This window comes from Papaver somniferum, chromosome 3 (assembly GCF_003573695.1).
Source record: "Papaver somniferum cultivar HN1 chromosome 3, ASM357369v1, whole genome shotgun sequence".
NCBI lineage: Eukaryota > Viridiplantae > Streptophyta > Magnoliopsida > Ranunculales > Papaveraceae > Papaver > Papaver somniferum.
This window is the reverse complement of record NC_039360.1, coordinates 43,951,036-44,023,124: the sequence shown is the minus strand read 5'-3', so window position 1 is coordinate 44,023,124 and position 72,089 is coordinate 43,951,036. Positions and strand designations below refer to the sequence as shown.

The window sequence follows — 72,089 nt, the reverse complement described above, 5'->3', positions numbered from 1 at the left end:
CAGAATTCTAGCCTATCAAATATTGTTCATATCCTAAAACAAGGATATGAGGTATCTAAATTGAGCTAAAATGCCAAACTAGCCCCTACTAATCCTAAACCTAATTTCATCTTTTTTTCCAACTTCTAGGTGATTCTCCATCAATTTGATCTATCAATATCATTGGTTTACACATCTAAAATTGAATTTTTATAAATCATAATTTCTGAAAACTACCCCGAATCGGTGGATGTTGATCCCTCGCATCGACCAAATCTGGTTATGTTCTTCATGTCCACGAAGAACATGCAGTAGAAACTTTTTTCATGTTTAAATAAGATAATCGGAATCGGTTCCACATCGACCGGTTCTGTTGTACAATTTTGTGTTGTGATAATCACATGTGTCTAATCCACCGATTGTTTCAGTAGTTTTTTGAGTTTCCTCCACCAGAACTGTATATATACATGTGTTTTAAGCATCGATTTTGTGGGTTTCATTTTTCTGGAGAATGTTCTAGGCAGAATCGATACATATGCATGTCTTATCTACCGATTCCGTGGGTTTCATTTTTCCAGAGAATTTTCTAGACATAATTGGTGCATATGTGTCTTATCCACCGATTCAGTGGATAACAGTTTGAATCTTTTCTTCGTTAGTCGTACTTATATCTTTGTTTTTTTATTTACCTTTTTTGTAAATATGAATTTGAGCCACTTAAGCTTCTACAACCGAGATATCCAAGAAAGGGATGTTAAAAGAAAGGCAGATGTTATTAACAAGTTGGCGTTTGACCAAGAGACCAGACTAGAAAAGGCGTTGGAATTGGTTGATGAACTTGCCTATGAAGAACTTGAGGAGCTCATAAGTTGTGCAAGAAGGAGAAGAAAACAAATTGTAGCTCTGAGGGCACGTGATAGGGAGATAGAGGAGTTATTTAGAATTCGAGCAGCTGCAGATGATGTCAATATTGGTGCTGATGGTGATGGTGGTGCTGCTTCTGCTGATGCCGTTGCTCCCAATGTAGTTGCTCCCAGATAATTTAATATGCTAATCAAGACAAATTTACGGTCTAAAATTTTTAGTATTTTGTAATTATCGTAAATGGTTTTTTATTACAATGGGTTTATTGACGCGTGGTTTTTAGTTATGTTTTGTATAGGTATATGGTACAATGGGTTTACGCATCTATTTATTTATTTTTAATGATTTGTAATTACAAGCTTGCAATCGGTTGATTTGGCCTTACACATTAACTTTTTTTTTTTTTTTTTTTGCTTAATCACACATTTTTATTAATTGACTTTGCAAAGAAAAACCAGTTTTTACAAATAAAAAAACAAAAGATTACAGGACTACATCCATAATACAGCCAGCTGCAAAATTTGTAGTAAACAATTTCTGGCATTTCAAGACGTTTCAAAATACCACCAGGCCTTCCACTGTGCATGAACCTTTCTTTGCCAAGAAGTCTACAGAGAAGTTTGTTTCCCTGAAACAATGTTCAAACCTGACACATTCCAATGTCTGTTTTTCATTCAACCATCTTGTTCTTATGAACCATGGAATTATACCTCTATAGAAGTCACTAATGACTGATTTAGAGTTTGACCTTATTATAATATTTTTAGCTCCAAATATAACAGCCCATTCCATTGCACAAATAACTGCAACTTCTGCAATAAAATTTGTTGCATTATCAACTCCACCTGACATTGTACTTGGCATATATGGTCTCTGGCAATTATTCCAAAACCAGTTGCACCTGGATTTCCAATTGAAGAACCATCACATCAAAATACCATGAATCCATATTCAGGAGCAGACCAAGAACATTCCTTTACACATCTATACTTAATATGTCTAATACCCATTTTGAAGAAATCAATTATATTATGATCATAGTTTTGTCCTCATTTTGTTCCCTTCATTGTTGCACATGTAGTTGTTATCCAGATTTCTTTTATCAATGGGCTTTTATCCTTAGTTGTTTAGATATCTCGTCAAAAGAAACTGGAATCTTAAAATTAGAGATGCCACGGAGCCAAGACCATATTTCTAAGCTAAACTTACACTGCCATAGAGTATGGTCCATACAATCTTGTTCTGCAACACAGATAAAACACCTAGATACAATTTAAAATCCATTTTCTCTCATTACTACATCATCAACATACAATTTATGCTGAATTTTTCATATATTACTTGCAATGCTAGGATGTAGAAATGGTTTCCAGATAACAGACGGCCAATTTAATTTTGGTTCCTTTAATCTAATTTTTTCAACTGCATCAGAAGTTGAGAACTTACCTTTTAAGTCTCCACTCTACTCCACACCATTATATTTGTTTCCCCGCCAACTTCAGGGAGAGTTGTAGAGGCAAAATAATTTTGAAGCTCATTAGGAATGCACCATACTTTTCTTTGCAGTAACTCCTTAACTTTCATGCTTATATTATCCTTAATAAAATCAGTTAAGCCAATATCATTTATTATTGGAGAGTCTCATATCCAATTGTCAAACCAAACTGATATTTTTGAACCATCACCAACACACCATCTGATATCATCATTTAATGAGTTAAAAACCCATTTAACACCAGACCACGCAAAAGATTGTTTCTAATTTATGTTCCATTGACCATTTTTGTCTGTAAATTTGGCAAAGAAAACATAACTCATTCTTCTTGAGAGTTCATTATCCTCCATATCTTTTTCATGAGAAGAGCCTTATTCACGGTCTCTAGTCTTATGATACCCAAACCACCTTCACAAAATGGGGTACAAACTTTCTTCCATGCTAATGTTTTGTATTTCCTCACATCACTCTCACCAGTCCAAATAATATTCCTTATCATTTTCTCAAAAATCTTGATCATAGAAGTAGGCCACTTATATATTGCCATGTTGTACAATGGAACACTGCTTAGTACAGATTTGATTAATACCAGTCTATCCTGAAAGGAACTTGCCCTTCCAAGCTGCTAGATTGCTTTGCATCATTTCTACTATAGGCCACACCATAGAAATAGTTACTCTCCCAAGAGCAAGAATGACTCCAAGATATTTATCTGAAAAACTAGTTACTTTCGTATTTATTTGTTGTTTTTGACTAGTAGAAACTTCATCCACAAAACATTTACTTTTAATCATGTTAATGATTCGCCCAGAACTAACTTGATAGTCATCCAGTAACAATATTAAGCTCTCCAAACTCCTTTTTGTACCATTATAGATTATAAAAACATCATCTGCAAAGAATAAGTGAGTAGGATGAATACCTTTCTTGGCCACCATCGGAATCAGCTTGCCATCCATGACCAACTGGGATATATTCCTGCTAAGAACATCTTCCATTAGAACAAATAAAAGAGGTGATAAAGGGTCACCTTGCCTTAAACCCCTTCCAATTGAGAAGAAACCACATGGTCCACCATTCATCATTACATAAATTTTTGCTGGTTGAAGAATAGTTATTAATCATCTGCACCATGAAGTGGAGAATCTTTACTTAAGACTCTGGTTAAAAAATCCCAACTTACAAAGTTATAAGCTTGAGAAATATCTAACTTAAGTCCTACATTTTCTCCTTTTTTTTCTTAATTTCATTAACCATTTCTGAAGCTAATAGCACTTGTTCATGAATACTTCTCCCCTTGATATAAGCAGTTTGCTGAGGAGATATAAGCTTTCCAATTAGAGTACTCATTCTTGTGGTAATTAGCTTGTGATGATTTTAAAACCGACATCACTTAGACCAATAGGTCCAAACTAAGAAGTTGTTTTAGCACCTTGACATTTTGATAAAAAGATTAAGAAACTAGAATTTAAACCTTTAGGTATGCACATTCTTCTCCAACAGAAATGAATTGCAGAAGTCTTCATGAATAATTAATATCCCAGCATGTCCTGTAGAATATACTTGAAAAGCCATCTGGACCGGGAGAGCTATCTGGATCCATTGCAAACACCACTTCTTTTATCTCTTTTTCATCAGGAAGAGCATCAATCATTTACTCTTCTGATCTTCAACAGTAACTAATTAAGGAATGACATCTAGTAGAGTATCAACACTATTTACTTCTTTAAATTCAAATCTTTTTTTCAAAGAAATTTACAAGTTCAGAAGAAATATTTTCTTGGTCATAAATGATATTACCATTAGAATCTTCAAGCTCACTGATATGATTAGATGCTTGTCTTATCTTCAAGTTTGTGTGAATGAAGCTAGTATTAGCTGCTCCCTCTTTAACCTATTTAATTCTTGATTTTTACCTCATAAGAGTATTTTTTTGAACTTCTCTACTAGCAAATAATTTTGAGCATTCAATAATAAATTAAGAGTTTCTTCATCAAAAGGATTATTGTCAGAATTCTGCATTGCTTCTTTGACTTTAGCTTCAACTTATTTTATTTTTATGTGAACATTGCCAAAGATATTCCAATTCCAGTCATTAAGGCAGTGTTTTAGCTTCTTCAGTTTTTGCATAAAGACAAGCAGGGTCTCCTTCCACTCCATTTGACCAACTCTCTTCAACAACTTGAAGAAAATTAAGATGTTGAATCCACGTTTTTTGAAATCTCTTAGGAGCATTTTTTGGTTTACGAATACCTGCACATCCTCCCAATAAAGGTGCATGATCCGAAGTAACTCTCAAACCCACTTTGTAACCCTAATCACCATAAAAATGCATCCATTGTTGATTGAAGACAAGCCTTATCAAGATTTCACAATATTCTATTTTTACCATGGTGATAATTTGACCCAGAATGTTTCAGGCCAGTTTTAGGAGCTTGAATTAATTCATAATTGTTAAAACAATTTGTGAAATCCAATATTGTTTTTTATTTGGAGATCTCCCTCCCACTTTTTCATATAGATATACAACTGCATTAACATCACCTAACAATATCCATGGCTTCTTAATATCACTTATTAATTCTATTTCTGACCACAAGAATCTTCTCTGAACAATTCCTACATGAGCATGAACACCAGAGATTAACACATCACCAATACTCATTGTTATCATCTGACTTGACATGAAAACCACTTGTGGAGTTGCAATACATTTATTCCAAAACACCATATATTACCTTTTTTATTTGAAGAAGAATTATGAATTACCATATTCTGCATTCCTGGTAAATTTAGCTTATGTAACACCCCCTAAGCTGGCAGCTGACTAATCCATGAGATTAACTATAAAATGTGGCACTAAGGATCTAAAACATCTAATTAAACACTAAGAAAGAAGTTCTGAACAAAGATTAACCCGAATCTTGACCCACTCTGAAATAAATATAAGAACTCCTCTCTAATGATACATATTCAATAGTGAGTTGATTTACAAATAGAATATAATCACGAAATAAACATAACGGAAGCTAGCATTATATCTCTAATTCGATAAAAAGCTTTAAGCTACGAAAACACATATCTTCACACACACATTTTCTTCTGATTAATGAAACTGAAGTGGGAACGATTGAGCACATCATCCCAAAATGGTTCCCAATGGAAACATATAACTTTAAAGTAATCACTAACATGCTTCACAGTTCTAAAAGATAATGAAATTGAAACAGAACAATATAAGACAACAGATAACTTCTTTTACATACAACACGAAGCAGCAGATTGCTTCAACTCTTTTCCCCAGATATTGTGTCCATCGTGGCAATATCCATGACAGATCAACCACCGGATGGATCTACGAGAATTGAGTTAAACAACCTAAACATATGTTATCCTAACCTCGTCTCACTCAATGGAGAATAAGATGCCAGGAATAACTCCAGTCTCAAATGATAGCATGAAATCCAGGTACCGTAAGATATTATTGTGGAATGCGTACACCTCATAAATCTCAATTCCATCATCTAAGTCTAGAATATAATAAGATTTTGATTACTATGATATGATCCCGCACAACAGATTCACAAAAGGCACAATCATTATTCGTAGACCGAAGTCTCCAAATAATGACCTTCTCCAGTCATGAACTAAGAATTTCTTTCTAAGTCAAGGTCATAGTAACCCAGTCATACTACTAAGACTGAACAATCAAGTATTATATGCATATGAGTGAATTCCCCAAATAAAATAGTATATATACTATCGAAACGGATGAGTTACCGCCCTTCTAAGGTAATTTGCACACAGATGAGTTACCGTCCTTCTATCTTAATAAGCAAGAAAGTAAGTAATATTGCAAACGGATGAGTTACCACCCTTCTAAGTAATATTGTAAAGGGATGAGTTACCGCCCTTCTAGAACTTAGCAAGAATCTATGGGGAATCACAGACACTTGTTAGAGCATAGCTCGGTCGACCTCGCATGTGTTGTTATCTCAAGCATGTTTGTCAATGTTAGTGATCAAAACTACGAGTCTTGATTTCTAGTCTACATAACTAAGTCTCAGACTATGATAGAAAAGTGTAGTTGAGCTCAAGGACTTCATGGCGATTCATCATACAACGACGAAGATATACTCAAGGAACCGTGGAACTTCATCAACAAAAAGGTATGTGGAGACTTGAACTTATATATCACTCAAAAGTCTATCTCTTTTATCTCGTACTTCTTATGAGACAAAAGTCGTATGCTATATAGATTGGATCATACACATTTGATATTTCGAGCCGAGTATATCTCGCCTATCTATATCTCGAAATCATGTGTTGGTAAAGTTTTTCACTTTGATCGGGTTTATCTTCACCTAATGACGAAATTCATAATGTTTCAATCACTTTGAAAATTGCTTTGACGAGAAATAGTGTAACAACTATATAACGTCCTCTAAGAATGTTTCAATGGTTGGAATGAGAGTTTAGGTCTATATAACCAATGATGGATATAAGCATTGTGTGGAAACACATATGTGCATAAGTCTTATTCCTTAATCTGAAGTTTGTGAACTTTGTTGATTATGAGAAACCGGAGGAATTGGCTTTGCCAAATATGTGAACTCAGTTTTCGAACTCAGTCCGCGAACTGAGGGAAGTTCTCTTGCCGAGAATTTCTGTTGGGATTTTCCAAAAACTCGTTTGCGTGTTTAGTCCGCGAACTGGCGGAAGTCTCCTTGCTGATATTTTCTGTTAAGTTTGGAAAACTCTGCCGGTTGTCTTAAGTCCGCGAACTTGTTTGCGTACTTGAGTGGGTTATGATCTAAAGATGTGCTCTGAACATGAAACTTAAATTACTAAGGAATGCAGTATGCAAACCGTGGCTATAAAGTTCATGAGCCGATTCAATCGAATCGAATCATCTTTGTTTTAATTGTATCTTGTGTAGTTACATAAGATATCATCGCAATTGAACAACTCTCTAACTAGTTCATTTGAGTCAATTGAACTAGTTATGGTGAAGAAGAACAAGGTTAATATGAAATGCTCATATGGTTGACCTTTTGGGTTACTATGTTGAACCAACATACACGTACACGTTTGGGAACGGTTTTCACAAACCCAGTAAACGTATATCTCAAGTGTGTGTGACAAGCTAAGTTTTCGATCTAACGGTTGAGAAATATTAGCTTGAATCTAAATCAGGTTTTCGTCTAACGGTGAATATTGATTGCTTTGTAACTAAGGCAAAACCCTGATTTGAAGACTATATATAGGAGACATCTAGCATTGGACAAAACTAATCCCCACACGTCTGTGTGATACTAGTGTGCTCGCTAGAGTCGATTCTCCTCTAACCTTTGGTTTTCTTCTCTAAAACCAGGTTAACGACTTAAAGACTTCATTGGGATTGTGAAGCCAGACCGATACTACTTTTATCGTAGTTGTGTGATCTGATCTTGCATCTTCTATCGTACGAGTACAATCTTTGATTGGCTTGAGATCGTGAGAGTTCTCCGATAGGCAAGATAAAGAAGTCACAAACATCTTCGTCTCAATGTTTGTGATTCCTCGACGTCCTCTTGTGTATTCAAGTAAGACTGTTGAGAGGTGATTGATTAATCTAGGCTGTTCTTCGGGAATATAAGACCGGATTATCAATTGGTTCATGTTCACCTTGATTTCATATCTTAAGACGGAATAAAAACCTAGGGTTTTTCTGTGGGAGACAGATTTATCCTTTGATAGACTTTTCTGTGTGAGACAGATTTGCTTATTATCAAGTCTGCGATTTTGGGTTGCAGCAACTCTTGGTTGTGGGTGAGATCAGCTAAGGGAATCAAGGGAATCAAGTGCGCAGTATCCTGCTGGGATCAGAGGAGTAGGATTATAACTGTACCTTGAATTAGTGGAGACTGATTGGGGTTCAAATATAGTCCAGTCCGAAGTTAGCTTGGAGTAGGCTAGTGTCTGTAGCGGCTTAATACAGTGTGTATTCAATCTGGACTAGGTTCCGGGGTTTTTCTGCATTTGCGGTTTCCTCGTTAACAAAATTTCTGGTGTCTGTGTTATTTCATTTTCCGCATTATATTGTTTATCTTTATAATTGAAATAATACAGGTTGTGCGTTAAAGGTTAATCGAAAGAAATACGACCTTGTGGTTGTCAATTTCATTGATTAACACTTGGACATTGGTCTTTGGTACCGTCCAAGTTATTCCTTGTATTTGATAAAGACTCGCTATTGTTTTTAGCTTGAGTAAAAATCAAATCAAGAGAGAGATATTAACTCCTTGAGATACTTTTATCTAGATTGAGTTTGACTGTCTAGTTGATTCTCTAGCAATGTATTTCGGAATTAGCCCATATAGATTGCTAAGCGAAATATTAGGTGGTGTTGTTAGACCCCCGCTTTTTCAACACTCCTTGCAGGGAACCACATAATGCATATCACATAACATACTCATTTAATTACAAACATCATGTTAATCGAAAATAAGAACTCATCATGCTCGCAGATAAGGTAAACTCAATGATTACAAGGAGGTTACAGAGTTCCCACCTGGTTTGTAGGCAAACCATGCCTGCCTCGAAATCCACAATCCACTGCTTCGTCCTTTTGAATCGTTTGTTGTTAATAACAACAGACTGTTAATCACACAAGCACAAGATTAGCCAAAAGGCTCACACAAGGCTCATAACATAATCTCATACATGTCTCTAGTTATAGGCTAAGTGAACTATCTATTTGTTCTAAGCCCATTTATGGTTCTACATCTTTCATTCTCTATATTTAGCACATCTAAAGGTTTACTAATTCAATTAGATTGGTTTTATAGTCTACTAAATGTCTCAAGAACGTCTACAACTTTGTAAAGGGAAACTTAGGCGCATGCCCCAAAAAAATAATATTCTCATTGTCAGGCCCACAATTAATTTTAGGTACGTGACATCCATAATTATTTATGTGACACCCATAATTATATGAAATTATTAAAAATGTCTGCATGACGGATTATGCATCCGCATGACGGGTTATGCATCAGGGGTATAATTGGGAACGCAACTTGGATATAACATATCTAAAAATCCGCGCCTTGGAATTTTACAAATTTTGTATTGTTGGAAATCTTTTTAAGAGAGCTACGCAACGAGTACAAACAAGAATATCAAATTTTTGTTTTTCACGAAAATATCGGAGGTGATCATCATTTTAGGCAAAATTTTCGAAAATTTGATATATAACCATTATGCATCCACCAAAAAAGATGCATAACACATTATGCAGACGCATAACGAATTATGCAACCATTTTCTCCACTGCGTAACAAATTATGCATTTGGATAACAAAGTTATGCATCTATAACAAGTTATGTAACCATTGTTTTGGTTGATTTTAGTGCGTGCATAAAAAATTTGATGCATAATGCAGTATGCATCCATATTTACGAATGCATATCAGGTTATGCATCTATTTTCTCGATGCATAAAAGATTGTGCAACAATTTTCTCGATGCATAATGCATTATGCAATCATATTTTCGGATGCATAACAGGTTATGCGTCCATTTTCACGACTGCATAACATGTTATGTAGATATTATTGTAGGTGCATGACAAGTTATGCAGCCTTATTTTTTGTTGGTTTTAATACTAAGTAGCTGCATAACGTGTTATGCAACCGTTTTCTGGACTGCATAACAAGTTATGCAAAAACAAAAAGCTGCAGAACGTGTTATGCAACCAATTTCGAGAATGCATAACAAGTTATGCAACAAATTTTGTAGATGCATAACCTTATCTGAAAGACCAATAAGTTTTTAGTTGGAACAGAACCACATGCTCAGTTTGTCATGAGTAAGATGTAAAATAGTTAATCAGCTCAATAAGCAAGCCCCAAGGATGTGGCAGTTAGGCATTCCAATAAAGCCCTCGTTATTTGCTCCTAAAGGCTTCCTGGTTGGCTTCAGCAAAAAGGTACAGGATTACAAAGAAGAAATAGCATGTGTTGTTGTTGGGGTAACGTAACTGATTCGCAACCACCAGTAGAGGTAGCGACCGTCTGAGTCACAGTCCACACTATAAGAGTTCAGAAAATATCCATCGTAGAGCCCACCCAGAGAATACCCATTGGTGTAGAATGTGTTGCGGTGAAGGTGATGTCTTGGTATGTAGTCGCTGGATATCCTTCATGCCAAAACATAGAGAACAACTCATCAACAGTACATTGCACATGACCCTAGCCAATGCTATCTCATCCTGAGAGAGCAGAACTCTATGCTTCAATTCTACCAAGAACGGCAGTCCTTGTTTCCTTGTCTTCAGATATGCATCAATATCACTCCTCATCTGTTTTTCTTTAACGGCATAATCAACATCAGAGAATATGCATGGTGATTGGCTTATTTCAGCTAACAAATCAATCTTCAAGTTTGGGATGGAATCCATCTTTGTTTTTGATAAGCTAGGAACTTGAACTTGCAATTCAAATCTGTTGGCATGTCCTATCAATGACAAAATTACAAAAACATAATGCAAAAGCAAACAGAATATTTTCATCAACAATTGTTGAATAACGAAACTGAAATATATGTAGCTGCTGAACTGATGTTTCCATATACCTTAAACTGCAGGTTTGGTGTTTAGATTTTTATTTGGCTTTCGACATTAACCAAAGAACACCATCCAAACTCGAACTTCATACTCCTCTTACTTTAAATTTTGGTGTCCAAACCTTATCTCTATCTCCCTCCACAGTATTAGCAACAACCTAATCCAGCATATGTTGTATCAACAAGAATATATGCATCCAAAGGCATCACAAAAGTGAAATTCGGCATTAGTTTCGATTTCTACCACTTTGAGGAAAGTGAAATTATTCGTCTTAACCAGTTACTACCAGAGCCTTTTCGTACCCTTCTCAACTAGAATCTCACCGGAAACCATGGTTACACGACGCCTGTCTCATTCACGACCTTTTCTGTCTCTGAATTCGACCTCAACCCCACCACCAGATTCATTGGCAACCCCTTGTAAACATCTCCTCAATCTCTATTTCATTTTCTTGTTGTGAAGCTCGGCCCTAATCTTCCACTCGTTCCTCTGAATCGATGGCAGCACCATCTTCTAGCTTCACTTTTCTCGAATTTAAATCTGAGAAACCAAATTCCTTACAGTTTCGAGCAAACAACAAAAACAAAGATCTAAAACCTAAAAAGAAAAATTAAAATCGAACTAAACTTAGAAACAGAAATTCGATCTATAGAGAATCTCAATTGCAAAGAATATCAACCGCTTCTCTCTAATCTATTTACCTAATTCTTAAACTCATCTCACAAATCATCAGCAGATAAAGAACATGGAAAGAGAAGAAGAAAGAAGAAGAATTTTTCATGAAGAAAACGCATTTTTTTTTTAAATGAGTTTACTAATAATTTTTCACGAAGATATGGGTGCGCCAGTGAACTTTTGGGACGCTGGGTTTGACAGTGGAGAAAATCTAAAAAATGGGTGTGACTGTAGTTTTCACCTTTGTAAAAGGAATCAAATGTTAATTCGGACCATAAAGGGTCCAAACTATCAAACTAAGAATACATGGAACTAAGACCAAGTTCACTAAACAAGCCCATTACCTAAAACGTGGTCCATCCAAGTCAAATAACTGTCACTAACAGTCAACATAAGGTCTGATGGAGTCAAAAAACGGTAAACGTCAGTCAAGGTCAACTCAGACAAAGTCAGGTCAAGGTTAAGTCAACGGTCAACGGAAACTGGTCAACTGAGTCAAATCTATTCAACTCAGTCAGACGGACTGAGTCAACTAACTTACTGGGATGACTGACAAGTCTAAGCATGTCAAGACCAAAGCATGGAGCAATACAAAACTGAACAAGATTCAAATAATACATTTCCAACTCTTATTGCAAAACAACACAATCACCATCTATAACACTATAATCACTATTCTCGGCATTACAACCAATTCCAATTTCACGACTTCATTGTCTTCATTGTCACCAAGTCTTATAACCTGTGCCCTACATAACTTGTCTTGAGTTATAGTACCAGCAACATCACAATAAGCCTTGCACATTCACTTCAATTTGCATCAACCTTGTACAACACATCTTATATACTCCCCTCCACTGACCCCAATTAATTCATCCAGGCCCTGTAATTCATTCTGCCACAATCACATCAGTATCATCTTCTTAGGTTCACCAACAACTGATCAACAACAAAATTATCTTCCACTTCAATTCAGTCACAGCCATAGACCTAAACCTAGTGGTATCACCTTCAACAACAAGTCAACTATTTTGCTTCATAAACTTCCCTGTAATCTCAATTCATACCCACATATAATCAAAACCACCAACACATTATAATCTGAAGTTCCACTGGTAACTTCCACAACTCTGATTTATATGAACTACCATTGTAACACCACCACCTCCATCTGAAACTCAATTCAACACGGCTACAAATCATGTATTCATCTTCTTCACTGACTTCATTACCAGATTATACTTGCACCAGCCGAACACTTACCAATTCAACATCATCACTACCACTAATTAAAACTCCACATCCACACTAAACCCATTTCAATTCTTATTTCATCATCATCCCCATAACTCCAACCCTAAGTTAATTCTCAAACTTCCTTTCTTTAATTCGAAAACACATCATCAATATGAATCTCTATATCAAGAAAACCCATCCTCTAATTTCTCTTTACCCAAAAACCCAAAAACTTCCTCATACAACATCTAGACTTCAATTATAAACAAACCCATAAAATATAACATCAAACCTCAATTTCATAAGGAAATCAAAACAAAAACCCTAATTAAATATCTGATTTACCTTTTTCCGATCGATTCACCATTAGAAAAACATCTCCTAGTCAATCCAATAACAACCCATCGATTATTCATCCCATAACGTCACTTTATCATCATCAGTTCTACAAGAACCCTAATTCCAGAAACCCTAACCACAATTCAACATCTACATCATCTTTTTCTTTTCCTCCCGATCTAATTCAACTACAGAATCAACATCTCCTTTTTCAATTCAACATACTAACAAGCTTCTATGAATATCTCACACGAAAACAACTCACTTCTTATGAACTGAGTTCGACAGAGAAGGAAAGAAGAACAGAAGATAAGAAGATAAGAAGAAAGGAAAGAGAAGAAGAAAAGAGAAATAATTTTTCTCTCGACACGTTTGGGTGATGATAAGGCTAAAAGAAAATGATAAAGGCACTCAGATAAAAGATAAGGGCAGTCAGGTGGTTTAGATGAGAAATGACAATCTTTTCCTTCGTACATATCTGAAGATATCTTCTTCGTCCGGTATCTGATTGACACGTTCGAGTAATCTAATTCACATAAATTTTCGAGACCTAATCAATGATACTAGTTTCGTATCTAAATCGTTGTTAGATTAATTTCTATTAATTCGAATATACTAATCGAGTCATTAGCGGTTAATTCGTCTCTTGACTGGTCTAATAACGTTGACGAGCTTAAGGGTCCTTACAGCTTATTACAAAAAGAAACATTACACACTATTTTAGGTTCTAAAATCCCCACTAAAGAATGACTAAATTGATTAACTAAAGACCATAACTTATCTTGGGTCCTAGATCTTCTAAGGCTTCTTATGTTCCAAAATAAAATCTTCATTGTTTAGATTGAGGGTTTTTGGTACCTCCTTTCCCTGGATTTTTCCTAAAATTGTACTTATTATTGAAAGGTGCTTGCTTAATCACCTTACTTTGATCTGGACAATTTTTAGAAGCTGAAGTATTTGTAATGTTAGGCATCTGCACAATTGAACTTGAGCCAGAAGATGAAGTATTAATCTTCTCAAAAATCTTAGCCCATGATGTAACTGGAACATTTGCATCTGTAACTTTTCCAGTAGTACCATCAACATATTTAATAACACTATTTTGTAAAGAATTCGTTTCAGTCAATTCTAAAAATTTTGGTACTTCCACTATAACAAATTCTTCCTCTAATTAACTCTCCTCAGTTATAAAAGGATTAAATTTTCCAAACTCTGAAATTACTACTTCCACATTACTTTTGAGACAAGGTTTCTCAATAATAGGTTGCACAATAGAATCATCCTCCTCTAATCTTGTATTCTCAAAAATATTAAATGGAATATGCTTGAAAGATTTATTACCTTGAGACCTTCCAGATGGTAATTTCTCACTAGAGCAATTCTCTTGAACCTTACATTTGTTCTCCTCAAAACATTTTGTAACCAGATGACCAACAATTTTGCAAGTGTTGTAGAATTGTGGACTTTCAGGAATTAACACATCTTGAAAGAAGCCACCAAATTTTGTACCTAGCTTGAGCAGAATCTACTTCCACCAGAACATTAGCATAATAATCCATTTCACATTTTGATGTAGATGCATCAATCTTAATCGGAGTTCCAATCTCTTTGAAAATTATAAATATGATCTTCTCCTTACAAAATTCTAACCCCAATCCAGGAATTTTCACCCATACAAAACCTTCTAAACTTCTCTGATTAGCCGGTCCAAAATTTGATATCCAGTTCCGAACTTTTAAGACTTGATATGTAACCTCTCATACATCTTCTTTAATACATTTCCTATCAATTTCATTATCCAATCTTATTGTGAAGAAACCCCTTCCCAATGGAATAAGCTTGTAATCTCCAACCAGTTTCCATTGACTTCTTAGAATGGCTGAAAACATCAATAAACTTTATTCCTTGTAAGTTTAATCTTCCAATGGGAGAAAATTTCCATAGATTTAAACCTTCTTCAAACAAATCATCAGGAAAATTAATGGATGAATTTTTAATTTTAATTTTTCTCAGTATGACAAACTAGGTTATCAAAATTATTTTCATCAATATGAGTGGTTTTAAGACAATAATCCATTAAGAACCACTTGATTAATGGCTATAAATCATGAATAAACTGAAATTAAGAAGAAAATTAATTCAAACAACATATGAATCAATGAAATTAGTGCTCCAAAAACAATATCTGAAAAACAATAACTTCACTAAGTCATCACCCGATCCTCATACATTTTCTCCTACGATCGGCTATACTCGTCCTTACGCATTTGTTGATTCTGTGGATTTCATCCCATAGTCAGTTGCTATAGATATTCATATTTACCGATTCTACAAGCCTAAAAAATGTAAGTTTTCTGTTTATTTTGTAGAACATAATCATTTGACGTGTGCAACTATATTAACTGACTATAGTAAGTGAAAGCTTTAATTTCTTTGTTGATTTTTAAAGCTAGAATCAGTAGTTAAGGAGAATAATAAATTAAGACCGATTCTAGTTGGTATCAAGCCATAGTGGGTGTTTATGGGTGTTCATGAACGCTGACAACGCCTAATTATTTCGCCTCTTTCAAAAAAAACTATTCGTTGGGTCTTACTCTATACAAGAAGGACCTCTTTCCCATACCCAATCTGGACCAAACTTACATATTTTATTCCACTACTCAAAAAAATATACACCAAATTTAATTTCATCATATACTCTCCCTAATTCACTTCATATCATCTACATACAAGCATGGCATCATTTGACACAACTCAAGATTTAGTCATAAAAAAAATAGTACAATGGAACAAGACGTGCGGATGTCCAAGCTGAAAGGGTTTCACCTGAAACCTTTTTGGGGAGGATATATATCCAATATGTGCGAGATTATGGAAATGCAAAGAAAATATCTCTACAAAAAATACATTATAGGTACCAACTTATCCAAAAATGGGATAGTTGATTATATAAGCATATAAGTACGAATTTTTAACGGTATCCATTTAGGCTTGTCGAATCGAGAATTTGTAAGTATTTTTCGAGTTTATTTTACATAACTTGAGTTGTTTCTGTTATAACTTCAGCTTCATTATCAACACTCTTTATGCTTAAACATGATTATATATAACCCGTAGACTGAAACATTCAATAATCCTAGTTCAAACACACTCTACAACATCTGAAAAAGCCATGCAGAATAAAAACCACTTTATTATCTAAACATTATCTTTAAGATAAGCACAACACTGATGTGTTTTTCAATTGAGTTGTAGTAAGATGATTCGTTCACTCAGACTTGTTGAAAATTTGTTTTAAGACTTAATAAAGAAAATAAGGAAAAATATATATACAAAATTTGTCACAGGATGAAGAGAGACTGGGACTCGGGATTCCACTACTTTTCATATTGTTGTGGTTCAGTCATTACTTCTAGACAATATAGCTCAAACAAAAGAAGTTGTGACTCTAGTTCTTTGCCAAAAATAGATTTCGTAAAATATTATTTGTAAGTTAAAAGCATGACGCATCTGAAGTAATTAAAACTAAACATGCGGCATCTAACAAAATAACAAGTAATTAATAGAAATCATAAAGCAATTCAATCTACGCAAAAAGTCAATAAAAGAATTAATTCATTTACCACAATCATGAATTGCTTCCTCCGTTGTCCCGGTGGTGGGGTTTAGCTTCTCATGGTGAAAACACACTCAAAGGAATTTTTCATTGCTCAAAAAGGTGCTTACAAGGATGAAAATGGAGGAACAACAATTAAAACCGGGTTTGTAACAATTATATTTGTTACAAACCAGAACGACCCACAGTATGTGTCTCTGATACTGTTGCTCTAAGACCCTCGTTTCTGTGTCGCAAAACTCTGTAGCAAATAAGTATGCCTTTCTAGTGTCGCATTCACTGTAACATAAACGACTGCTCTCCGTGGGTCTTATGTTCTTCGTCTTCTAGGGTTTCTGCAGTAGCAGAAACAACTCTGCAACTCGATCAAACTCCTCTATTTTCTTCCCCTAACTCTCCATCCTCCTCTCTCTGACATCCCATCATCTTATTTATACTCGACAGCCTCCAAATCTCCTTGTTTAATGCAGAATATTCTCTCTTTAATTCGTTATTCTCCACTGTCATCACACTAAGAAAACTTCCCTTTTTCTTCTATGTTTTTTTATTCTCACGCATCTTTTGCAGCTCAGCACACTCCATGTTATTGAAAACATGTCTCAGAAGAGATGGGACACGTTGTAAACACGCCAGATAGAGTTAACTCTCGAGTATTTTTATTCGGGAATACTCTCTCCCTGTTTTGGATTAAACTCCAATCATCTAGCCATATCTGGTCGATTCTAAGGACCTTACCAATCCTGTTTAACTCCATAAAGCCCAATCCAACTAAATCCAACGATTAAATCTCACCAGAAGCTCTCCAAACGAAATCCAGAAAATCCCGTGTAATATTTTTCCCGTGAACCTCTGTTTCCTTCCAACGGACATTACAAACAATTTTAATCGATTCCAAACTCGTTACCAGGCCTGTTAAGCTCAATCAACTCTTCCCATGCAAATTCAGCCATTGAGTCTCACTGCAGCTCCTCCAAATCCGAAGCAGAATATGTTGCAGGCGAGAAATCAGTTTCCCACCAAAACATAAATTCAAATTGTAGAAGATGAGTGCCCCTTTTTTTTTTGATCCAGTCCGGGGGTGCGATTAGCAGATGCGTAGAAATGGGGTGCCCCTTAGTAATTAGGTTACCCCTTATCCAAAGTGAGGGTCCGTATAGCAAATGTCGTCAGGGGGTGCACCGAGCAACTTTTCGAGCCGAATTTTCCAACAGTATTTATTTCCAAAAAAATACCTACAAACACACAAAAGACCATAATAAGGACAAAAACGAGCACTAACAATACGAAACATTAAGGACAAATTAGACACATAAATGCGTCTATCAAATACCCCCAAACTTATTATTTGCTAGTCCTCGAGCAAAACTAATAAAAAAATAAAACCGAGTTAATCTCGGGAGGGTTTACCAGAGGTGTACCCACAAAACCATTACTCCTACTTGGTCACAAGTGTCCAAAGAGCTATGAGGACATACATATTCTCAACCTATCTCCAAGTAACTAGAATGCTAGAGAAATTAAAGGTGTCAACTCTAAAGCTGACTAAAGAAAAGGGGAGACACATCCGCAACACTGCTAGATAAAGAGATATCCGCTACACAACTACATAAACATTGTAAGATGCGTCCGTTGATTTACAGCTGGATAAGATTAGGAGAGAAATAAATATGAGAGGGACATCTGCTACACAGCTGGACTAATTACGTGTGATGAGTTAAACCAGTGCTAGAAAGATCTTGTGCCAGATTGAAAGCGGACTAACAAAGCAACCAAATGTATCTTTCTTCCACTCTCTCATAGTGCTCAGTAGAAACAACATCTTCTTCGGTCTTCAACTGTTGATGATAAACTATCGAACCTCATAGAACCTTGACAATTAACTCTTCTCTTCGATTTCTTGCTTGACTTATAAATTTCTACTTCCCTTTGGCCTTATTGAACAAAACGTAACGATGATTTTTTTCATTTTTCATTTATTTTTTTTTTCCAACTCAAAAATAACAAGACAACAATTTAAATGTCCATGATAAAAGGACTTTAGAACTTGGATCTTCGCAACTTGTGATATCTTGGTATCATGAACTTCAACAACTTATATCATTTGCTCTTATAACTTTTTGTAACTAAGTCTTCAACTTTTATTATTTTTTTTTTGAATTATTCTTTTCTATTATTGCTTCTAAACCTTAAACGTCTTCAACTTTCTTCATAAATTTTGATGTCGCTCTGCTTGTTGATGATGATAAGTTTCTACTGAGAGAGAGTCGTAATCCAGTAACTAAGACTACATTGTGAGGTTGCTTTGTCTTTCTGGCATTTCCTGACCTACTTGCCTTTCCATCATGTATGGTTAGGTCCATCACGGTTACCCTCTAAAAGGAACAAGTTCTCTCCTGAATTTCAAGGATCTCAATGTCTTTTTCTCTAATGTCTCAATAGATTGTTATCTCTAGCATTCCAATTTCTATCTTTTCGGTGAGAAACAGTATGTAAACTTATCTAACCGGATACCATGTGAGGCTAGAAGTTTCAAAAATGCGACTAAAATACCCCCAAACTTAAATCTAACATTGTCCCCAATGTTCTAAAGATAAAATTAAAAGCATGAACAAGGAGAAATTGTTACCACTTGAAGCAAAAGAGATAAGGAAACATATTACCGTGTCGCAAGAATATTGGGTTACCTCCCAAGAAGGGCTAAGTTTAAAGTCTTCAGTCAGACATTGTAAGAATTAGTCACCTCATAGAATCATATAAAAGTATCCGGAATAACTGTGGGTCATCTGGATTAAAAAATATTACCCACAAGAAGAGGAAACTGCAACAGACCAAGAAAATACTAAACATACACTTGCTTAAGACAACTACATCTAGTTGTGGTTCAGGTTCAGGCTCTATAAAAGGGTCTAAATAAGAAGTTTTCCTGGAATGGATTTCCTTAAAGGCATTCTGAAGATCAGGCTGACGAGTCTGGAAGTACTCAAGTAAGAACTTAGAAGCGCATAACAAAATCCTGAATAACTGGGGATCCTCTAAGTCAATCATATTTGACCCACACAGCTGACCATAATGAAAGAGGTGGTCTTCCTTAAGAAAATGTGTCGACCCTAATATCCTGAAGTAATTAGGTTTAGTCTCAAAACTTAATAACCGACACATCTGAAAATCATATGTTCCCACAATTGGAAGAAAAGTTTTTGGTGGGAAAACAAAGTCAATTTTGGTATCATAGCCTGGGTTAACCACATCAACCAGAGGATGGGTTTCTAACGACTGATCTTCTTTCTGGACATCATTAGGTTCGGGAAAACATGTATAAAGATAATCTTGTAAGATGGTTGAGGCATAAATGTCAAGTCCTACACGAGGGAACTTTCTAAGAGTTAAAGCACGTGGAGAATGATAATCACCCCCAAACTTAGAGTTTTCTGTGTCTCTAGAAAGACTAGTCACAACTTCCCTAATTTCTAGGTCATCAGATTCCTGGAAATGATCAATTGATTCTTCTAAGTTGGGTTCATCCTCACTCATTTCTACGAGTTTATCATCTTCTAAGACTAGTATTTTTAAATCGCTAGATTCTAAAACAGTATTCTCAGGGTAAACTCTTTCCTCTAAACCATCATCACAATCATATAAAGGATTATCAGCGGAATTTTTTAGTAAAGGCTCATTAACTAAGGTGTTAATCATAATAACTTCCTCTGATTCACTGATAGGCACATCAAATAATGGATTATCCAACACACAGCAGGCTAAAGGATCATGTACTGCATCGTCTAAAACGGTGGTATCTCTAGTCAAATCCTCATCCTTTTGAATAGGTGAATAATTATTAAAATTATTTGGATTTGAACTAGAAACAACACTATCATTATAAAGCTCAATTGGAGTAACAAATTCCTGATCACTATGCCTACATATTTCATGTTCTTCATCAATACTATCCTCATCATAGTCATCATTATTATAACATGAAAATGATCGAACCTCATCTAAACAAGTTGTGTCACCAATTCTAACCTCTTCATCTTCATTATTATAAAAATTATCCTCATTTTCATTTCTATCAAATAGGAAAGAATATATTGGCAATCACGAGTAATTCGAGCAGTTCTTTCTTCCGTCTCTAATTTATGCATACGTGTTAACTCAGCAAACTCACGTGTTGACTCAGTTAACTTACATGTTGACTCAGCTAACTTCCTGAGGTTATCTTCTAAAGAAGGTTCACTCACCGTTAAAGTTCTTTCGTCCATAACTAAGTCATCTGTATCCGCTAACTTATGTGTCGACTCAAGTAACTTACGCGTTGACTCAAGTATCTTACGTGCTTCATCTAGAGGATAAGAATCTTGATCGCATGACTGGTATGCATGTGGATAGTAATTTGACTCACCATGGTATGACCCATATCCTTCAAAAGGATGGCGTTTCCAACCACTATTCACACTCTGGTCATAATAGGAATAATGTTCATACTGCTCAGTCGAATACTCATTGTATTGGCTATTATAATACCAGTTCGACATCCTAACTGCAAGGGAATTCTAAACAAACACAAAGAAGGCTGACTCGACCACAACAAGCCTAATTTATCTAGAAACCAAAAAGCATGATGGCTCCACTTAGATTGTTTCTAGACCAGTTTCTAATCCTTCGAAAGCGAATTCGTTACAATTTAAGCATACCCCTCTGGAATCAATCCGAGTCAAAGTAGGTTGAATAGAGTCGAGGGAAGCTGCATATAGCTTTGATACCCAAGGCCTCACCGCATTACAAGGCGGCGCAGTCACGCATTCGTCTCACAGAAACCATCATGAACTTCGAAGTATGCTTAAAAGAATAACCAATATTTTTCGAATGACTTTCCTATTAAGCTCGTTACCCTATCGGTCTCGTTCTAGTCCAAAATTTAAGGTTTAGGTTCGCGTAGGTTACGTGTTCCTAAGGCGGGCAAGAAGGAATCAATGATGAAATCCGAGTCCTTATCTTGATTTGGCCAGGCCTTTCCCTTTACTAGAAAATTAAATCCGATTTCAGGTCCTCAACATATAAGCATACAAAATCATCCAATAAACCCGCTGACAGGGGATTCGCGGGTGTTTAGAATTCTTACCTCCCGTTCCAGACGGGGGATGAACCGTTGAAGTAGACTCGGGCCACGAATCCTATTCCATGTACGAACCCCAGGGGCCGAGGCGATATCGTAATCGCCGTCCTTCTCTGCAAACAGTTTATTTAAAAGTACCCTTCCGTAGGTTTTTTTTTAAAAAATAAATAAAAAATAAATAAAAATGTCCAAAAATAAAACTTTACAAAAATAAAATAAAAACTTAATTACAGTTTCTAAAAAAAATAAAATAAAAATTATTTACAAAATCTTCTTCTTCACTCCTTTTGGATTTCTCTTTTCTTTCCTTTTTGGGCTTCGCCTTTCTTTCAGCACTTCTCTTTTTCTTTAGCTTAGCTCCAAATCTGAAAGCAAACAAAAGTACCAAAACGCGTAAAAAAGAACAAATAAAATAAAACCTAAAAACAAATCTATAAACAAATACGCGTCGGCGGCGCCAAAAATTGATGTGTTTTTCAATTGAGCTGTAGTAAGATGATTCGTTCACTCAGACTTGTTGAAAATTTGTTTTAAGCTTAATAAAGAAAATAAGGAAAAATATATATACAAAATTTGTCACAGGATGAAGAGAGACCGGGACTCGGGATTCCATTACTTTTCATATTGTTGTGGTTCAGTCATTACTTCTAGACAATATAGCTCAAACAAAAGAAGTTGTGACTCTAGTTCTTTGCCAAAAATAGATTTCATAAAATATTATTTGTAAGTTAAAAGCATGACGCATCTGAAGTAATTAAAACTAAGCATGCGGCATCTAACAAAATAACAAGTAATTAATAGAAATCATAAAGAAATTAAATCTATGCAAAAAGTCAATAAAAGAATTAATTCATTTACCACAATCATGAAAAGTTGCTTCCTCCGTTGTCCCGGTGGTGGGGTTTAGCTTCTCATGGTGAAAACACACTCAAATGAATTTTTCATTGCTCAAAAAGGTGCTTACAAGGATGAAAAGGGAGGAACAACAATTAAAACCGGGTTTGTAACAATTATATTTGTTACAAACCAGAACGACCCACAGTATGTGTCTCTGATACTGTTGCTCTAAGACCCTCGTTTCTGTGTTGCAAAACTCTGTAGCAAATAAGTATGCCTTTCTGGTGTCGCATTCACTGTAACATAAACGACTGCTCTCCGTGGGTCTTATGTTCTTCGTCTTCTAGGGTTTCTGCAGCAGCAGAAACAACTCTGCAACTCAATCAAACTCCTCTATTTTCTTCCCCTAAATCTCCATCCTCCTCTCTCTGACATCCCATCATCTTATTTATACTCGACAGCCTCCAAATCTCCTTGTTTAATGCAGAATATTCTCTCTTTAATTCGTTATTCTCCACTGTCATCACACGAAGAAAACTTCCCTTTTTCTTCTATGTTTTTTGATTCTCACGCATATTTTGCAGCTCAGCACACTCCATGTTATTGAAAACATGTATCAGAAGAGGTGGGACACGCTGTAAACACGCCAGATAGAGTTAACTCTCTAGTATTTTTATCCGGGAATATTCTCTCCCTGTTTTGGATTAAAATCCAATCATCTAGCCATATCTGGTCGATTTTAAGGACCTTACCAGTCCTGTTTAACTCCATAAAGCCCAATCCAACTAAATCCAACGATTAAATCTCACCAGAAGCTCTCCAAACGAAATCCAGAAAATCCCGTGTAATATTTTTCCCGTGAACCTCTGTTTCCTTCCAACAGACACTACAACCAATTTTAATCGATTCCAAACTCGTTAACATGCCTGTTAATCTCAATCAACTCTTCCCGTGAAAATTCAGCCATTGAGTCTCACTGCAGCTCCTCCAAATCCGAAGCAGAATATGTTGCAGGTGAGAAATCAGTTTCCCGCCAAAACAAAAATTCAAATTGTAGAAGATGAGTGCCCCTTATCCAGTCCGAGGGTGCGATTAGCAGCTGCCTAGAAATGGGGTACCCCTTAGTAATTAGGTTACCTCTTATCCAAAGTGAGGGTCCGTATAACAAATGTCCTCTGGGGGTGCACCGAGCAACTTTTTGAGCCGAATTTTCCAACAATATTTATTTCCAAAAAAATACCTACAAACACACAAAAGACCATAATAAAGACAAAAACGAGCACTAACAATACGAAACATTAAGGACAAATTAGACACATAAATGCGTCTATCAAACACCATGATACACATCAATAACATGATACACAATAATACATGTTAATAAGAAAAAAGTAAAAACATATCAAAACAGAAACAAAAAGATGACTTAGCCTCCACTTCTATTTCCTCTCATTTCTTAAATGAAATTATTAGAAAAAAATAGATATGTATAAGAGGCTAAAAGATGGCTTAGTCACATCCATGTATCAACCAACCTGTCCATCATTAGTTGGTTGACACCTCACTAGGTAAGTCATATGACAAGTGAGGTGCTTGATGATTAACTTAACATTAACCTAAACTAAATCTAACCATCAGATTAAACCTTAATATGGCTTATCACTAATAAGACTTAGAGTAAGACAACCAAAGATTATCTTCAAGTAACCAGATTAGTTGTTAAACCAACATAAAGTCTAACAATTTCATCTTTCTGAGATGTTGTTATTCTTTTATATGCAAGAAGATATCTCGAATTCTCGTGATTTTCATTTCGACTTTTGATAATATATCATATTGTTATTATGCTCAATCATAAATCACATATTTTCAGAGAATCGAACATCAATTTATGCTTTACAAATGCAGATAAGAAATAACATAAGAATAATTATTCATTGATTTTGATCTTAAATTGTTCTTATATCAGAGATCACAAAAGTTTGTTAATATAATGCTATGAAAATCATATCATCTGAATATTTATACATGTGCGAAATCAAAATGATGATATAAAGCTAGATTTGTATGAATTATGACGTTACGTACCTAATCATTTGACGATGGACTCAGATCATGTTTTTATGATTTCTTGAAGAGAAAAGGATTAAAAAAAAAACCCAGATCTACATGATTCTTGACTAAAATGATTCAATTTTGTGATGATAGAGCTTAAATATTGTGAGATAGCATGCTAGATAGATCAAAATGCTTGAAATATTCATCGATAACAAGATTCAAAGAAGACCAGGCTAGTAATGCTCAGAACATTCATTATTAACAAGATTTAAAAAAGATCGAAGAAGTGATGCATCGTTACGATCAAAATGTAATATTAGATGTTATTCATGCATATCATGTTCAAATATGTATTAAGATGATTATAATATGGATGATTCATATTAATTATCATGAGAAATCGGAAATCAATATGTTTAATGCGTAACAAATCATAGATCTACATTTTCCAATCAAGAAATCATGCACAAATAGCAATTTTTTTTTTTAGAGAAATTGCATTTCTTCTAAAATTAGGATTTTCCAAACATCGAGGATATGATGTATCATGATTTTCATAAATCAATCATAATTTAGAAGTTAAAAGATTTTTCAAGCGCCAATGAAGATGCATATTTTGTGTCATGGGAGTAGAGGCTTCATATAGTACCTACACAGAGTTATAATCTGATGATTTGTCTAACTAGTGGATCACCAATCCTGATCAATTACAGTATTCTTACAAGATTCAGATTAGTTTAGAAGGATTGTGGTTATCTTCTCTGTTAGTCAGATCAGTCCAGAAGGTACCAAGAGACAGAATCATTGAAAAGTATTCTTATTGATCAGTAAAAGTTGTGTACATTGTACTTGGTTTACAAGCATAGCTTTTCTGACTACTTATGCTAGCGAAGCTATCACACCGGAAGCATGTTTAATTGGAAACCTCCTTAATCTAGCTGGGGACGATGTCATTCAATATCCAAAGCTTTTTTTCCAGTAGCAAGTACCGGGTAGTAATCCTTGTTACGAGACCTATACTCCAGGTCGTAGTCTCTCAGTCCTGACTTCTAGTTGTGTCTTTCGTCTCTATTTTCGTTGGGTTACAGAACTCATACAGTGCACGTGATTTGGTCTTCATCTTCAGTTCGTGATTATGAGAGTATGATGTCCTCTAAGTATTGCACATACTAAATACTTGTTTGCCCGACCTCGACATATGTTCTCTCTCAGCACTCTAGCTCGTTGAACCTGTACAAATGTCAGTATTAGGTAGATGATATATTATGTCATCTACACTTGTGCTACACAGGAGACTGTCAGGAAAAAAAAAGGTTTTACGTTTCTAAGTGTTACTTATGTAGTTATGGTCAAGATACTATGGATCATATTCTTTGTACGCTCCGACTACGATGTGGTCAGGCCACATACATTTTGTATGTGGCCCCTCTTTATTTTATGACACGTATTTAACTAAAAAATCTTCCCCCTCCAAATTCCCTTAACTGCTCTGTTTTTTAGGAAAAATTAGGAAGTAAAAAAAAAAAAAAAAGAGAAACAACTAGGTAATAAAACTGTTTTTCAAGTTTTTTCCTATTTTGTAAGACGTGCCAGCATTTAAAGAGGGGACACATACTTGAAGTACGTGGCCCGACTACATCGCAGCCGCACTGTTCTTTGGAGTTGTAGCTTTAGTGAGATTATATGTCATTGGCTGGGTGGAATATTTCAATTTATAAATCCTTATAACTTTGTGGAGTTTATTGACTTGTAAAATTTAAAAGTGTTGATATAAAAGAGATATGGTACATCTTCTCTTTTATATTGATGGTGGAGTGATGGTCTTATAGAAATTGAATGACGTATGATGATGAATGCCTAACTCTGAAAATGTATAGCGCATAAAGTACTGAGTTTTGTGAAGGAATGTAGTGTGAGGATCAAAGGCACTATGTGGAGTAGCATGTATGATCTGCAAAATTTTTATTGACCTTTGTAATTAAGGGTATAAAAGTTCCCAACAATATGGTGAAGGAATGATTTCTCAAAATGCCAAAATCACATCAGATTCTTATTTGTTGTGATGGAGCATCTAAGGGGATCCTGGATTATTTATCTGTGGTTTTGTTGGCAGAAGTGGGTGTTGTAGCTGGTGGTTTGGAAATAACCACTAACTATGTAACTTAAATGATGGCTCTAATAGGTGATGGGGAATGACCCGCGAGGCAGAAAATTGTGATGTGTGTTTTAATCTGGATTCAAAACAAGTTTAGTAGCTTTCATATCTAACAGAATTCCTTAGATGGTCGTTAATCATTGGTAGAGAATAAATAATTCTTCGGGATGTATCTCTTTCAAGCATTCTTTCAGGGAGGTGAATTTCTCAATGGATAAAATGGTGAAGAAAGAGGCAATGCTAAGTCAAGGGGAAGTAGTGATTTATGACAGTAAACCATCATTTTTGGGTATTTTGGAATGTGAATATGCCTCATACTTTAGGTTTGATGTACCCAAGTGTATTTTTTTTCTCTCTCTTGTGCTTGGCCTTGGATTGTCTGGGCTCGAATTTCTTTTGTATTCTTTGAGTTTCTAATGACTAATACAAAATATGATTAAGCAAAAAATAAGTATTATAAATCAGAGATAACATCACCCCGCTCCTCCCCTCCATTTGTGATTGTTTTTTCCAATCCCTGATCTCCCAAATTTGTTCTAAACATTTTAATTGTGATTCAAATCTGTTAGATTTGATATGAATTTTTTAGATCTTCTTCACAGATTGGTTGCAAGTAGTATATGCATATATTAATACTGAATAAAACATCATTGATTCAAGTGACATTTGAGTTTTCTATTAACCAGTTTCTAATTTATTTTCGATATGCATTCTTCTTTAATGGCTTATAAATGGTTGTCAAATGTTTGTGAAACAGTCTCCCATAGCGTTAAAGGTGTTTTAATCGGTTGGTGCAATCATTTATATATATACATATATAGGGGCGATTCATCATGGCATACGTTGTTTTCTATTTTTGTGAAGATCGATAACTAATGGAAGCAATCATAATTGTTAGAGCACTGCCGGTCGAACTCGCAACCGTTGCTATCTCAATCTTGTTTGTCAAGTTTAGTTTCCAAAACTATATGTCTTGATTTCTACTCTACTTGTAGCTAAGTCTAGGATTAGGATAAAAAGTGTAGTTGAGATTTAGACTTCACGACGTTCATCGATTGAAGATGAAGAACTACTAAGGGGAAATTGTGGAACTTCATCAACAAAAGGTATGTGGAGACTTGAACTCATCTATCACTCAAAAGTCTATCTACTTTATCTCCTATTCGAGACAAAAGTCATATAGCTATATAGACTTCTATTATACACATTTGATATTTCGAGCTGAGTTTGACTCGCTTACATATTTCTCGAAATATGTGTTGGTAAGCTTTCGCTTTAACCAAATTCATCTTATATTTTTGACGAAAGTCAAAATATGATCATGTGAAAATCGCCTGGTAAAATCTTTTATGATTTGTGTGAGACAGTCATTTGGTGTAGACTCGGAATGTTTCGTATTGATCATTCGATCACTTGAAAATTGCTTTGAAGATAATAGTTTGTGTGAGACAGCTATTTTCGTTTTCTAAGAATGTTTCAATGGTTGAAATGAGAGTTTAGAACAATTAACCATTAATTGGATATACCACAATATGCGTACTTGTATGCTAACTGTTGCAAGTTATTCCAAGTCCGGAAACCATAGTAAGCATACCCGTATGCATACTGGTTGGTTAATTTAAGTATGGAAACTTAGTATGCATACCCGTATGCGAAACGGCGTAAGTTCAAATCCGAGAATTCAACTGAGTTTGGTGGTGTACGACAGTATGCATACCCGTTCGCGTACTGGCGAACCCAGACCAAGTCCGGCTACTTAGGTATGCGTACCCGTTTGCATACTTGAGTAGGTCATGTTCTAAAATCGGGTTGTTCATGAACTAATACATTTATAAATTAAGGAATGCAATCGTTTGAAAACCGTGGCTATAATGTTCATGAATCGATTATAGTGAATCAAATCGATTTTGCTTTAATTGTGTCTTGTATACTTTTATGAGAATATAAACAATTGAACAACTCTATAACTAGTTTCGTTTGAGTCATTTAAACTAGTTGTGATTAAGACGAACAAGGTTGATATGAAAGTGTTCATATGGCTAACTTCGGTTAACTATTGTTGAACCAACAAAGTGTACACGTTTAGGTACGGTTACCCGTATCTAAATGAAGTCACTTTTTATTTGTGTGTAACAAGCCAAGTTCAATCTAACGGTTGAAAGATATTAGCTTGAGTCTAATTAGGTTTTCATCTAACGGTGAATATTGAATGCTTTGTTACCAAGGTAGCATTGATTGCAAACCCTGATTTGAATGATATATAAAGGAGAACTCTAGCAACTGGGAAACCTAATCTCCACACCTCATGTGTGATACTAGTTGCAACTAGAGTCGATTCTCCTTTAACCATTATAGGTTAACGACTTAAAGACTTCATTGGGATTGTGAATCCAGACCCAACTATTTTCTCTGTAATTGCGTGTTCTGATCTTGCTTTGTTCTATCGTATTGAGTACTATCTTCTCTAATATTTGCTCGAGATTTAATCTCCGAATAACCAAGATAAAAAGTAGTCACAAACATCTTCGTCTAATCGTTTGTGATTCCAAAATATCTTGTTTCGCTACCATACGATTAAGATTATTGTGAGGGATTGATATTACTAGGCTGTTCTTCGGGAATATAAGTCTGGTGTATCAATTGGTTCCTGTTCACCTTGATTCATCAAAAGACGAAACAAAACTCATATGTATTTTTGTGGGAGACAAATTTATCTATTCAATAAACTTTTCTGTGTGATATAGATTTGTTTATCAAGTTTTCGACTTTGGGGCGTAGAAACTCTTAGTTGTGGGTGAGATCATCTAAGGGAATCAAGTGCGTAGAGTCCTGCTGGGATTCAGAGACGTTAGGAACGCGACTGTACCTTGACCAGATTGTTTAGGGCACAACTACATTATAGTCCGAAGTTAACTTGCAGTAGGCCAATGTCTGTAGCAGCTTAATACAGTATGGTGTTCATATCTGGACTAGGTCCCCGGGTTTTTATGCATTTGCAGTTTCCTCGTTAACAAAACTTCTGGTGTCTGTCTTATTTCTTTTCCGCATTATATTTGTTTATATAATTGAAATATCACAGGTTGTGTGTAGTTCAATCAATTAGATAATCCAACCTTTGGTTGTTGATATAAATTGATTGACACTTGAACATTGGTCTTTGGTACCGTTCAAGTCGTTTCTCATAATAATCAGGCTCATGGATTGTATCTGTTTGATTTGCCGATTACAATGAGAAACAGAGATACAACTCTTGGATATATTTCAATTGATTGAGTCTGACTGTCTAGTTGATTCTCTTGGAATTATATTGGAGTTTATCCATAAAGATTGCCTAAACGAAATATTAGGTGTGGTTGTTAGACCCCGTTTTTTCAATAATGATGTTGTGTGCGTATCACTTCCTTTTGGGACAACTCTATCTTAACATAGCAAATAATGAAGCAGACATTGGTTTATTCAAATCATGTCGAATCTTAATTAAATGATTGTTCCTCAAAAATCATCAGACTTCTGTTTGAAGTTCATATTCTTAGTATAAATATTGGTCTACTATAATGTACTTATTATTGTGATATAATACATTTGTACTTTATCATGTATTTCACTTTTGATGTATCTGAGATTGTTGTATTCAATTTTATCTTATTAATAAATTTTATCTTTAAGCAACATAATTAAAAGACCAGGTTATGCTTTTAGAGCTGGCTTGTGAGAAAAACGCTACTATCCATCTGCACTTATTGATTGTGACTTACACATGCTATGATATCGTTGTTATTTGGTTATACATGATAGTTGTTTGCAATCGATGTGAATACAGACATGCCTGAGCCCCGAGCCTGAGCATGTAGTGCATATCCCCGTCGGTAGGGATGTTCATGGTCGGTTTTGGTTCGGTTTCCAGCCAAACCAAAACCGAAACCAGTACTATTGGTTTCTAAAACTCTAAACCAAACCAATCCATTAACCATTGGTTCGGTTTCTAAATGATTTTAGCCGGTTTCGGTTTGTTCCATTGGGTTAATGGAAAACCCACTGTGTGTCAGTTTTCTGAAATTGATAGTTCAAATCTTTTAAAAAACTAACAGTTGAATTTTTTTAACCTACCTACAGAATGTAATTAACACATAAGCGTAGTTCATAACTCAAGTTCATAAGCATAGTTCAAAAAATAAACATTAAAGATTCAAAATACATTAACTCCAAGTCCTGTATGCTCCAAATTCATAACTCAGCTGAAGATTCTGGCGAATGGCGACTGGAGACGAAGAAAATATGAAGAGAAAAAATGAACTCGTCTGGAGTAAGGGTAGGTTTACAAAGAGTGATATGGACGGGGTAGATTAAATCTATATGATTTTAATTAATGGCCTATACTTATCGGTTTTCCGTTGGTTTTTGGTTCGGTTTTCAGGTCAAACCAAAACCGAACCAGTAATGTCGGTTTCAGTTTTTTTAACCATCACCAATACATTAGTAAATGGTTTGGTTCGATTTCTTCCTAATAGGTTTGGTTCGGTCCGGTTCCGACGGAAAACCGAAACCATGTTCAGCCCTACCCGTCGGTTAATTTGGTTAAGCTTTTCAACTTCTTTTTACCTCTTACAATTGCTTAGAGAAAATCCTATGGATAGTGTCACTCCTTTATTTTGAAGAGTAACTACCAATTAGAGCAAATTAGAGTCCATTACGAGGGTTTTTTCCATCCCAACTCTTCCGTACACTTGTTCATCTAATGGAGACTATATGGGGGCCTGTCTCCCATTTGGAAAAAGAAGGCTACACAGTGGAAACCAAGGTTTGAAAAACGGGTCATGACTCAGGTCAAGGGTACTAGATGTGACCGTTATAATGTGTTTTGACGGGTGTGAGCACGTTTTGGGCAAAAAACGTATTATTTAGAGAAAAAACACGTTTTTGTATGTTTTTCTAAAAAAACGGACGTTATAACGGTTAAATAGAAAATTTAAAAAAATTATGGTATGAAATTCCTATATGACGTTTATAACATGCATGAAAACGTTATAACGTATCTAAAAAACGTTGTGACTAAGATTTTTTTTTTCTTTTTTAATACTCCCTCTATCCCTAAATAGATGGCCTATTTATTTTTAAAATTTGTCCCACTAATAGATGACCTATATCATTAAAAAAACGGGATATCTCTAAAACTACCATAATTGATTATTGTTAGTATAAGAATATGTATAATTTGATAGTCATGTTTATATTCCTTACGTAGGTGTTTTAAAATGTTCTTCACTATGATATTTCAAAAGTATCATTGATCAACGAAATGATATTGAGAGCCTGTTTGTGGACAAAGAATTTCTGAAATCGGTAGAGGAAAAAACTAAATAAGTTTGAGATGTGAAGAATACTATTTCAAATGAGATGTTCTGGTCGACGTGTCAAAATGCGTGCATAATGGTTGATCCTTTATTGAAAATGGTTCGTTTTTGGACTCAGACAAACCTACAATGGCTTATTTGTTCCATGCACTTGCCACATGTGTGGAAACTATACAAATGGGTTTGTGATCAAATCAAAATGCTTCTATCGAATGTGTAATAAAGAAACAATGGAAAAGTCAGTTGATTTTTCCTCTTCATGCTGCAACGTATTTTCTCAATCCTTATTACATCTTTAACCCAACAACCAATTTCATCAATAATGAAATTTTTGAGCCCCAAATTTGTCTTACTGAAGTTATATAAAAAATGAATGGTTAGTGGCACGCAAGAACAAGCGAAATGCATGCTAGAGGTACAAAATTACTAATATTATCTCATGTTTAATTAAGTAATTTGAATTTCTAGTACCAATTGTACTTTTTTTTACAGAAGGGAAGCATGTGAATGATGCAAGGTCAATTTGCATCACCATCAACACGTATTGCGGCTCAACATGGTGATCCTGTAAGTTGGTGGTTATCTTATGGTACTGAGTATCCATCCCTCCATAAGATTGCCGTAAAGATATTAAGTCAAACAAATACATCATCTGGATAAGAGAAGAATTGGAGTGTGTTTGAAAGAATCCACTCCCCACAACAGTCGTTTGCTTTCATCGAGAATACATGATCTGGTGTATGTTCAGTACAATTTGAAGTTGGAGCAACAAAGAATTAAAGGTAAAGCAAGGCGACATAACATTGATGTTCACAACGTTCATAGTCTATTGAGGGATGACAATATGCTTGAATGGATAGCGGGGCAAGATGAAACACCGGTTTTATTACCTCAAGAAGAACAATTGTTAAATATGCTGGAAGAGGAAGCCGTTAATAATCCAGAGCCTGTCCCTCTACCATACAACTGACATGATCCCGAAGTTGAAATCTCATACGAAAGGTTACGGGTGAGTGACTTTGTTTATGACTTTGGTAATCTTTCATTAAAAGGTAATACACAAGGTTATGAAAATGTGAATCATGCATATGATTTTCATTACACTACCAATCGCTCTGACCAGGGTGTCCAATATATGAACGAAGGATATAATTCTAATATTGATAACAATATGTAATTAAGTAGGTAACAATGATGATGATAATGAAGACTATTATGATTATGATATTTATGCGAACGAAGATAGCCAGTATCCCCCTACGATGACTATAATGAGGAAAGGAACCGTCAAGAAAATGAAAAATACATGAATAGATCGAAAAAGGGTGGTGGTCCTAGTTGGTTCGTGTAACTATTTAAATGATAAACAATGGTTTAATAATATTATGTTTTTTAAATTTGAATTTTTTAATCATGTAGTTTACTTTCCCTGTATTATTTTAAAATTTTAATTATAAATTTTAAGCCTTCAATCCAGAGAAAGAAAAAAAACTCAAAAAAAAATGGTAAGAAAGTTATTTACACGATTATAACGTGCGTGATAACGGGAAAACAGTTCTAAAAAACACATGTTAAAATGTTATTTAAAAGAAAACAACATTTAAACTAATTTTAGAAAAACGGTTATAACGTGTATGAAAACTAAAAAAACAGCCCTAAAAACTTGCGTTATTTCCTATTTATCGGTATTATAAAGGCACGATTCGGAAATCCTCACAGCCACAATATATGGGTGTGACTGTTTTAACAGGCGTGGGGTGTTTTTCAAACCTCGGTGGAAACTACCCGTAGCTGTCATAGCCCATGCTCTTGCGAGAAGACCTTCTTAAAAGCCCTTCTATGAATGACTTGTCAAAAAGGCTTCCAGTTCCAAAACTAGCACCAATCTCGCAACTTTTCCTAAGATTATATCCTGTCCGTTGGTTCATCTTGCGCTGATCTCTTATAACTCTCAACAGCCAGCACACACCTTTCCAATTGAAAGCCAAACACATTCCGTCTCTCATTCCTCTCTCTTGAGGATCTAGGGTTTAACGAAGAAAACTCTCTCTCAGGTAAATTTCCCTAAAATCATTCACCAGAATTTATATCACGGTTGAATTTTTTTTCTTGTTGTTCGAGTTATATGATCGTTGTATTACGTGATCTGATTCTTGTTGCTTTGTTCTCAATCAGATCTGGTATCGAAGTAAAACATTGTCGTCGCTATGGCTCCTCTTGTAAGATTTCGAACTATCCATATTTCCTTACCAATTGTTTATTTGAGTTTTGAATTTATGTGGTTACGATTTTTTTACTTTGTGATTTGTTTTGGGGTTAGATTCTGTGATTGTATAGAGAAGTTTATGGTTGTAAGAGGTTGATCTTTATGGTACTAGATTAATAGCTTAAAAAATCTGTGGAAAGACGGTATTTGTTCGAACTTGGAGAATGGAGATTTTTTTTTTCTTTACATGATTTGAGGACTAAATTTTGTCATCATTATTACCATGATTGTTGTTTCTAAACTTTCCATCTAGCTTCTTTTTTCTATTTGTTTATAGTTTCTCTGTTCATGCTATGTTGTAGATGTTATATGGGCCGCTCCCAAATAAGAATGCCTTCAAGGCACTGATTGCTGCGGAATACAGTGGTGTTGATGTTGAAGTTGTCAAGGATTTTGAATGGGGTGTCATGAATAAGAGTCCTGAGTTTCTTAAGATGAACCCAATTGGAAAGGTACACCCTTGTAGTTAAGAGAGAAAACTGTAGCTTAATTTTTTTGTGCCTTCTCCTTATGTGTGTTTACTTGTCATAATGCAGGTTCCTGTTCTTGAAACTCCAGATGGACCTGTTTTTGAGAGTAATGCCATAGCACGTTATGGTGAGCCTCCGCCCTACTTTAAACACCTTAGGGATGATTGTTTTGCAAACAACTTATTAATTTATTTTATTTTCTTCAGTTGCTCGCTTGAAGGAAGGCAACCCTCTCTTTGGTTCGTCCTTGGTTGAATATGTAAGACATATTTTTTTTTGTTTCACTGGCTTATTCTTTCTTCTCTTTTATTTATTTTTCTGTTTCCTTTTGATGATTGGTATGTTATTAATTCAGTTTATTGTTTGAAATAGGGTCATATTGAGCAATGGATTGATTTTTCGTCTTTGGAGGTCGATTCTAATTTATCACGTTGGATGTATCCACGATTGGGTTATATGCCATTTGTGCCACAGGTTGGTTGAAATTCGTTTTGAGTTTTCCCTTTTTTCAGTTAGATCTTGTTTGTTCCTTACTGGGTTAACTTATATGCAAATTTTCTTTCTGTTACAAGATTGAGGAACCTGCCATTGCTGGCCTAAAGAGAGCATTAGCTGCTCTGGACTCATATCTTGCTTCAAACACTTATCTGGTCGGACACTGTGTCACACTTGCTGACATAATCATGACATGCAATTTGTCTATGGGCTGGAGTGTTATCTTGACCAAAAACTTTACCAAGGACTTCCCCCATGTTGAAAGATACTTCTGGACCATGGTTAACCAACCAAATGTCGTGAAAGTGTTGGGTGAGGTAAAGCAGGCAGAATCTATTCCACCAGTTCCATCTGCTAAGGTTGCTGCTCAGCCTAAAGAAGCTGCAAAGCCCAAGGCAAAAAGTGAACCAAAGAAGGAGCCTAGCAAGCCTAAAGCAGAAGAAGTCCCTGAGCAGGATGAGGCACCAAAGCCTAAGGCAAAGAATCCTCTCGATTCACTCCCCCCTAGTACGATGATATTGGATGAGTGGAAGAGACTCTACTCGAACACCAAAACTAATTTCCGAGAGGTAGCTATTAAAGGTAATGTCACTTCACTTAACAATCAGATTGGTACCTGTGATATGTTTTTGCACTACCAGGATTAGTTGTGACTCTCCAAGAATATCCACTTTTTATTTTCTCAATCCTCATTTACATTCTTTTACAAGTTTTGAGAGTGAGTATGTCATCCTTGCTAAAATCCACTTGGTTTTTCTATTAGCAATTTTAGTTATTGCCGTTACCAATATATGTTATGTTTTGTCTTGTGGGTTTCGGTACACCCCCTATTAGCAATTTTAGTTATTCCAAGCTATATCTTAGCACTTTAACTAAGCTTTAGGGCTTAGGGCTTATGTTTCAAATAAAAAGCCAATTTGCAGAGCAAAGTCGTCTAATTCTAGTGGCGTTCATATTTGCTATTGAAGGTTGCCAACAGCAAAAAATACATTTTCCGTGCCTATCAAATCTCTTAATTTTGAACAAGGCCTCGGAACAAGTTGATGTGTTCAACTTGTATTTGTTTCATAATATCAAGTTGTATTTGTTTCTTGGATTTGTATTCGTTACTGCTGGTTAGGTTTTGTGTATTGTGTTGCGTTTTGTAGGTTTTAATGCTCTTATGGTTATAGAAATCTTAAAATTGATGATTCTTAGGGTGTGTTAAATGGAAAGATCATCAGAACATCCTTGATCATCCCCATACTAGCCTCAGGAAATAATGTTGAAAGTTGTTCATCTAAGAACTATAACATGGGTGCTTATTGATAAAACTAATATCCTTATGGATCACCTGAATTTCTTATATTCTTAATATCCTTATATTCTTATTGTGATAGCCAACCTGTTTTCTCATATTAAGCAAAGGACCCCTGAATTTCTTGTTTTAAATTTCACCTAATTTTATTGAACTCTTGTCTGTTTCTGTCACTCAACTTGCTGATGTAGTAGATTTGTATTGATATGTCTTTTTAAAAGGGGTCTTGGGATTGTGGACGTAGTAAAGAACAAGAAGCTTGTTAGAATATAGATTATGGTTGTCTCAGCTGTGGCGTTTAAATTAATTTGCAGGGTTTTGGGACATGTACGATCCAGAAGGTTACTCTCTATGGTTCTGCGACTACAAATACAATGACGAGAACCTTGTTTCTTTCGTCACATTGAACAAGGTCGGTGGTTTTCTGCAACGTATGGATTTAGCTCGTAAGTATGCATTTGGGAAGATGCTTATCATTGGTACAGAGGCACCTTTCAAGGTGAAGGGATTGTGGTTGTTCCGTGGGCCAGAGATACCCCAGTTCATTATGGATGAATGCTATGACATGGAACTCTACGAGTGGACAAAGGTTGATATATCTGATGAAAACCAGAAGGAAAAGGTGAATCAAATGATAGAAGATCAAGAACCTTTCGAGGGCGAAGCACTTTTGGATGCCAAGTGTTTCAAGTGATGACCTTTTTATGATTTTTCTGCACTGATTATCTTATGTTTTTTCAAACCTGGCATTTCCAGGATAGAAATTGGGTTGGGTTATATGTTTTTGGTATGGAAAGAGTAGACAATTTTCCAGTGGGATTATTAAGTAGTATGCTCGCTTGCAAAACTAATCAATCTATAATGTTTTGATACAATGCGATCTATAATGTTTTGATACAATGCAATATATCTAGGTGATTATCAAATATAGTGTTTATTTATTCTCCAGAGGCGAGGTTAAGTGTTTCAGGAACAGTTTGAAATCAAGCAATAAGATTTTCCAAGGAAAAAGGGATGATATACTTGGTGCAAACTGCAAATGTTCAATCCTCTTATGAGGTCATTAGACTAGCATCGACAAATGTTTCGCTGCTGTTGAGTAGCTCCAACCTTTGGGGTAGGGAGTGAAGCTACTACCCCTTGGTATAAAACAACATTATATAACTAACAAATTCACAAAACGAGACCAGAAACCCAAAGTAAACATGTCCTATTACCTCTCCTCCAGAGTTGAACTGTGAGCAAAAAAGAGAAACCCTAGATTTTGCATAGAAGAAGTAGAAGCAATGTCAAGCATTCCAGATGAGCTGTACCGTGAAATACTTCTAAGGATACCAGTAAAATCTACATTTGTATTGCAAGTGTGTTTGCAAGACTTGGTATTCCATCATTTCTAAACCTGATTTTGCGAAATTGCGCTTAAATCTTTCTACTGCTTCTGAAAATAATAGCACTAGTCTCATTTTTCAATTTCCTGATTCTCCTCGGAGGAAAATCTACTCCATAAGGTATCATTCATTGTTATCGGCAAATTCCGAGTTTGAGATTTGTGATAATTCTGTTGAATTGAATCGCCCATTCGAATCTTTAGATTATAAAGTTGAATTGTTGGGTTCTTGTGACGGTTTGGTTTGCTTAAGGTTTGATAGTGGTTATGCTTATGATAAGGGATTTCTTTGTCTTTGGAACCCAGCCACGGGAGAATACAAAGAAATACCCAAGTCACCAAATGAAGTTTCTGATGACTTGGTAGGCCTTTATGCTTTTGGTTATGATCACATGATTGACGATTACAAGCTGTTAAAAACTGTATGCACGCTTCAAGCTCATAATAAATATTTAATAGATATGAAATCTCTAGTTGATGTTTACACATTTTGATCTAATCTGTGGAAAAGCATCCAAACCGTCCCTTATAGGTTTGCTATTGGTAGAGCAGCTGGGGTGCTTGTTAATGGAGCTCTTCATTATCTAGGTGAAAGTAAAACTGGTGTTGAAAACAGCTTCCACACGGTAATCTCCTTGGATATTAGCAGTGACAGATTTGAAGACATAAAACTACCAAAAGAAACTCTGAAGAATAACCATGTGTTTGTAAATGTGGGGTTATTGGAAGGGTGCCTTTGTGTACTTACTTATGCATATTATGAACGTCCTGATTCTTCCGAAGTATGGGTGATGCAGGATTATGGAGTTCAAGAATCTTGGACTAAGCATTATGTCATTACCCGTGAAAGACTTATGAATGGGTATTGTTCAAGGATTATGTGGTCTTTGAGGGTTATGTGGTCTTTTGGGAATGGTGAGATTCTTCTATACACTACCAATGGTTTAATTTTATATGACCTGAAGCATTCAAGTGCTAGAAAACCAAATAATTCTAGTTTAAAGGTCTCGATGTAGAAAATTATGTCGAAAGCCTAGTTTCACTCAACTCTGGTTCTTTTGTGGAAAGAAAGAAAAGCAGAAGACATGAGACAAACATGAATAAGAGGCTAAAGAAGCACAACAGGAGTATATGACACTAGTTATGTATGTTTTGTCATGGCTGCTGTGGATCTACAATTGTTTTGCTGGCCAATGAAAAGTGAAAAGGTATGAACGAGGTTTGGAGTTGATATTTTGTATTTGTCAGTTTCTAAATTATATTTTATGAATTGGAGTAGAAATTGTGTCTTGGATCCAGTCTATATCAATATGGTACTGAATTTTTTTGTAACTAGTTTGTCATTGGTTTTATTCTTTTTATTGTTTAATCCTTTGAAGTTATCCCACAATATTAAGTATTTTTTTTATCAGTACGATATTACTCTCTCCATGTTTGCAGTCATTTTATATGTTCTCGGCTTCTTTACATTTATGATTTATGACACAGTGGTGTTTGCCTGTGTTGGTGTTGAAGTTAAGGGGTGCATTGCCGCATGATACAGTGTTGTTGCTGTTGAAGTGACCAGGAGTTATGAATATTAAGACTGCTGAGTTTTCTAAGATGATCCAGTTGGAAAGATTCATTATTACTGTCTAGCAGGAAAAATAGATAGTAAACTTAAGATGGTTCTATTTCTTAGAGTAATGTCGTAGCATGTTATGGTGCGACACTAATCTTCTTTTCGCGCTTTGGGGTTGATGATCTTGAAGAACCTGTATGCCGCTTCTTCCTCTATATTTATCTTCAGTTGCTTGCTTAAAGGAAGAGATTTTTCTCTCTGGCTTGTCTTAGTTTGAATATGTAAGACATGTTTTTGTGAGAACCATCCATCTTTTTGTTCCAATTGATCTTCTGCCACTCTAGTAATTATCTGAAATAGAGTCATACGGGTAACTTGCGTCTTTTTAGATTTAACCAAATGTTTTGTGATGGTTTTATCTGCGATATGGTTAGGCTCCATTTATTCTGAAGATTGGTTGAAATTTCTTTCCAGTTGTCACTTGTTCCAGTTGGACATCTGTGCTTCTTATCATTGGCTGGATTAACTTATATGCAATTTTTCTTTGCTATTGCAGGGTTGAGGAAGCTTATTTTGATACCTAAGGACGTACATCTTGCTTCAAACACTTATGTAGTTGGGCACTCCGTTGCACTTACTGTCATAATCATGAATACGGGCTTCAGTCTTTTCATGATTAAGAGCTTTACTTCGGATTTGACCATGGTCAACCTACCAAATTTCTTCAAAAGAATTGTAGTGGGAAAGCAGACTGAAAAGAATTGTAGTTACCGAAGCCTCAGGCAAAGAACCCTCTCGATTTGCTGCCCCCTAGTAAGATGTTATTGGACGAGCGAGTAGAAGAGGTTGTACTTGAATGCCACAACCAATTTCCGTGAGGTAGCTATGAAAGGTAATGTCACTTATTATTAACTTGATACCTACATTGTAATTTGCATTACCAGGATTGAATATGCGTCAGCGTCCATGTCTAGCCAGTCTTTACTTGGGGGGTATATCTATATATGGGATGTCCCAGTTTATTCGAACGCCATGGACTAGTTTTGTATGCTTTTAGAATATTTAAAACATGCCTGCTATAGGATTAGTTAAGTGGAAAAAAGATCATCTTAACACTCCTGGAACATCAACATGTGTGCCTCCACAAATAATCTGGAGTTTAGTTTCGGGAAAATATGAATTATGCACAGATATTTACTTGATAGCTAATGTCACATTGGCAACCAGTTTTGTCTTATTACCAGAAGCCCGACTGGTGATTATGGTCTACATATGTTGCAAACATTTGTGTTGTTAAACTTGCTACCTATATCATACCATGCATTTGATTGTGTTATGAGGTAATTTAAAAGGGTCATCTCTGCATTATGGATATACAGATCAATTTAGTTTGTTCGTTTTTTGTTAGTGTTACTATCTTTAGTGTTTGAATTCATTTGCAGGGTTTTGGGTCATGCATGATAAAAGGTGACTCTATATGGTTCTGCAGCTGCATATGCAACAACGTAAAAACCATCTCTATTATCACATTAACAAGGCTGGGTTTTCTGCAGCGTATGGATTTAGCTCGTAAGCATGTGTTATGAAAGATGCTTATTATTAGTTCAGTGACACCACCTCTCAAGGTGAATTGCTGTGGTTGTTCCAACGGAAAGAGACACCCCAGTTCGCTACGGATGGATGTTGCGTTATGGAACTCTACGAGTGGACAGAGGTTGATATTTCAGGTGAAAACTAGAAGCGCCCAACGTTTCGAGGGAGAGGCATTGTAGGACGCCAAACGTTTCAAGTGCAAAAAAGGCATTTAAGTAATGGTATGTGGCAAAACTAATTCTAAAATTGTCATGGCAATATATTTTGATTGATCCTATCAGTTAAGTACAATTATAGTCTTTGTAGGCAATTGCTGTTTGCTGAAAATATGATCCCTATCTCATGAACAGCCAAAGACCTTACTTCTGTCGCCACTGGCCCAACACCAAAAACCCTCAATCTGGGCTCTACTGCTTTACTCCTCCCTCCCTTCTCCTCCAACAGGCAACAACAACAAGGAAGCACCAATTTATTCGATTGTTCTTGTGAAAATGACTCATTGGAGTTGGTTTATGAAATCAATTTGAGTTAATGCTCAGGAGAACACCAGACCACAAACAAAAAAGTACCAAAACAAAAACATAAAACCAAAACAAACAATGGGAGGATGAAATTGCATTCTCGGTGAGCCACACACAAAAAGTAGACAATCTATTCACATAATATCAGATATTTTAAAATGTACTTAAATATGACAAAAGGCATAAAAACAAAGGTGATGTACATGTAGTCGTCACCCATATAAACCATCAATTAACATGTTAATAGAGACAAGATCATGATCCAATTGCAGTACTTACTAGCTTCGTTAGTGCGTGTTTGTCTAATTATTTTGTCTAACTTTCATTAAACCTAAACAACAATTTATCTGTAATTTTGGCGCTGTCTTACACTTAAACTGTCACAAGATTAGGTATTTGCTAAGCTAAGGTGGTACTTTTTTGTCCTTGTCTTTTAAGATTGAGCAGTTGTCCATGCATGACATAAACCAGAGCATAAGTAGATGCAAAACCTTTGTAAAAACATGCCAAGTAGTCGTACAAATCTTTGGTGATAAGCCAGGGCTGCGTATCAGTACAGTGTGCAAGGCCTGTGCCAGCTCTTATTTTGACAAGGTGTGAACTGTGAAGTTGGTCTCTTGATTTTAAATATTATCCCAAGCTAAAATTTTAGATTTTAACCTCAATAACCCGGATATGCAACATATATCCTGGCTCCTGGCACTAATTATGTATATGTCATGTGAAATCTAAATCTTAACATGCATGTGAGTGAGCTACCTGGAACTGATCTCTGAACTTTAACATGTATTTCAATTTGTTTTCTCTTCATTTCTTTCATAACACTTATGATATATGAAAATTAGAAAAAGAGTGATTCTAGGTTGATCGGGATTTTTTCCCGAGGAATGCACCGTGAAAGGATTGCACGGATAAAATCTATCATTCTTAGCATTGGGATGGGGAAATGCAAGAACAGACCCCACAATCCGTCTCACACTGTGCATTTTCTCCGAATAAAATCTTGGTGCGTTAATCATTTTTGATAGATAAAATAAAACCGAAAGAATATTGCAACAGATTTATATATGCACAAGGAAAAACAAAATGCTCATACGCTGCACTTTGTATACATATGTGTATCTTTGTTTATTTTGTTTGCTTTTACTTGCTAGTTCATCAGCAAACAGTAACCTAACTTTCAGCTTTTGTACATGAATTCAAGGCATGCACTCTGAGGCTGAGAGGCATAATATGGAATTCATAGAAAAATACAATAAAAAAAAATATAAATAGATAGTGGTAGGTAGTTGTGTTAGCTGACATAATATTTGCAATTGATCTTGATTGAGTTAGCTAGGGGAAAGTTATAGCATATCAGAGCAACTGATAGATTATCAGAGATGATCTCATTTACTTTATTTTGCAATTTCTCTTTGGTTTTTAAATTGATAAACACGAAAGCATATGTATAAAGAATAGTTTTCTATATATTTAACTCTAAAAATTTGTACCTTGTGGGTTTATGTTAGGTAAGCCGTAAACTGACTCATGGAGTTGATAACGTGGTTGATGAAGGATTTACATCTCCTTCTGCTTGTGACGTTGAAGATTCAAAGAATAGTTCTCCGGTCATCGAAATCACTCTCTCCGGTGGCCTGCATCTAACTCCAGCCGATAGAGGCTCTAAAAGTTTTCAGGCGAAAGTAGAGGAGGTCTCAGAGAGTTATAATTGTTTTCCGGCAACCGATACCAAGGATCTCGGTGACCTAATCTTGGGAGATGTCGGCGGCCAGTCTTCACCGGTCATCGCGGCATCTGTTCGAAGTCAAACGTTGCGTCGTTTTGGTCAAAGTCAATGGATCGGTCGAGTCAGTTCTTGGACAGGTCAAGTCAGTGGCTCGGTCAAGTCTATAGTCGGAACAGCTAATGATTTCTTTCACACTCTTGCTGAAATCTATCGGTACTTTTTCTCTATCTTTTCCTATGAACACGGTGTCCTCTCTCAGATGTATGCTGTGGTGCTTTATTTCCTCATAATCCTAAGAAAAGCTCAACTTGACTGCTTCTTTTATGGGTTTGATAAGAAAGATAGAAGATGTGATTTGTCTTTGACTACATCACTGGAGTTTAGTGATTTAGCTCACTCACATAGGGATGATATAGATTATTGCTGTCTAGGATGGAATCCAAAGGATGACTTTGTTCTTAAAGATATTTTCAGATCTTACCAGGTCATTGCAATTGGAAATTCTGATGCCTCCAGGCAGATGCTTACATGTTTTCCCGCGACCGGAATTGTTCTTATACTCTGGCCCTCAGTAAGGATGATAAGGGTTGTATGCATATCTTGTACTATGAGTTTGTCTTGTGTACTTCTTATTCAAGATGGCATCTGAGTTTTTACCTTAAAATGGATGATATTCGCTGGCTAATATTTTCTCTGAGAATTGGCTTTTTACTGCATTCTTGTGGGGTTGTGAAGATAAAAAGGTTGAATGATGAGGATTTTCGAGGAGTAGGTCAGAATCATAAAGATGCTCTTGTTCATGATTGTACCTATAAAATTTTCTACCAGCTTTCAGCCATCAGAATTATTGACAGATAGAGCTAGATCTCTATTAATTCTCTCATGTCTGGATTGGTCTAGTTTCTCTGACCCTTGGGGTGTATGATATGAGCCGAATGTTTAACTTGGAGAATGAGGCTGTTTGGTTGTCTTCTTACGACAATGGGTGTTTAGGAGTTTGTTCAGACTTTGTTGGTAGTTCTGTGAGTTGTTGGGATGATTTGCTGGTTTTCAACTTACTCTTTTCTCGAACATATTTCGCTGCCATACTTTTAAGCCAGTTATCACCTTCGGGGGCTTGGGATGTCAGTTCATATGATTGGTACAAGTTTAAGGCGAATCTGGTTAATAACCTTGAATTGTTTGTTTGGATTTTTCAGTGGTTCGGATCTTCTTCCTGGCAGGTTTCCGAGGAGTTTTTCATCATGTTCTTTTTTTCCAATCAGTCTAATACAATTCTTCTGTTTGGAGGGAACATGTCTTGGTTCATCTTTGTTAGTCATCTTACTCTTTGGAGGAGTGATGCACCTTTGTATGTCACGCGTGACTCATTTATGAGAATTAAACGTCAACATACTCACGTCTTGAAAGAGGCTCCAATAGTGTTTACTGTAATCGTGGTCAAAGTGGCGCTGATAAAGTATTAGCGAATTTGAAGATTTATTCATTAGAACTGGATCGATTGAGGATGTATTCTTTACTTCCTGGATGCAATATTTCTTGTCTCGACACATATCTGCTTTTTCCCTTTGTTTCATTTTCTTCATTGTTGTATTAGCTTATTTTTTTGGTCAAGTATCTTCCTCTGTAATGGTTCAGCCTCCGGTCTAGTGTCTACTAACTGTGATGGCTAAATTTGTAATCGTTTGCTTATAAAAAAAGAAAAACTATCTCTCTTATATTTTATTTGTTTTTTCAATTTCCCATGTCAACGACCGGCTCTTATCTTGTGCATGGTTGCACAAGATAATAAAATCCATGATATATGAGGTTAAATAGACCGTAGTTGTACAGAGTACAGACAGAGACACACAGTGTGGAACTTCATCTTGATACTATGCAATGGAAAATGCTACAAGTGGAACAACTGTTATGATCCAGATCGTGGGATAATAAATCTAGACCATTGGTCACTCCTCTCTCTCTGGTATGTTACTAATCTCAATATTAGACTCAATTCCCACTCAGCCATTGTGATTGTGCCACCTAATGTCCCAGATTTAGACTGTAAAAGGCAAAAACTGTTGTCCTGGGTCCTGGCTACAGGAGAGTTTACGCAATAAACTAAAAACTTGAGTGTCTCAGTCTGAGACTCCCAGTGAAAGAAAAACCTTTCACACTTGTTCCCGTTGTCTTCCTAGTCTCTAAGAGCGACTGCAATGGTACGACTAAACTCAAAGATCAAAGACCAAAAAAAAAGACTAAATATGAGTTTAATCTGTATTGTGACGTTATGGGGAGAAGACCAAATTTGGTCGCGCGTAAAACAATTTTACGCATGAAGACGGGCGGAAGTATTAGTTACGTTTCATTTCTGCGCGGAATTATAAATTACGTTTCAAACGGGCGTAAATATAAATCACGTCTGTTATCGAGCGTAAATATAAATTACGTTTCGTATGGGGCGGAATCTTAAATTCCGCCCGTTGATCAGACGGATTCCAAATGACCGCTCGAAGAAACGTAAAAATAAATTCCGCCCGAGTTAAACACGGTCACACAACACGTGTGAGATCAGACGGGCGAACATCTGGTGTCCGCGTGATGAATTGTACGGACGGACATCTGCTGTCCGCGTGATGAATTTGTCATGCGTAAAATATTTTTACGCCTGAGACGGGCGTATCCAAAATTTCCGCCCATTAGGTTTTCATTAGGGCGTACTCTTCCTGTCCGTCTGATGAAATCGGGCGTACTCTTAAGCAACCGCCCCTTCCACAAATACCGCCTCTCCTTCCCAACCACAACCCATCTCTTCTACACGAGCCTTCTTCTTCTCAGTTCATATTCTTCCACAGTTCATATTCTTCTTCTCTTCACCGCCCCTCTTCAGTTCATATTCTTCTTCTCCATTCCCATCTACCAACCGCACAAAAACCCTAAAAACTCCACAAAAACCCTAAAAACTCCATTATAAGGTATGTATTTTCTACTTTCTTTATTCAATTTGTGTAATAATAATATCATGTATTGTATTTTTTGTTCGAATTTATTAGGGTTTTTACGTTGAAAATTGAATCAGACTTTATTACTAATTGGATATTCATATTGGGTTAATCAAATCTTATTAAAATTGGGTTAATCACGTCTTAATCCAATAGTATGTTAATGTTAATGTTATTACTTTTGTTACTGTTTCGGAATTTAATTTTTTGTTTTATTTAATAGTTATAAATATTAATAATTGGATAATTATTTTTTGTTAATTTAGTTACGTGATTTAATTTAATATATTTTTTGTTAATTTAATTTCGTAATTTAATTTATTTTTTGTTAATTATAAATAGTTTAAATATAGTTAATTGGATAATTATTTTTGTTAATTTAGTTACGTGATTTAATTTAATTTATCTTTTTGTTAATTTAGTTTCGTATTTAATTGAATTTTTTGTTAATTATAAATAGTTATAAATATAGTTAATTGGATAATTATTTTTTTGGTTAAATTTATGTTTATGGAATTTTATGATGTTGAAATTTTGTTCGGTTAAATTTATGTCTATTATGGTTCGTGGATTGGTCTTTTAATTATGAAATTGTATTTAACATGTTTGTGCGTAGAATGAACAAGTTTATATCGAGGTTTAGTGGTCGCCAAAAGACCAACAAGAGACAAAAATCTACCGAAGCTGATTACAACTTAATCTCTACCGGTCAAATTGAGGAGGTCGACGTTCCCGGGTTAGGGAGGTTTCCTATAGTGGAAGATGATAAGCCGCACGCTACTGAAGACATTACATTTTCAGACGCACCAACATTTAAGTTTAAACATCGTGGATGTCTGGCATCGGTAATTCATTATTATAAATTTATTTCAATACATTGTCCTAGAGTTAAATATTTGATTGAAAAAGCGGGGTGGGAAAAATTGTTGAACATAGAGTGTAGCGTTACCCAACATGCCGTTGTTGATTATATTGTTGAGAGGTTTTGGGATACAACCAACACGTTCCATTTTCCATTTGGTGAGATGGGGTTCACGCCATTAGATTGGGTCATGTTAACTGGACTGAGTATCGGTGATGGTTATGTAGTTCCGTATGATTCGAGCCTATACCAATTTGACTATGTCCGTGAGAAGATTTTTCCGGATATCACACAGGGAACAAGAGGCGCGTCGTGGTATCAAACTCAATTACAATTACATATTTAAGCTCATACTTCAAAGAAGATAAGTTGGTGGCGGCTAATGAAGATTCTCTCCTCGCCCATAGAATAGCAATTGCCTTTTTTATGTATGTTTTGGGTCAATTTTTCTTTCTAATGCAAAGAACTATATTGATGCTGGATGGTTAGCTGCTTTCGAAGAAATTGATAAAATACAAGACCTTGACTGGGGCGGTAGTGCCTTTTCGAGATTGTATGCAGGTCTCCGACAAGCTTGTAGGAAACAACAGAAGGCACTAAGCGGGCCCTTCCAAATATTAGAGGTATTTTGGTAATCGATTTTATTTTAATTTTCAACGTAAAGTATATTTTCATTTAAGTTTATTTCCTTGGATATATTAATTTGATTCATTAATTTTATGGACTAGTTTTGGGGGTATGAATACCTAGGCATATGTCGACCAGACATCTCAATGACCGGTAATGAACAGAAATGGCCTGTAATTTCCAGATGGAATGGAAGGAGGTGTCAGAATGATATTATTCGTTGTAGGATTTTACTGAATCAGCTGACGATTGACCAAGTGACATGGCACCCATGGGAATCATACACCGACGTCCTCAGTTCTGAGATGGGAAAGTCTGCTAGGAAGCTGTCGGACTCGAGATGGATATTTTCTTGGAATGGCGTTGTGAGTTAGACATGATTTTTTATATTATAATTAATATTAATCGTCAATAACATATTTTTTATTTTTCGTTATTTATCTAATTAATAACGTACTCACTACAATTATATTCCCTTTTTGGTTATACAGCATAATGTTTATAGGAGAAAGATGTTGGAGGCAAAACCATCCCTCGTTTGCTGTTCCCATGAAACTACATGTAATTATTGGGCATTTGGGTGATGACCAAGCAAAACTCCTGCTAGCGGACGGTTTTGTTGATGCAACCGAGGTGGTGCAAGTTGTGCAGTATGAAGTATATTTAGAGTATTGGAAAAAGGTTACTAATTTCAGAAAATATGTGACACATCCTGATTGGGAGGTCCAAACATTTGGGTACAGCGGTGACTTCTATTCTACCGAACTTGGAAAACCAGATGAACATGTTCTTATTCCACCGCAACAACAATTATCGCCCGTAAGTGTTCGTTCAACTTTACATTGCTAATTCCAAAAAAAAAAAATCTCATCTATCTCATTTTTTCATGACAGGGCGATAGTTATGCATTATTCCAAGAATATGCTGATTTTACTAAACAATTTCGAGATTTTACATTACGAGAAACGAAAGATAGGATGGAGTGTCTATTAGCGAAAGATGAACTTATAGGAAACCAGAATAATAAGATCACGGAATTGGAGTATCAACTGTCTCTTTTCCGAACGCCACACACCATCCAACCTTCCATTGGATTCGGCGCCTTTTCCCCCACATTGCCACCACAAGTGTGGAGTTCTATGAGTCAAGGATCATCTTCAACGTCCTCGGTCAGGCCCATTCCGAGAACGGCTTTTATCCCACCGCGATCGGCGCCTCCGGATACGGGAAATGTTTAGCCTGTGATGACTATTTATATGGTTTAGCTTTGAATTTATTATGTTATTTATCTTTGTTATGTGTAGTCATACTAGACATTTATTATGTTATTTATCTTTGTTATGTGTAGTCAGCGAGTAGTCATTTCAATACTATCAAATTTCTATCAAATTTCAGCGAGTGGTTATTTGAATCCTTTATCAAATTTCAGCGAGTAGTCATTTCAATACTTTATCAAATTTCAGCGAGTAGTCATTTCAATACTTTATCAAATTTCTATCAAATTTCAGCGAGTAGTTATTTGAATACTTTATCAAATTTCACCGACTAGTCATTTCAATACGACAAACACCTCACTGACAAACAGTTTACAAAATTTGTCAAATACTTTATTATTTTATTTATTAATCCTGATGGAAAATGGAAGCATGTGATCTCCTCACTCACTCTATAAATACCAACACACCTCTTTTTACAATCACACACTTATTCTGATTCGGATAGAATATGGAAGCATATGAGAATACCGCTCACTATTGTTCTTCTGTTTCTTCTTCTTCTTCTTCTTCTTCTAATAGTAGTTTTTATTCCTCGGATGATGATTCAATAGCAATTATGCAAAATAACATGGCCGTTAGTATGGGAGTCCTTGTTACCAATTCTAAATGGCCTCAAACTCGTATCAAAATACCAAGAGATCGTGAGACTGGTGCTGAACTTCTGTGGAACGACTATTTTTCTCCGTATCCAAACCAACCACCTAATGTTTTTCGCAGAAGATTCAGGATGCGTCGACAATTGTTTAACAGAATAGTGGAAGGTGTTACAGCCGAAGACAGATATTTTGTGCAAAGGCCCGATGCGTGTGGAGTTTTAGGATTAAACCCTCATCAAAAAGTAACTGCAGCGGTGCGAATGTTAGCTTATGGATGTGCGGCAGATGCAATAGACGAGTACTTACGCATAGGCGAAACCACGGTGTTGGAAGCAACTCGGAGGTTCTGCAAGTCGATTGTCAATGTGTATGGGAAAGAATATTTGCGTGAACCTACGGCTGGTGATGTTGAGTTGTTGCTCAACCAAAACAAAGATAGAGGATTTCCAGGGATGATAGGTAGCCTAGATTGCATGCATTGGAAATGGGATAAATGTCCATCTGCCGAATCAGGGGCTTACACCGCGTATAAAGGGAGCGAAAGTATCGTGTCGGTTGGAGGCGGTGGTGTCGTATGATCTATGGTTTTGGCATGCATTTTTTGGTATGCCAGGCTCTAACAACGATATTAATGTGATGAACCGTTCATATGTTTTTCGAAGTCTGGTCACGGGAAAAGCACCACCGGTGAACTATGTGGTAAACGGTCATTCTTATGACATGCCGTATTATCTAGGTGATGGAATATATCCAGAAATTGCTACTTATTATGGCGTTTAAACATCCGCTTGGTAGGAAAAAAGAGATATTTTCAGCGATGCAAGAGGGTGCAAGAAAAGACGTAGAGCGGGGATTTGGTGTACTTCAACAACAGTTTGGAATCATCAAACAACCTGCTAGAATGTGGAATCCAGATGTGCTTGCCTATATCATGAAAACGTGTATTATCTTACATAATATGATAGTCGAGGATGAGCGTCTACCCGGTGAATGGCCACATGTTTATGATCATCGTAGCAACCCGACACCGGTTAATATATTAAGAGGCAACAGTGAGGAGTTTTCCCAAATTAGAGCTGAGCAACGCCGACGTCATATGCGCAGCAAAGATAGGCATATTCGCTTGCGCGATGACTTAATCGAACATATATGGGCAGAATATGGGAATTAAAAGGTTGGAGACGAGGACAAAATATTGGAATTAAATGTTGTTTCCCATATGAAAAAATTATGTGATTTTATTTTAACGAATAATTTTATTGAAATGTATTAACTCTATTTCATATACTCATCACTTGGTAAATTAAAGTAAGATGTTACAAAATAAGTTAAAGTTGATTAAATTAAATGAAGATAAAATTAAATCCCAAATATTACATAATAATACGACTAATGACAAAATTAATACATATTAAAACGTAAATAAACTACTAAAACTATTATCACTTATTATTAGACTTAATACTTAAGGTTCGAACTATCCCGTTTTGACGATTATAATTGGCTCCTTTTGTCCCGTACTATTAAAGCCTTTCGAAGTTCGAAGTACTCCTTTTGTACATGATCCAATTTGGAAAGATCCATCATCATGATGCGAAATTCATCGTCTGCGACCTCCTTGGCTATTTTAGCCGCATGCTCAGCTTGTTTTTGTGCAAACTCGGCCTTTTTTTGTTCCATCTTGAATCTTGATTGTTCCCGGTATTGAGAATTGAAATTTTCTTGCTGTGTAATAATTATTCCCATCAATTCCTCTTGGCGGTTGGATTTCTCTCGCCCGGTTTTCTTCAGTCGTTTAGCTGCTTTTTTTCCCATCTGACGAAGGTATGTATTCTCTATGTCTCCTTTATCTGTGTCGTTACCGGACTCGACTTGAGTGCCATCTTCCTCGGTATTCACGCTACTATCCAAATCGTGCGTCGTATCAAAAACAAAAGTCGATCGACGATTATATTTTATATTTTCTATGACAATTGGGTAGCACTCTTCGTGCCTAAATTTTCTTCCATGATTGCATTCCTTAAACCGTTTGTTTACTTCTTCGAGCTGTTAATGTTTTTAAAAACAATTAGGTTCATGGGCATCTCAATATTAAAAAATAATTGTTTCAAAACAGAGAGAATACTCACGGTCATTTCCGGACCCCATCCCGTATGATATTCACCTTCCACTTCCGCCTGTTCTGCCGAAAACAACGCAACTTCTTTACTTATTCCCTGAAATCGTTTTTGCCAGGAACTCCAAGACCGCTCTGGTTTATCCGGTAAATGAGCTTCAATATCATCCTTGATACGAGTCCACAACGCAATCTCTGATTGATCGGCTCCAACACCGGGATCTTGAGATATTGATAAATGAATTTTACACATCGTGACATCTTCGATTGTCGTAAAATTTGGACCTCTTGCTATTCGTGGTGGTGCCATTAAAAACGATTCGATGAAAATTTTCAAAATGATTTGAAATATGGAAAACTATTTTTTCTTCCTGATACTATTTTTTTCTTGCCGAATACAACGAATGATATGAAAATGTTAAAGGAAATCATCTGGTATATATAGGTATAAAATAAACCCGTTATTAACATTCAATTTCAAACGTTCGAAAAAGATAAATATCTTACCAACGGTCAAAAATCTGCTACACAATCTCCAACACCAACGTTCGAAAAATTTATCATTCTAACGTTCGAAAATTTTCATTTCATGTTTCATAATCTTTCTGATAACAGTTACTGGGCGTAAAAAAAAAGTCCGTTTGAGAGGGGCGGAATTTTGGTGTCCGCCTCAGAGAGGCGGAATTTTGGTGTCCGCCTGGAAACGCGCGGAATTCTGTTGTCCGTCTCATCAGGCGTAAATTTATGTTACGCCCGCAACAAACGTAAATTTAAATTCCGCCCCACCAACATACGTAAATTTGGTTTACGCCCGTTAACAAACGTAATTTAAGTTTACGCCTGACAACAAACGGATTTTAAATTTACGCCCGACTATATTAGGATTTGGGATTTGGTCGCGACTAAATATGGTCTGTGTTTTGATCGTGGGCTGGGTTTTGATCTTTACTCCGTCCCGCTGCGTTAGAAAATCAACCCAAATTTTTAGTCTTCCTCGCCCACTGTGGATGCTCTAAAGCTATGATTAGTAACTTAGTTAAGTACTGTATTATTTATAATTCGGCCTTATGTCGCCATTAAGTACGGGAGTTATTTTGTTTATATATATAGACAAAGAAAATTTTGTTCATTTAAAAAGAGAAATGGGGAATAAACTCTTTTCCAGTTTAAATTTATTTTATCATCCAAAATCTTTGAGTTTTAATTTACAGATTATTCTTAATCCATTTTTGTGTGTATTGAAGAATTATAGCGTAAATCAAGGTCCTTAAAACGGGGTCTGGAATTTTTTGGACAGTCCGGTCCTAAAATGAAGTGTCCTGATATTTGATTTTGCAATTAGTTTTTGGTTGACTTTTAATTTTCTATCGTCAAAATGTAATTATAAACGGGAAAAGAAATGTCAAATTCCCAAAAACATAATACTTGAATTTGGCGTTAAATTTATTTTGAAAATTGCATGAAGCCTAATATTATTGCAAATTTGCAATTAGTTTGCTTGATTTCTCTACAAGAACCGAAAGTTAAACCACTATATTTGATGTTGTATCTGGAAGAACTAATGCTGATACATTTTTGACACATTTCTGGTGCTACACGCCTGCATTATGTATAAATTTTGCAATAACGATCACTGATCACAATCAAGAAGATATCACGTTTTATACCTCCAGTGGTACACGTATTCGGTAAGTGTACGCAATATGTACGGACCATCAGTTTGAGGGAATCCGTAAATTAATAACGAAGTCAAAACGTCATGTACTAGCTAGCCGTCCATTTTCTGTACTTGACCTTACGTACTGTCATCAAACGCAATGCCAAATGCCGTAGAGAGAAAGAGTCTTGTTATGCACAAGGTAGTCAATATCGGTTGTACAGGCCGATATTACAGGTTTTTATCGGATATCGAAAAATACCTGTACGATATCGAAAATATCGGCGATACAAAGACATAACGATATTATCGGTTGTACAAGCCGGTACAAACCGATATATCAGTTTTGCTTATACACTGATAATATAGGTTTCAATGAATAAATTTTCCGTAAACATGCATCTAGTCTTTAAGACAAGTACAACGTAAATTGGAGAAGGTAAAAATTCCTAATATATATTTATGATATAAAATCAATGATTATATGGTAGGATATAAGATGGAAACCATATTTCGATTGCAAGGCAGAGAAATATAAAAGATAAAAGTGAAGGATAATAAGAAAGATTTTCCACCATAATGGGATAACAATCACAACGCTTTCTAATAAACCACCTTGTATTTTGGAAATTTGAGATGTGTTTATGATTTTTATTATTTTTTACTATGATTTTAAGAATATTTAAAATTCTAATTTTAATCATGTATTACCGATAAAAATCGATATAATCTTTTGTATAGGTGTATCGGATCCGGCCGATACGATACCGATACGCGATATTAACTATCTTGGTTATGCACCCGAGAAATGTTGACCACTTCTCCTTGGTGTTGAAGCAGAAGATCTTCTTTTTTTTCCTTAAATTTTTGTGATGAGTATTGAGTGATATCAGCTGATTTACAGTCGTTTTCGAGTTCTAACAGTAATCAAGATTAGTTGTTGGAGTAATCTTCCTATAAGCATTGGTAGTAAGGAATTCTTGTGAAAATGAATGACTTGAGAAATAAATAAAACTGAACTTTATAAAGTAAATTCACTAGAACACAGACAAAAATATATCAAATCACAGACACAAATCCAAAACGAAAATGCATTATGCATGCTTGGTAAGCCATAAGAACAAAAGAAGACAATCTTCACAGATCAGGTATGCAAATATGCCAAAAGGGATGAAAACAAGAGAGCATGTACATACATGCATTCGTGCCACCGCAAGTAAGCCTAAAATAACAGGTTAATAAGGACAAGATCATGATCCAAATGTGGTACTTGTTAGCTATAATGCTCTCGTGCATGTTTGTCTATTTGTTTTGTCTAGCTTCATCAGTTCTAAAGAACAATTTATTCCTCTGTCATTTCGGCATCATCTTGTTACTTACAGTGTCACTAGGATTAGGTATCTTTAAGCTAGGGTGGCTTTTTTTGTTTTTGTCCCTTGAAATTCAAGCTGTGCTCACGTATATAGCCAATATAAGTGTATAAGAGAAACTGAACAATTGTATAAGCTCTCTTAACCCTATTAGGGTGCCAGAGGCATGTATTTATGTTAAGCTTAATTGACATATTACATTGGACTCTTTACAGCAGAACCGACTTATATGTATGGACTATACATGGACCAGACTATACATAGGACTATATTCTTCACCCCCTCAAGTTGTACGCGGTGGTAGACAACGTGAAAGCTTGTCACACAGAAAACGAAATCTGGCAGTTGACAATCCTTTTGTAAATAGATCAGCAAGTTGATGTGTAGTGGCAATGTAACATAATTGGAGATGTCTTGATGATATTCGTTCTCTGACAAAATGATAATGTATTTGAATATGCTTCGATTTGGAATGTTGAATAGGGTTGATGGCAAGATAAGTTGCACTGATGTTATCATAATATAGAATTGGTGGCTGCTTTAAATGTGAACCAAGATCATGCAGTAAGTATTGAATCCATGTAAGCTCAGCAGATGTAGAAGATAAAGCGCGATATTCAGCTTCAGTGCTTCTAGTAGAAACTGTTGGTTGTTTCTTAGAACCCCATGAAATAAGATTCTTACCTAAGAAAATGCAATGGCCTGTTGTAGAACGAGAAGTATCTGGATCACCACCCCAATCAGCATCAGAAAAGGTTGTGAGCTGCATAGGATTATTGCGCCAAAAGGAGATCCCATGGCCAAGCGTGCCTTTAAGATACCGAAGGATACGCTTCACAGCTAGAAAGTGAGATTGTATTGGTCGATGCATAAACTGACTAACCTGATTAACTGCATACGTGATGTTGGGTCGTGTCATGTTGAGATATTGTAATCCGCCAACCAGGCTTCGATATAATGTTATATCAGGAAACAAAGCATCAGCATTGGAGGATAGTTTAGAACGAGGCGAAACAGGAGTAGAAACTGGTTTAGAATCAGCAAAATCAATCCTTTTTAAAAGATCCAATGTATATCTGTTTTGAGTTAAAACCAAACCATCCTTTGTGCGTGTAGCTTCTAAACCAAGAAAATAGTGTAAGTCCCCTAAATCTGTCATGGAGAATTCTTGTTGAAGCCCAGGCAAAAGATTTTGGAGACCAACAGTATCACTTCCAGTGAGAATTATATCATCAACATAGAGAAATAAGATGATAATACCAGCACTTGATTGTTTAATAAACATCGAATGATCAGAGTGTGATGATTTGAACCCAATATTCAAGAGAAAAGCTGCAAAGCGATGAAACCATGCACGAGGAGCCTGTTTCAAACCATAACGAGCTTTGTGCAATAAACAGACATGATTAGGATAACGAGGGTCTACGAATCCCTGAGGTTGCTCCATATACACTTCTTGATCAAGTGAACCATGTAGAAACGCATTCTTAACATCAAGTTTCTTAATAGGCCAAGAACAAGAGACTGTAATGCTGAGAACTAGACGTACCGTGTCTGGCTTGACAACTGGACTAAACGTCTCATCATAATCAATGTCATACTGCTGTGAGTAAACCTTAGCAACAAGAAGTGCTTTACGTCGATCAAGAGAGCCATCAGATTTTTGCATCACACGATATACCCACTTTGAACCAATAACATTCATACCAAAGCGACGAGGAACAAGTGACCAAGTACGATTACGCATAAAAGCATTAAATTCTTCAAGCATGGCTTCCCATCATTCCTTGAATTTGGATGTAGTAGTAAAACATGTAGGCTTAGAGGGAAGCGAGTTAAATTGTGCTGCAAAACATTGTAAAACGAGATATCTAGTAGAAATACAACCTTTAAAACTTCTAGGTTGAATGGTGTGGTCCTTGAGTCTAGTAACCATGTGGTGAGTATTAGCAGTCGACGGAGGAAGCTCTTGTACATGAGGCAAGTCCGCTGTTGATGTAGATAGAGATGGAGAATCAGAAGTGGAAGACGATGTAGAGGATTCAGCAGGAGAGAGTGGAGCTGAAGGAGATACTGCAGGAGAAGACGATGTAGATGACTTATCAGGAGAGAGTGGATCTGAAGGAGATACTATAGGAGAAGACGTAGAAATAGTGGTATCATAAAATGAGAGACGTCTAGGGGACAAAGGTGAAGCAGAAGGTTCTTGGGAAGATGAAACAGGTGTAGATGGTGTAGATAAAGACTGAACTGAGTGCACATGATACAAAGGAACATGAGGAATATGTACTTCAGAGGAAGAGGAAGATAAAGATGAGAGGTGTATTGTAGTAATATGATTAGGCCAAGCCAAAAGAGTACTAGTAGCATGGTTGGACTTTAAAGAAGGAAGTATAGCACTAGCATCATTAGGAAATTGGAAGAGAGACTCATCAAAAATAACATGACGAGAGATATAGATTTTGTTGCTCTTAACTTCTAGATACTTATAGCCTTTGTGTCTATCACTATAGCCAATAAAAATATATGGTAGTGTTTTGGGCTGTAACTTATTCTGGCGAAAGTGATTTAGAAGAGGATAGCAGCGGCAGCCAAAGGCCTTCAAAAAGGTATAATCAGGAGAACGATTATGGACGACAGAAAAAGGAGAGTTATTGGACAAAATAGGAGTAGGAAGGCGATTTATCAAGTACACAACAGTTGCATAAAACTCAGCCCAAAAACTCTCAGGAAAACCACTGTGAAGCATTAAAGCTCGACCAGTTTCAGTAATATGACGAATCTTCCGTTCAGCAAGGCCATTTTGTTGAGGCGTGCTGGGACAAGAAGATTGACTGAGAATGCCATGCTCAGTTAAAAAGGATTTTAATGGTTCATCATATTCAGTACCACCATCAGTTTGCAACACTCGTATGGTTGTTGAAAATTGAGTTTCAATCATAGCTTTGAATTTAAGGAAGCAACGAAACACTTGGGTTTTTTCAGACAAAAAATATATCCAAGAAAAATGAGAACATTCATCAACAAACAGAAGAAAGTAACGAAAACCACAATTAGATAAAAATGGGGCAGGACCTCATAAATCTGAGTGTATAACAGTACCAATTTTATTAGAATAAGTGCTCGAGATGAAAAAGGTAGACGATGATGCTTAGCACCAACACAACTATAACAAATATAGCTAGATAAAGAGGAACGAGAATCTAAAGATAAACTGAACTTAAGAGACTGGAAGACTGCATTATTGGGATGGCCTAAACGCATATGCCACACAGTTGGGCTAGCTCGAATGCTAGTAGTGGAAGCGGAAAAAGCTGGGACATATGATGACTGAGATGGAGAGGAAACACTGGAGAAAATAGGGTACATGCCAACTTCATTCTTGCCCTTGTACATAATAGCTCCCGTGAGTCGATCCTGTATACAAAAACCATGACGATCAAAGTCAAAAACACAGTCAGAATCTCTTGTAAGCTGGCCAACAGAGACTAAATTTTTAGCAAGAGAAGGAACATGAAGAGTGTTATTCAGAGTTAACTTTGAGGAAGGTGTGGTAAGAGTTACATCACCAATTCCCGTGATGGATAATAGTTTACCATCACCAACAAGAACTGTATCATTACCGTTGTAGTCAAGACGGTTGGTCATCTGCGAAGAATCAGATGTCATATGGGCAGAAGCAGCTGTGTCAGCAAACCATTGATTCTCATACGGCATAGGTTGAATCTGCATTGCTGAAAAAGCTTGTGGAAGATCAAAACTCGAAGCTTCACTGAGACGATGAAAATTTTGTGTTGTATGTCCTCTAGTATTGCACCACTGACAAGTAATAACTTGATTTGGAGGTGGAGGGCCAAGAACAGATCCAACTTGAGTGTACAAACTATGTTAGCCTCATTTTCTGTCATATTTAAGCCTATAAAGACATATATTAAGTTCCCAAATGTTTCCAAAAGCTTGTCAAATATCTCAACAGAACATATATTCAAAAAACAATAATAATAAAAGTTCATTCGATTCGAATAACAACACAGATTACCATCTATTCGAAAATGACCCTTCTTACATTCCTGGATGCGAAATCAGAAAGTACAATTTTAAAATCAACTTGCATAGCCATATCATTTTCAATTGCTAACATAGATAATCCTACTAGTCTTTTCTGCGACATAGTTGATCGAAGATACGAGAAAATCAACTTTAGCTTAGAAAAACTTCTTTCCGCAGAGGCGACTGTGACTGGAATCGTAAGAAATATCCTATAAGAAATCCATGCATTAGGGTAACAACCACCCATTCTTAGTAAAAATTGTAAGACATCGATTGGCTTACTACACGAACTAGGTAGTACAATTCTCATGACGATTAGTTCCATACATAATTCCCTACCATCAATATCACTAGATCTACCATGCTTCAAATAAGCTTCAAGTGCAACACATGCACTCATCAATTCATCCTCACTCATATATTTCAACTTGTTAAAGTCATACAAAAACCCAAATATTTCTTCGTACATTTGAAATTGTTCAAATCTGGTTCGGAATGAAGACATAGCACTATCTACTATATATAAGAAGTAATTTTTTCTAAAAAACTCCTCACCTGATGTTGGTTCGGTAGTATGGGTGGTACGAACTTCACGAAATGTAGGTTCAATTCCCATCGCTCTTGCAATCTCCTTAGCTTCATCCATTGCCTTTTGAAACCCATTTACTCTAAAGTCTTTAAAAAACTCAATAAGACCTTTCATTTGTTGTATAGCAACACCGATGTCCATATCTTTAGATTGCAATGACTTACTCACAGTATTAACAACAAACAGAAGTCTATACCAGATAGTCAAGCTAAGATAAAATTCAAAATTATGAAAGTCAAAACTTACTAAGCTGTCGGCAGTGCTGACTTCTTGAGAGATAGGGGATGAATCTCGCAATCTCTCTAAAGCATTTCGAATTTTTGGAGATTGGTATCTTATTGCTTTGACACTTGCGACACCACTTTCCCACCGTGTGTCTGACAATGGTTTAAATGTCCATCCCTTCTTTCCAATCTCCTCTTTAAATACATCCCACCGGTTGGTTGAAGCTGAAAAAAAGTGTATAAATACGTTGTATGGATCCAAAAAAAGAACTTTCTTTAGGACAAGACTTGGCCATATCTGAAAGTATGAGATTAAGACTATGACAAGCACATGGTGTGTAGAAAGCTCTTGGATTGATCTCGAGTAATCTTGCCTGCACATCTATATGTTTTCCTTTCATGTTTGCTCCATTGTCATACCCTTGTCATCTTATATCATCAATGTTTAACCCAAGATTGATTAATGCATCTTCAAGTTCAAAAAATAAACCTTCTCCTGTTTCATCTTCCACTCGCAAAAACCCAATATAATACTATTCGATTCTTGCTATTGAAACATTTACGCATCGGATGATAATAGACATTTGTTCCTTTCGAGAAACATCAGGAGTACAATCAAGAATAACTGAAAAGTATTTGGCTTCGTGGATTTTCTTGACAATAAGCTTTCTCGTTGCATCGGCAAGCATTGAAATCAGTTCGTTTTAAATCTTGTGGATGAGATAATGAGTACGCATTTCATTCTTTTCAATGCTCTCCATATGATACTTTAACACGTGATCATATTTTCCAAGTGTCTCTATGAAGCTTACGAAGTTACCATTGTTTTTTGTATAAACTTTCTCATTATCACCACGAAATGCTAAACCATTCTTCGCTAGAAACAACACTCCATCCTTCATCCTCTCCAATACTTCTTTATAATGTTTTCTCTCTTTGTTGATCTGTTCTTGTATTCTTTTGCCGATAGTTTTTTCCTTTCTCAATCTTAATTCCAACTCAAGCCAATCATACATACAACGATGATGCACCCCACAATTTTCATTACTTGCGAGTCTTCCACTTAGGTTATTCCAATCATTAAACCCAGTACTGCACAACTGATAATTACTTTCCCTTTTCATGAACAGTTTACAACAAAAACAAAATACCTTGTCCAAAGTTTTCGAATACACTAACCATCTTCTATCTTGCTTCTCAAAATTACTCAATTTCCGAAAGTAATGATAGCTAGAAAAACAATCGTTCTTGTCATCTCTAGGGAATATGATATTGTCAACTCTTACCGGACCCTTCTCTACCAAAAAATCAACAAGTTTTTTATCAATTGTTTCCCAATTACCTGGATCAAGCATGTCTCTATCTGTTAACTTATCACCACAATTTCCAACTTCATTATTTTCTGCTGTTGTGTTTACATCATCCTCATTTCTATCTCTATTATCACCATCAACACCTTCATTCTCATTATTCACCTCATAGCCACCATCATTCATACCGTTAGCAGCACTTCCATAATTCTCATTGTCATTAACACCATTATCAGCAACACCAACATTCACATTCCCATTAATCCCCTCATTAACACCATTATTAGCAACACCAACGTTCACATTATCCTCCTCAATCCCATTATCAACAGCCCCATCACTTACATTCCCCTCATTCATGCCATTATCAGCAATACCATCGTTCTCATTCCCCTCATTCATACCCTTATCAGCCGTAGCATCATCTTCGTTGGTGGCGTTCCCAACTATTGGTTGATTCCTAATCAAAAACTTATCAAAAGAACCTGCAAGAGATTTAGTAGATGCCAATCTCTTTTTTTTGGTTCTTCCTATTTTGACATCCAGATGATTGTTTTCTTTTCAGAGGCATACCTTCCATTGATTCAACAAAGAAAAATGCTCAGCAAACGAGAACAACAAACAAAAAAAAATCACTAAAAATTGGGGGTTCAATAAAAAAAAATTTGCCCTAAAATATACAATTAAGTAATGTTAACTGAGAATCAAAAGAACATACATGATCATCTATTCTTATGATTGAATTGGGGGTTTAAAACTTTTTGCCCTAAAAATACACTTAAGTTATACTAACTGAAAACCAAATATTAGATGCAAAATCAATTATAATATATAAATGTCAATCTATCTTATGCTTCATGATTGAATTGGGGTTTTGATTCTACTTACCGTGGAGATGGTGGTGTCGCAACAATGGCTCAAGTGGAAAAGCCGAAGAGCCAGAGGAGCAGGGAAGGAAATAAGGAAAAAGACGAGATTTTGATAGAAAAATCGAGAGAAAAAAAATCTAACTGTAATATATGATATTTATTATATATTTAGCAATAAGCCTTTAAAGTAAGTCCTTATTCATAATATGCCCCCTACTTCTCTTCCTATACATCCTTTTTACTTTCTGTACTCACGTTTTAAACCTTCGTTTTCATTTTTTTTTATCACAACCCCCTAGATAAAATCCTATTTTTGCTGCCCCTTTCGCTGCTGCCCCAAAGTCAATCTTCATTGAGTTTGTCTCAGGGCCGGCCTTGCTTAGTATGACTGATATCCCCTTTATAAATCATGCATTTCCCTTGCATTTTGATCATTGAAATCACTGAATTTTTTTCTTTAATGGTCGAGTAACAGATTAGACGTAGATCTTAAGAACTCTTATGACATGTCGATCTGGTTGGTCACTTCGATACACTCTGTAAAGGATCTGGTGAACAGATTATGAACCAACTCAAAACAGTAGCAATTTGTCGGTAGAGATTTGCCCTTATTAACTCTTAAATCATGTCAACATCGCTACCAAATAAATCTCCAATTTTAAAAAATAAGACCAAATTAATTTTTTAATGATTAGTATAATCAGGTTCTGTCGAGTGTGATTTTAAAATGTACTAGTGTCTACTTGGAACTAAGGGACGAGTTTAATAAAATTTTCATTGGATCTCTCTAAACTAAAATGGTAGTAGTCAGTAAAATAATGGTTTAAACTTTCAACCCCTGTAGTTGTTCAGAGACACACGAGTGTGCAGCTTCAATAAATTCTTCGAGTAAAATAGAACCAAACCTAGAACACTTAAATACAATAAAAGAAGTAAGAGTCATCGATCTTAAGGTGTTACCAAGAAGCTTGCTCGCATTCACATTTATTCCAAATGTCTTTCAAAAAAATGTTCATTTTTCATGGCATCTAAATAAATGATAAAGATCGGATGACCGGCATCTTGGGCGGTGTTATATGATTTAAATGTTCGATATTATATAGAATATATTGCTTGGATGTGCCTATAGTATTTGGTTTTTGAATTCTTTATCTTGGTCTATATGCTTCTATTTTCTTACTAATATCTTCTTTAGCCAGTGGTTGATAAACATCTAGTTTTGAGTTATCATATGAGAATAATTTTCATTCTTACAAATTTTATTCTAATAACAGCTTAATAGAAAAAGCATGATAAAAGTAGCTTTATCTCTTCATGGATTAACGCTCTGAAAGACTAGTAGAACACTTGATAATAAGATGAGCTCAAAGTAGCTTTACGATTAATATTTTAATCACTTGATTGTACTTTGTTTTGGCCTTTCATTACCGATAAGTACGGGCGTTAATATTGATAATTTAGTGTACACTACACAACAAAATAGTTACTATTTTTATTTGATTTGTCTTGTCCCATTTCCCATTAGTTAAACAATCTTGAGCGTCTAGCATAAATCAAGGTCCTTAAAACAGGGTCTGGAATCAGGAATTTCTTGGACAGCCCCAAATCCTTGATTGACTGTGTTTTAAGATTAAAAATATGCATAAATGTTGCTTGATTTTTGCAAGTTCGAAGGTATTTATGATCGAAGACAAATAAAAGTCAGAGTGTCAAACTAGTCAGAAAGAAAATAGTCGGAACACTCTCTGTTGAATATACTATTGCATTAGATCTTATCTTACTTGTATTGGTTTCAAAAATGACACTTAGTATTAGTTTTTCTTGGTTTCTGTCGATCAGTTGCATCATGTAAGCTTCCTCCATTGGGGATGAAACTTTTAATTAGTGTTGCCTCGTAGTGTATCGTAGGCATTTTCCTCGTAGGTCGCAAAGCTATTCGATGGTGATCAGGTAGTTTTTTTTTTCGGAATAAGAAAGGTTGTATTAAGAAAAAAAGAGGGCAAAGCCCTTTACATGAGTCACCCAGACTACTAAAAATCACCGCACAAAGATCACTCCAAGTTCAGAATCCACACATAATTCAGAGTTTACATTTGAAGAGTTACAGAAAAAGGCTAATTAAGTATTACCGTTTCCCAATGATGCAAGACTAGATTGCAGTCCACAAAGTTAAACGGTTGCGAGTCGCACGTCCACAGATTTAGTGTTTGTTTAACCATGTATATAATTTCCTCTTCACATTTATGCCTATCCCCGTAAACTCTCCCATTACGTTCCTTCCAAATGACCCAGATTAAGGCATAGTGAATGATGTCCCATATTTGTTTACTTCTCCCATGCAGAACGTTCCAATTCCAAGCTTCGAAGAGTTGAAGTACAGTGGCAGGAATGGGCCAAGAAATATGGAAGGACTTGATAAAATAATCCTAGATTTTGAAAGCGAAATTGCAGTGGAGAAAAAGATGCTCCGCAGTCTCTATTTCAGTGTTACAAAACACACATTTATCATTCTTCAGCTCAATTCCTCTGTGTCTAAGCAAACTTCTTGTAGGAAGTGAGTCATTGAATATAGCCCAGAGAAGAAAGCTCACTTTATTAGGTATGGTCGTTAGCCAAAGAAATTTAACATACATGTATTCCACTGTATTATTCTCCATTGCAGCATAAATCGTTTTTGCACTAAAGTTGTCCGGGAATGAAATTTCATCGTTCTCCTCCATCAGAGATGGCACAGCTCCTAAATCTCTTCTTAGTAAGTCTCATTCCAGTCTTTCATTTGCATCCAGATTTCTGCGAAAAGCTCCCTCCCATCTACCTCCATTAATCATTTCAGCAATGGTGGCTTGTTTCCGCCTACATGCTTTATAAATTATAGGAAACAAATCCTTTAAACAACCCCTGTCAACCCATTTATCTTGCCAGAATCTAATGCTTCTTCCATTTTTGATTGTATACGAGACAAACTGTTGGATTTCAGGTACCATTTTCGCGACATTTTTCCACAAACTCTTGCCTTGTGGTGTAGAATCGTTTACTGGCATTGCTAGACTCTCGTTCTCTTTGCTTTTTTGTTGGACAATCTTCCTCCATAAAGTTGTTCTATCCTTATTGAATCTCCAAACCCATTTTGCAGGCAACGTTTTATTAGTTCTTGGCAGGTTCTTAACACCTAATCCTCCACTTTCTTTAGAAGAATTTACTTTGGTCCATCCAGCCCATGATGATCAGGTAGTTAACAGTTGTAATTCATACACGATTTATACATGATTACTGAATAATAGAAAAAATGACACTTGATATCGGTAGTTTTGGACTACTTACAAACACCATGCCGTTAGAATGACCTCTTAAAAAAGTCAGCCAATGGACACTAGATGAGCTTGACAACTCCGACTTAAGTTTCTCCATCATTCTCTGCTCAAGGTGACATCAACCAACTTGGGTGGTCGACTATTGGTTGGTGTCTTTTTGACTTGGCCGCTCCAAGAGGGTGCGAACTCAGCAGCCAGGCCGCTCCAAGAGTTTGATTCTTTTGTCTTATTTGATTGTGACACGTGTCAAATGGGACCATTTACAGCTTCGGAAAATGACAGTTACAATCAACTGGATCTCGCATTTTCTAGTTGCAGTAATACATTAAAAGCATTCGTCTAGTGTACGTAGGAAGTCTGTAAGATATGTACGGAGCATCAGCTGGAGTTCACTTCAGATAACGATGGATAATTTTGTGTGAAAGACAAAACGACAATTTGACTGCTAATATCTTGCATGGAGGAATAGTAAATGAAGTACAAGCGGAGTTGGTGGAAATCGCAATCACCATGCCAAGTGCCAATTCTTTGACATAGTAGACATTTCTAAGGCACCTCCGTTTATTCGGGGTTGAAATGGATATTCTTATTTTTGAAGGAATAAGTCTGGTTTCAAATCAAAATTAAAATCAAACGAAACCAAATAAAGAGAAATATAAGACGGTAATAACATTTTGTGAGAGGCGGCCAGGTTGGTTAGCATAGTCAAACTCATACTGATTAAATGCGTTCTAATGTTTCCCGATGGTTAGTTTTGATGCTGTCGGATTAGATGATAGTTTTTTCGGCTGTTAGTTTCTATATGGATAATTTATTTTTATTTTTTCTTGAAGTTCTTTTACACTTGAAGTACCCCGTGTTGGAAAATTAGGTTAAACTAGAGGATGAAAACAGAAACAGAAGAATGGCGTACCCCTGACTTCAAAGCTCTTTCGATTCTTTTAGACAATAATTCGACGTTTCCCAATTAATTTGGCGAGTATAACAGGTCTCTCGAATTATGCCTTCAGAATTCAATGAAGCTCTAACACCGTAATGGGTAGGCTTATAAACAATACCTACAATGACTGCAAGTGCACAGTGCCTTGTTGTGTGTAGTGCAAATACAGGTCGATCCTCAGGGATAAGGAGGGTGTAATGTTGAAGCCATGTTCTTACTGAGCTGATTCTAAACGGTAACAAAAGAGGTGTTTTGGTTGTCGATACGACTAAAATGATTGGTAGAGGTCAAAACAATGAAACAAAGTGTAAAGCAAGATGCAGAAGTGAACAATGATAATAAGGGTACTAAGTCAGTCAAGTCCACCTCTAACTTTTACTAGTTATTCTCTTAATGATACTAACCTTGTCCTTATAACTGATAACAGGGGAGATGTCAATCTTCTGTATATCTAAGGTGACTAAAATCTGAATAATCCAATCGCAACTAAGGTATCTTCCCTAAGCATTAACTGTCTGTTTAAGGCACAACTGATCAAAAAGGTCAACATATGTGATGAAGCATGAGCTGCAGTTCTACAACACATGATTGTTCTAACTACAATGGATGCATGACATACACTGTGAAAATAAAGTGTTGAAGCCCCTAAGATAGAATTTTATTCTAAATCATTTAAGCAGTACAAGATTATTATCAAGAGTATGAATAACAAGCAATAAGCTAGGGCTTCATCTCAACCCTAGCAGAGTAATTCATAACATGATAAACATTATACAAACACAATTAAATTAAAATAGACAATTGTCCCAGCTAACTTGGATGCTTTGTTACAGAGAAGGAAACTCTATTTATGCACAAAATTCTTTCTATCCTTCTTCAATTCGACAATTAATAAGAACCCAACTCACCAACCATTCTCCATTGACTTTCTCCGCCTTCAATCCCCCTGTAACTTCATTGAATTGATGCTCCCCCACTTGTACAGCTAACCCTAACTCTATCTCTCTAAATCTTATTTTTTAGGGTTACTGTTCTTGATAAGAATAGAGATAAGATTGAGAGAGGTAGCGATTAGAGGTTTAATTGTTGTGTTAATGATGGTGGTTGTGTGAAGAGGTGAGGAGGATAAGGAGTAATTGAGGTACTGGAACTGTAAATGCAAGTGAAGGGGAAATGAATGTGGTGTTGGTTCTGTTCGACGGGCGAAGAAAAGAACAGGAGGCTTCGGTGTTGGGCGAGAGCATCGGATGTTGATGTCCTGAAGGATGAGATGTTGGATGATAAGCATCTCAACAAATCTGACGGCTCGGGTGTACGAACGGGTTTGGATCTTGGGTTTGGGTTTGAGTTCTCTACCAAGCCCACTGCTCGGATTAGGCTATGCAAGCGGCTTGCAGAGCGAGTGCAAGCGGATTGCGGCTGCTCTTTACGCGATATTCCTTCGCGCTTCACGGCCTTCTCGCGAGAGCTTTACATTGTCTCTCTTTTGTAGTCGCTAGTCACCATTCTTACGCTCTTTTAGCTTCTTAGTTCATCCAAGCTTTATTTAGTACCTAAAAACACAAAATTAATTAATACAAGTATTTATTCTTGAAAACAATGAAAATACAGAATTTGGGATAATATATGATTTTAAAGCGCAAAAGATGAGTTAATTGTTAATAAAAAGGTGTAGAAATATGCAATATTTGGCACTCATTAGTAATCAAATTCAAGGATTGTACTTCCTTGACCTGACCAAGAATACACTATATAAGGTTATGATGACGCTATTAGAGAAGAAGACAACAAATTGATTTTCGATGTGTTGAAATGGGAGAAGACCTTCGCTATTTAAAGAGGAATTCATGCCTCTTGGAGATGTCTTTTCATCTCTAACAGACGCTTTCAACAGGCATCCATTAATGGTATTTCTTGGAAAGAAACCCTATGGGAAGAGACACATCGATAGAAATTTCTGGAAACCGGAATAGGTTTTGAAATTCAAAACCAGAAAAAATTTCTCCGAGACGCTGTCTCGCACTCTGCTAAAGGGAGCCGCCCCCTAGACCCCCGCGACCTGACATGTCAGGTCGAACACATCCGGGAGGGGCTACGCCCCCTGAACCCCCAGGATAGCCGCAAACATTTATGAAAATATCCAGCACTCCAAATGTGTATGCAATCTCCATAACTAAAGATAAAATTTTAACTGAAATGCTTGCCGAAGATGTGTAAAACTGGAATTTGGTATTACCAAGAAAACTGAATAATGTAGTTTGGCTTGAGTTATTTGATTTGTTAAGAAACTTAAATTTGGCCTCCCTCAACAAGGAAGCAACTAATTTGGCAAGAATTTTTATTCTTTGTTAATTCAACTTATGACTCATTTGTTCATGTACCTAATGATCAAGATAATTTTGATATCTTGAAGCACATCTGGGGACATAGATTTCCTTTAAAAGTTTGCTTCTTCTTATGAAATTTAGCTCATAGTAACTTATCTACAAGGGATATGTTAAGAAGAAGGGGTATTTAAGTTTCTCAGAGTTGTCTCTTTTATCTTAAAAATGAATCACTCAGTTATCTTTTCTTTCATTGTGAGTTTGCAGTGAAAATATGGGATCATTTTGAAAAGAAATTGAAGCGGGAGTTCACCGTGCCATATAACTTCATAACTATGTAATTCCCTTGGAATATCACCATGCCTGATAAGAAGCAGTTTCAAATCTGAAGCATGATCTTTGTATCTACCATTAATTTGGGGTATGGATTAAAATTAATGCTAGAGCTTTTAATAACAAGACCAATTCTAGAGTCGCATTTCAGCATAAGATCAAGTATCATGTTTTCACTTGGTGTCTAGTGTTTAAGAACTTAGAATCTCCTAGTTTTAATTTAAAGATGTTAGGATTAATTGACTTATGATGTATTTTGATTATTTGTAATCTAAGAAGCAGTTGTAACTTCTTCAGACCTTCTTTTCATTTTTTTGTACTTTTTGAGGGTGGTATAAAAATTTGTACCTCTTCTTTTTGATTAGTATGTTTTTCTTTACCGATCCATTTTTCTTTTCCAACCGACATCGATCCTTCACCAATCACCATGTAACATTTTATAAACTTGTATTTTAACAACCGATTATCCTCAACAATCATAGATAGTTGCATACATATTTTCGGCATAATTACTAGAATCATCAGTATAAAGTAGTATTTTGTTTCACCCCTCGTGTTTCTTTATTGATATACAACCAAGAATTTTAATCAATGACTTCAAATGTGACATTATGATGTCTAACTTTCATACGGTTTTACCATAAAATTTGAGAATCCATTGTTAAAATGTTCACATTTTTCTTACTATTTTCAATTTGATACCTTATAACTAGGAACAATTTTCCCGAACAAATCCAATCAGCTGGACCAGCCTCAATGGTGATTCAATTGCCATAACCATTGTAAAATCTTAATCCGCGGAGGAAATTAAAAATATAGAGACACTAACATTAACCTTCCTAATGGAAATAAATCTCAATAACTCTTGTCCGCATTATAGATAAAAGGAAGTAGGTATTAACGTTGTACTTAACAGAGGAGCCGAGGGGAAAAAATAAATAAAAATCTGAGCAAGATGTTAATGGAGGCTAGGATTGTTTTTTTCTTAAAGAGAAGATGAAAGGAAAGAGGGAGAGAGTATTATGATGAATCCATATTTTTACTAAATAACATATTTTATAGCCTAAACATGTTCACACTTATTAATAATTCTCTCTACCTTTTCTCCGAAAAGGAAAAAAACCTTAAAGCTTCCTTCTTTATCTTGTTCAAATTTAGTCCTTTGGGGCTAGATCCAAGGAAATTTTTTAGTTTTTATGAATAAAAATAATTTAATTTATGATTTTAGGTTTTATGTTTGTTGTTTTTGGTGTCCATGGACACATTTCTTCGCTATTTGAGCGATCTTTTCTTCGTCTTTAAGAAGATTTGCTCTTCGCTCTAATAACGATTCTTTCAAATCTCCATGGTGTTTCTTGGCTTGATATTCTCGAATCATCAAGATCATCAACGATTCTTCTCGGTGCCATTTTAGATTCATCTTCAACAAGAGGGATTTAGGGCATCCAGATTCGTTTGGATCTATAAGATTTTGGAAAAATACTCCATTTTATTTGGATCATCTCTTATGGAAGAAGATAATCATTTTAAATTGTCAGAGTTGATTCTGGTTCACACGATCATTCATCACTACTACATCTCTATAAAAATCGTATGTCTTTGTGGTTCATGGCTCTTTTTCTTCACGATGTACTTGCAATTGGGTTCGTCATTTGTATTTGGGTTTTGATTATCTTGTATTTTGGTATTTTTGATAATCTTGTAATGCCAAGCACTATGGTGAGGGATTTTCCTTAGGTATAGATCATTTAAAGCTAAGGAAAAAGGGTCTCAACGCAACCTCACTATGGTGATTGCCATCCCTTAGCTATATTTCACGGAATCTGAGTTTCCGTTGAAATAATGTTAAATGGGTACCCAATTACCGTTTTTTTTTTCCAATTTTTTTTCCATTGGAGTATTGTATAGGTTAAAAGATAACTAAGAGAAAAAAAAAGAGATATGATAGGTAAAAAAAAAGAGTTAAAAAAAGAAATTCTAAGGTAAAACTGTGAAAACCAGAAACGGATATTCAATTTTTGTGTAAAATCCCATGGATACTGAACTGAAAAACAGAAACTTAGTTTCTCTAAAGTGAAAATGCAAACATATACTCAGTGTCCGTGTGATTTCTCTACGCTCATCATATTTGATTAACTTTGTAGAGTAGCTAAGGAATATCGCTACTCTAAAGAGATATGGAAAACCATAGTAGTTGCATTTCACTACAATTAAGCTATAACATAGCGAAATCATCAATCATAGTGGTTGGCCTAAGCAATCATGTAATCACTATATATTTTTATTTTGAGGATATAAATTGATATATTTCAAAGAGAAAAAACAAACTACAAAAGCACGGAACACCTGAGAAGAATGTTGTCATATTGTCACAAAGGGAACATGCTCCCCGATAGAGATTATCAGACAACATTGGTTCAGAAGAAGATTCTGTAATAAGAACAAACTTTTTGAAACTCCCTAGAAGTCACAGATAAGAGGCCAACAATATTTACATTAGTCCTAGGTCGGTTACTTGCATTAGAAATATTAAAAGTACTATCAACCAAAAGAAATTGGGTTAAGAAACTTGGCATTTCCTCATTCCATGCCATGAAAATAGAAGATTTACTTGCCTCTGTTGCCAATTTATCATCCACCTGATTACCACTTCTTCTTGTGAACTTAAAACCCAAAAAACTTTCACAACCTTTCAAAATATTCACTGCTTCCTTCACTATGCTCTGATTTTGCCAGTCCATCATTGATTCTTTTCCTTATATAAAATTAATGATTCTTTCACAGCTACCTTCCATCCAAAAGTCCCTGAAGCCAAGATCTCTTTCCCATTTTGCTCCTATAATAAAGCTAAAGCTTCCGCCTTTTCTGGAAATTCAGTCCTAAATATTCATGACTTAGCTTTAAGTCCATCTCCTGTACAGTTTCTTAGGATTAGTCCATAACCAGCATCTAAAATAGGAGAAATCCAAGAAGCATCAAAGTTTGGTTTATTGCAATTAATTGCAGTT

General features: G+C 35.8%; 3 protein-coding genes and 1 non-coding gene across 7 annotated transcripts in view; all 4 read left to right on the top strand.

The window, feature by feature from the left end:
- Nucleotides 1-1,185, top strand: part of LOC113356011 — a 2,974-nt gene extending 1,789 nt beyond the window's left edge. Inside the window, exon 4 of the mRNA XM_026599011.1 lies at nt 702-1,185. Within this exon, the coding sequence (XP_026454796.1) occupies nt 702-790 (89 nt within the window). The 3' untranslated portion in view covers nt 791-1,185. The remainder of the gene's footprint in view (nt 1-701) is intronic.
- A 33,036-nt stretch (nt 1,186-34,221) lies between these two features.
- On the top strand, nt 34,222-37,777 carry LOC113356009 (elongation factor 1-gamma 2-like). Its single transcript, XM_026599007.1, has 8 exons — nt 34,222-34,377; nt 34,499-34,542; nt 34,892-35,041; nt 35,126-35,186; nt 35,266-35,318; nt 35,432-35,533; nt 35,632-36,136; nt 37,166-37,777. Exons 2-8 carry the CDS (start codon nt 34,531-34,533, stop codon nt 37,543-37,545), a joined length of 1,263 nt encoding a protein of 420 aa, XP_026454792.1. The 5' UTR covers nt 34,222-34,377; nt 34,499-34,530; the 3' UTR covers nt 37,546-37,777.
- On the top strand, nt 36,477-36,604 carry LOC113362490. The gene has a single exon (XR_003365744.1). It is a non-coding gene; the product is annotated as a small nucleolar RNA snoR86 (small nucleolar RNA).
- A 1,492-nt stretch (nt 37,778-39,269) lies between the features above and the next one.
- On the top strand, nt 39,270-45,360 carry LOC113356010. 4 transcript variants are annotated; one of them, XM_026599009.1, is made up of 5 exons: nt 39,270-39,446; nt 40,356-40,691; nt 41,242-41,266; nt 41,353-41,613; nt 43,425-45,360. In XM_026599009.1, exons 4-5 carry the CDS (start codon nt 41,611-41,613, stop codon nt 44,289-44,291), a joined length of 870 nt encoding a protein of 289 aa, XP_026454794.1. In that variant the 5' UTR covers nt 39,270-39,446; nt 40,356-40,691; nt 41,242-41,266; nt 41,353-41,610; the 3' UTR covers nt 44,292-45,360. The 4 variants fall into 4 exon arrangements, 3 of the variants coding, with proteins under 3 accessions (XP_026454794.1, XP_026454795.1, XP_026454793.1); XR_003362750.1 differs by lacking the exon at nt 43,425-45,360 and adding an exon at nt 41,743-42,163 and having other exon boundaries at nt 41,242-41,613; XM_026599010.1 differs by lacking the exon at nt 41,242-41,266.
- Nucleotides 45,361-72,089: the final 26,729 nt, after the last annotated feature.

Bases quoted from the DNA above. Each gene is read 5' to 3' on its own strand.
- LOC113356009 (XM_026599007.1), top strand. The intron at 35,187-35,265 runs GTGAGCCTCCGC...TATTTTCTTCAG, and splicing joins TAATGCCATAGCACGTTATG to TTGCTCGCTTGAAGGAAGGC. The intron at 35,534-35,631 runs GTTGGTTGAAAT...TTCTGTTACAAG, and splicing joins ATATGCCATTTGTGCCACAG to ATTGAGGAACCTGCCATTGC.